Genomic DNA, 72,089 nt, shown 5'->3' on the forward strand with positions numbered 1-72,089 from the left:
AGTGTTTGATCTGATTGATTCAATAACTAATACTAATATAAATATGGAACATTACAGTATTGCCAGGTAAACTACCCGCTGGCTAATTCACATATCTTACAGCTATTGGACTCCTCTCCTCTTAATGCTATCATTACATTCAGGAAGAACATTCCACAATTTGCAGAGAATAGGAAGGACGTGACACATTGTTTCGTAAAACAGCTGTCATTAAATCTATTGTCCCATTAGCTAGTCACAGACTATCCATTAAAAAGAAATGACTTTGAAAATCATAATACAATCAGTGATACAGAAAGACACTACAACTTAAGAAAGTAATCCAGATACAGGGAAAAGAGGCACATATTTTTTGTGCCTAAGAGTGAAGGATTGCAAAGTTCGAACATGCTGCCAAGAATGTAAGAACTATATATGTGAGGACCACAGAAAACCTGATGTGTAATAATCATTATTAAAGAAGAAAAGTTGATAATAAAACAGTAGTATATCCCACACATGACCATGTTTGCCGTAAATGTCAATTCTCCATGTATTTATTATAACATCCTGACATTAAAAAATGTCAAAGGATGACTGAAGTGGTGGTTTCATTATTTAAATAAATTCTGGCCAAAATACAAGTATAGAAATACAAAATTTGCTGGCGGGGTCCTATTGACCTCATGGTACCACTAAGCATCTAGAATGTGTGCATTTGAGCAGAATCTGCTCAAAAATTCCTCATCTTAAAAGTTTGTGAAAATGGACTTATAGAATAGTCATGAGTGAATCAATTCCAGGAACATCAAATTTGCCTCAAATTTTGCCCCCTCTCCCCAAATTAGATTCTTTTAAATCTGAATTGTTTTGCAATTTGTTTAGGACAAAAGATACAAAACTGTGGTTTGGTCATTACTGGGCCATTTTTGGTATGACCATCTATTATGTCATCTGGTCTTTGATGCCTCCTTACTAGTGATTGGTGAGCGTGATTGAAACAACTTGTTACTCAATTGAGCATTGGGGTGCTCCGACTAGATTAGAGTACCAAGTATAATGTAAGTCAATAAGAAACAAGAGTATTTCAAATGCAGATGTTTGAGACTCAATTGAGTAATGAGCTATGGCAAGCACGCTAACTCATTACTACTCCTGACATCTTGAAGTTAGTCACCTAAATTCACATCAAGATGTTAGTGTGGAAGGTACCACAAAATATGGCATTGGGCATTGAAAGAAAGCTGAAGATGTCCCGTTGATGATTGGATCAAAGAAGACAATTAGACTGCAGTAGAGTTACGCTCTAGCAGATGTGAAAACCAGGTGAATATTATTCATTTTTTTTAAGTTGGTAAATCAGATTTCTTGAACAAATTTAAGAAAATCTATGAATTTGAATTTTTTTGCATTTCTGTTCAGCACTGTCTACGCAGAATCAAAACATATCTGTATAAAATAATAGTGAACATGATTTATAAAACAAATCTCTTTATACATTTTATTTGTTAATGATATAACATGGGCCATGAATGTGTAAAATATTTGTCATGAAACAATGAATAGTTTTATGTACATTTTATCCAAACTTTTCAAAGGCTCCCAAAAGCACCACTCCAGCCTTGCTCTTAAATTCAGCTCTAGAATGGGGTCATAAATGGAAGTCCTCTGTTCCCTGTCATATAATCCCCTTCTGGTGGCTTGCTCCTTTCCCATTGTTGCTCTGGTCATTCTAAGGCAATTTGTGACCTACTGGCAGCTAGTGTTTGCATTAAGCACTCCAGAGGTCACTAATCATTGAAACTCTATGAGAGCATTGTTATGACTCTCATATAGTTGAATTGGGTGCTTTTGACGTAACGTCTGACTTCCGGGCAGTCAGAAGTTATGGGAAAACGATGGCGCTGTGGGACTGGAGTGGTGCAGAAAAAAAATTGTATAAATGAGGGTGAGTATAAGACGGGGCAGCGGACTTAAATTTAAAGCACAACTACAGCGCTGGATTGATTCTTTAAAGGAAGAAAATAAACAGATTTGTACAATGATACATTTAGTTGAGCCATTTATAAAGTCATTTTTAACCTTTAGATCTGTTGTAAATCTTATAAATTCAATACCTGCATTTATAAAGTAATCATTTTGTAATATCAAGCAGAATGAATTTCCCTGCAAAATTATTTTTTTTTCTTCTTAACACATTTGCTTAAATGATTATCTGGCTCTATAGGGGCCATCTGGTTTAGCATCAATGACATGAATCACCTCCTGTCATTATTAGATGTGCTAAACATGTTGGAATATTGCTATTCAAGTGTGCTGCCAATATTTTTGCAAGGTATCCTTCTGCTTTGCCGTTCATTTCACAACTTGTGAAAAGAAACACTAATAATTTTGCAATGTAATATTTAGCAAATACATATCAAATTAAAATTATGAGACAAAAATGTTGAGATGTACAAAGATTAAAAATCAGTTACACAATTATGTGATAGTTTATAAAAATGAAAAATCCAATTTGGTAATTACTAGGGATGAGCGAATGTATTCGCCACTCTTCGGTATCCGGTGAATAATGGGGTATCCGAGGTATTCGCTATCCGACTGCTAATATGGTATTCGCTTCGATACTTTCATTTTCATTTCTGCATTACTGGCGCCTTTTTCCAGCCAATGAACACATCTGACGTTGCTTGCCCTCACAGTAACGCCACAGCCTTCTTTGTTGCGGTGTTACTGTGATTGGCTTTGCCGCACAGCGTCATAGGAGCTATATAAATATATAGGAGATACAGGCTCTACCACATATACTAGAGGTGCTTTGGGGATAAAGAATCATATAGTAAAGTAAATCCCAGCACTCAAAATGAAGACAAAGGGGGAATATTGCAAAAGTGAATTTATTGACTAATACACTGCAAAAGGAACCTAACCAGAGCAACAGCACCAACGTTTCGGCATAAAGCCTTTCTCAAGGTTGTTGCCTGAAAGGTGTGAAGACAATAACAATAATGAGTGCATTATATACATGTGATACACAGATTATATACAGAATAATACAAATATACATGAAAATAAACTGCAGTATGTACATCACTGGTCAGAGTAAGGAAATACGGGTCTCGAAGGACAACCGGAGGTTTGTAAATAAAGGTAAGGTTCCACACGTTTTGCAGAGTATGCTCTTAATCACATGGAGAGAGAAATAATTAGTACAAGTATAATAACAAATTTGCGTACCATAGGAGATAATAATGGTCAGGTGACAAAGGTAAAAACAGACAGCCGCAGCTGGTATTAAAACCAGACAGCCGGAGCTGGTATCAGTACCAAGGTGAGTGGAGAAGAAAGAAGCGGGGAGGAGAGAGAGAGAGAGAAAGAAAAAGAGAGGGAGAGAGAGAGAAAGAAAAAGAGAGGGAGAGAAAGAGAGGGAGGGTAAGAGAGGGAGAGAAAGAGAGGGAGAGAAAGAGAGGGAGAGAAAGAGAGGGAGAAAAAGAGAGGGAGAGAAAGAGAGGGAGAGAAAGAGAGGGAGAGAAAGAGAGGGAGGGAAAGAGAGGGAGTGAAAGAGAGGGAGGGAAAGAGAGAGAGAGGGAGAGAAAGAGAGGGAGAGAAAGAGAGAGAGGGAGAGAAAAAAAGAGAGAGGGAGAGAGCGAGAGGGAGAGAGAGGGAGAGAAAGAGAGGGAGATAAAGAGAGGGAGAGAAAGAGAGGGAGAGAAAGAGAGAGAGGGAGAGAAAGAGAGGGAGAGAGAGAGGGAGAGAAAGAAGGGGAGAAAAAGAGAGGGAGAGAAAGAGAGGGAGAGAAAGAGAGGGAGAGAGGGAGAGAAAGTGAGGGAGGGAGAGAAAGAGGGGGAGAGAAAGAGGGGAGAGAGGGAGGGAAAGAGAGGGAGGGAAAGAGAGGGAGAGAAAGAGAGGGAGAGAAAGAGAGGGAGAGAAGGAGAGGGAGACAGAAAGAGAGGGAAAGAAAAAAAGGGAAAGAGAAAGAGGGAGAGAGAAAGAGAGAGAGGGAAGAAGAAAAGGGACAGAAAAGGAGGGAGAAACAGAGGGAGAGAAAAGGAGGGAAAGAGAGAAATGGTGCAGAGAAAGACAAAAGGGGGAACAGAGGAAAAAGGGGAAGAGATGGAGGGAGAAAAGAAACACAGCTGGTAAGTGTGGTTAGCGACAACAGGGAGGCAGATGCTACATACCGTAGGTGAAGGGGTGACAGGATCACTATGTGAGGTGAGAGGACGCCTGGAAAACAAAGCAGCATGGTGAGATGGGATAATCTCAAGAATCGGTGGTGGTTGAAGTGTTCAGGACAGCAGCCCTCTCTCTCTTTCTCTCCCTCTCTTTCTCTCCCTCTCTTTCTCTCCCTCTCTCTCTCTTTCCCTCCCTCTCTTTCCCTCCCTCTCTTTCCCTCCCTCTCTTTCTCTCCCTCTCTTTCTCTCCCTCTCTTTCTCTCCCTCTCTTTCTCTCCCTCTCTTTCCCTGCCTCTCTTTCTCTCCCCCTCTTTTTCTTTATCTCTCTCTCCCTCTCTTTTTCTTTCTCTCTCTCTCTCCTCCCCACTTCTTTCTTCTCCACTCACCTTGGTACTGATACCAGCTCCGGCTGTCTGGTTTTAATACCAGCTGCGGCTGTCTGTTTTTACCTTTGTCACCTGACCATTATTATCTCCTATGGTACACAAATTTGTTATTATACTTGTACTAATTATTTCTCTCTCCATGTGATTAAGAGCATACTCTGCAAAACGTGTGGAACCTTACCTTTATTTACAAACCTCCGGTTGTCCTTCGAGACCCGTGATTCCTTACTCTGACCAGTGATGTACGTTCCGCAGTTTATTTTCATGTATATTTGTATTATTCTGTATATAATCTGTGTATCACATGTATATAATGCACTCATTATTGTTATTGTCTTCACACCTTTCAGGCAACAACCTTGAGAAAGGCTCTATGCCGAAACGTTGCTGCTGTTTCTCTGGTTAGCTTCCTTTTGCAGTGTATTAGTCAATAAATTCACTTTTACAATATTCCCCCTTTGTCTTCATTTTGAGTGCTGGGATTTACTTTACTATTAGTGATGAGCGAGTACCAAAAAGCTCGGGTGCTCGAGGCCCGGGCCGAGCATCCCAAGATACTCGTGTATTCGGCCCGAGCACCGAGCCCAATGTTATCCTATGGGAGACCTGAGTATTTTTATGAAATGACCCCCGGCAGCATGTAGAAACCCTAAAAATGTCACAAAAGTCTCAGAAGAGTGCTCAAATGACATGGCAAAAGCATGGGGAAGACCCCTTGAAGCATTTATCACTCAAAAGTCACAGCTGTGAACAATTTTGTCTGAGTTTTATGCCATTTTTACGGACTCACCAGAAAACCTTCCAAAATGACACCAAAATGAATTTTCATGGTGGAAATGTTAAGGGCTAGTGATGAGCGAGTACTAAAAAGCTCGGGTGCTCGAGGCTCGGGCCGAGCATCCCAAGATACTCGTGTACTCGGCCCGAGCACCGAGCCCAATGTTATCCTATGGGAGACCCGAGAATTTTTCTGAAATGACTCCCGGCAGCATGTCGAAACCGTAAAAATGTCACAAAAGTCTCAGAAGAGTGCTCAAATGACATGGCAACAGCATGGGGAAGACCCCTTGAAGCATTTATCACTCAAAAGCCACAGCTGTGAACAATTTTGTCCGAGTTTTACGCCATTTTTATGGACTCACCAGAAAACCTTCCAAAATGACACCATAATGAATTTTCATGGCGGAAATGTTAAGGGCACATACCCAATAGTGAGATAGAGCTGGTGTATGTTACTTTTTGAGATTAATACATGAAAGATTTTACATAAAACCTTGTATGGCACTCCGATGTCCAAAACGCACGTTTTGTGCTTTTTACTAGCGATGTCGGTCATTTTTTTTTCATTCTATCTCCCGTCGGTCGGTCTCGTTCTGTCTGTCTCTCTCTGTCTTGTCTGTCCCCCTCTCACAGTCTGTCGGTCATTCTCCCCCCTCTTTCTTACTTACTGTTCCCCGATCACTGCCGCGGCGCTGCACAGCTGTTCACTAAACTCCGGCGGCTTTTCCTCTTTTGAAAAAGCCGGCCGCTCATTAAACAATCTCGTATTCCCTGCTTTCCTGCTTTTCGGTGCCTATGATTGGTTGCAGTGAGACACTCCCCCACGCTGAGTGACAGGTGTCTCACTGCACCCAAACACAGCAGCCGGTGGGTGTGTGTATACTGTGCAGTGAAATAAATAATTAAATAATTAAAAAAAAGGTGTGCGGTCCCCCCAATTTTAATACCAGCCAGATAAAGCCATACGACTGAAGGCTGGTATTCTCAGGATGGGGAGCTCCACGTTATGGGGAGCTCCCCAGCCTAACAATATCAGTCAGCAGCCGCCCAGAATTGCCGCATACATTATATGCGACAGTTCTGGGACTGTACCCGGCTCTTCCTGATTTACCCTAGTGCGTTGGCAAATCGGGGTAATAAGAAGTTAATGGCAGCCCATAGCTGCCACTAAATTCTACATTAATCATGTCAGGCGCCTCCCCGAGATTCCTTCCATGATTAATCTGTAAATTACAGTTAAAAAACACACACACCCGAAAAATGCTTTATTAGAAATAAAAACACTAACAAAGTCCCTCATCACCAATTTATTAACCCCGACAAACCCTCCATGTCCGGCATACTCCACAGTCCTCCAGCGTCGCATCCAGCTGTGCTGCATGAAGGTGACAGGAGCTGCAGAATACACCGCCGCTCCTGTCAGCTTCACACAGCAACTGAAGACAGCCGCGCGATCAGCTGAGCTGTCACTGATGTTACCTGGATCCAGCAGTGAATGCAGCGGTGGCCGCGGGAAACCTCAGTGACAGCCCAGCTGATCACGCTACTCACCGCCGCTCCGGTCAGCTCCATGCAGCAACTGAGGTGAGTATAGTGATCAGCTGAGCTGTCACTGAGGTTAATTGCGGCCACCGCTGGATCCAGCGGTGGCCGTGAGTTACCTGACTGACAGCAGCTGATCGCGCTACTCACCTCAGTTGCTGTGTGAAGCTAACCGGAGCGGCGGTGTCTTCTGCAGCTCCTGTCACCTCCATGCAGCAGAGCTGGACGCGACGCTGGAGGTCCGTGGATTACGCCGGACATGGAGGGCTTTGTCGGGGTTAATAAATTAGTGATGAGGGTCTTTGTTATTGTTTTTTATTTCTAATAAAGGATTTTTCGGGTGTGTGTGTTTTTTAACTGTAATTTACAGATTAATCATGGAAGGAATCTCGGGGAGATGCCTGACATGATTAATCTAGGATTTAGTGGCAGCTATGGGCTGCCATTAACTCCTTATTACCCCGATTTGCCAACGCACTAGGGTAAATCGAGAAGAGCCGGGTACAGTCCCAGAACTGTCGCATATAATGTATGCGGCAATTCTGGGCGGCTGCTGACTGATATTGTTAGGCTGGGGGGCTCCCCATAACGTGAAGCTCCCCATCCTGAGAATACCAGCCTTCAGCCGTATGGCTTTATCTGGCTGGTATTAAAATTGGGGGGACCGCACGCCGTTTTTTTAAATTATTTATTTATTTATTTTACTGCACAGTATATACACGCCCACCGGCTGCTGTGATTGGGTACAGTGAGACACCTGTCACTCAGCGTGAGTGAGACACTCTGTTTTTACCTTTGTCACCTGACCAATATTATCTCCTATGGTACGCAAATTTGTTATTATACTTGTACTAATTATTTCTCTCTCCATGTGATTAAGAGCATACTCTGCAAAACGTGTGGAACCTTACCTTTATTTACAAACCTCCGGTTGTCCTTCGAGACCCGTATTTCCTTACTCTGACCAGTGATGTACATTCCGCAGTTTATTTTCATGTATATTTGTATTATTCTGTATATAATCTGTGTATCACATGTATATAATGCACTCATTATATTTATTGGTGCTGTTGCTCTGGTTAGGTTCCTTTTGCAGTGTATTAGTCAATAAATTCACTTTTGCAATATTCCCCCTTTGTCTTTATTTTGAGTGCTGGGATTTACTTTACTATAGGAGCTATATAAGGCTGCCACCATTTTGTGCTCGCATTCATTCCTGAACTGGCGATGTAGATACACTGTAATGTGTGCGGGCGAGCATTTCCCCAGCCAACTAATACTAGTCCTACTAAGGGCTGAAGATATTTAACATTAGCTTCTAGCGGCTGTGTAAATCGTAGAACCAGGTATATGACAGTGCAGTTCCTTGTTTGATATAGCGTTCCTGCTGCAAAATCCAAAATAGTCCTTTTAAGGGCTGAAGTTAGTGTGCATTAGCTGTTAGCAGCTGTGTAAATCGTAGAAATAGCTCTAAGGTCAGTGTTAATCCATTGCTTAGTTAGGTGAGAGCCGTTCCGTTTTAAACCGTCCCCCCAAAAAAAATCCTCTTATTAGTGCTGCATACGGTCTGTTACTGCAGTGTGTGATATAGGGACAGCTTATTCACAAGCAGGATGAGATTTAAATCTGTCCTGATATCTGCTACTAATAATGAACAATCTCAGCACTGCTACATCCCCTGTGTCTGTTCTACTAGGAGTAGGTATTACAACTTGCAAAAAAGGTCCCAAAATTGTTCAATCAACGGGTGTAGTCTAGTGCCTGTCAGCAACCATCTCAATTCAAACCAGCTCAGTTGCGTCCTTGTGTTGGCTGTATAGCGTACATAAACTCCATAGTACTCTGCTAAAGAAAATAGTGTAAGTTTAAAAAAAATAAAAACTAAAAAAGTAAAATTACTGTCACAGCCTGTAGTTCTGCCTGAAGCCAAATACCATAATACATAGCATCCTGGTTGCTTCATATCTTATTGGTCAGGCAGTCTCTATTTGTGTTCTTTATTGATGTTGTGCTCCACGGTGTATTACACATGGCCCTCTGCGGAATCAGAATTTTTTTTACCTCCTTGACATGTTATGCTCTGTTGCAAATCCTACCAATTTTTAAAAAAAAGCTGTTGAGAGCTATTGGAAGTACCTTGTGATGCTGAGATAAATGGTGTTTGAACCATTCCCCCGAGGGGAAACTGAATTTATTAAACTCCTTGGCATGTTATGCCCTATTGCTTATCCTACCATTTTTTTTTTTAAAAAAAACTGTTTGGAGCTGTTGCAGCTGTCAGCAACATCAGCTTCAATGTCCCAGCATGGCTTTCATATGTCCATAAAACATACATTACTGAATCATTTGAATACAATTTGAATAGAGGGCCACTTTAGCTAGTGGTATTGGTGGAGGAGGAGGAAAAGGGAAAGGCCAACACACAAATGGACACATTGGTAATAGCACTGTAAATGTTATGGAGTACGTATTCCAACTTTCACACTAATGATATAGGGGATGCAGAAAACTACAAATGACTGCCATCCTTCCCCAATGTATGTTACAGGACCCACCTGAGAGCTCTAAGAAGTCTGAGATTTGAGGACAGCCAGTGGCTTTTCCTACATTTGAGTAGAGGACCACTGGAGCCGATGGTGCTAATGGAGGAGGAGGAGGGCAAGGTCAACATTCCAACGGGCACATAGTAGGGCAAGGTCAACATTCCAACGGGCACATTGTAGCTGACCTTTTAAAGTGCTACCAAATATGTCCCAAAAAAGGAGGTGTGAGACAGACACCAATATAATGTATAAGTTACAGCCCTTTCTAATCAAAAAAGAAAGAAAAATGTAAAAAATGAAACGTGTGAACATATACTAAAGTGGCTTTTTGGAGGTCGGGGCTTGATTTGATGTTTTATTGCAGCGATTAGGCACTAGAAACTGTTTCTTAGCAATTTCCCTCCTTTTACTTTGGTTTGAGAGCTGTTCTGGCGACTATGTAAACGCTGCGTGCTGCTCTGACCACGTTATTCAAAGACGCCAGAAATGCAGTCAGGCACCTTGTACAGGCTGTGCCCATGCTGTTTCAGCCTTCTCCTATCCATTTCAGCCTTTTCCTCAGTCACCACAGGTCACCGTTAGGTCCGACGTGAAATTATTCTGGTTTCCCATAGACTTACATTGGGGGTCGAATATTCGCAAATACTCAAATAGCGGCGAGGTATTCACAGGATATTCGATGAAGCGAATAATAGGGTATTCGATCATCCCTAGTAATTATTAAGCAGCACACATAAGTATCTTGAAAATATTGTAAATTTGGTTCATAAAAAACCTAAAATCAGAGTTGTCAATTTTTTATTAATATCAGTAAACTACACCTCTCTAAAATGATACAAAGTAAAAATCTGTTACTTTAGTTTTAAGCAATATTAAACGGAACCTGTCAGGTCCAATGTGCACCCAGAAACACAAGCAGTTCTGAGTGCATATTGTTATTCCCTGCCTTAGGCGGGCTTTACACGTTGCGACATCACTAGCAATTGCTAGCGATGTCGAGCGCGACAGTACCCGCCCCCGTCGTATATGTGATATCTGGTGCTTGCTGCCGTAGCGAACATTATCGCTACGGCAGCTTCACATGCACATACCTGGTCGCCAACGTCGCTGTGACAACCGAACAATTCCTACTTCAAGGCGGAGATGCGTTCGGCGTTACAGCGACATCACCGCGATGTCACTAAGCAGCCGACCAATAGAAGTGGAGGGATGGAGATGAGCGGGACAAAATATCCCGCCCACCTTCTTCCTTCCGCATTGTCGGTGGACGCAGGTAAGGAGATGTTTGTCGTTCCTGCGGTTTCACACACAGCGATGTGTTTTGCTGCAGGAACGACAAACAACATCGTATATGCAGCAGTAGCGACATTATGGAAATGAATGACGTGACACATATCAGCGATTTTTAACGCTTCTGCGCTCGTTCATCGTCGCACCTAGGATTTACACATTGCGATGTCGCTACCGGCACCTGATGTGCATCACTAACGGCGTGACCCCGACGATATATCGTTAGCGTTGCCGCAACATGTAAAGCCCACCTAACTGTCCCTGTATACACTGGCAGAGATAAAGGGATCTGTAGAAAAAGTATTTCTGAAGATATTTTATCCTATGCTAATGAACGAGGGGACTAGTACCAAGGGCATGCCTTCCCTTGCTAGTCGTCCCCATTAGCAAGTAAGCACGCTTCTGTGGGCATGCTAATATGCTAATGAATACACAGCGTCACAGGATGATCTCACTCACCTCTCTGCTGCCATTACCGCCCGACACTGGATTTCGGTTCAGTGTGCATGACGCCTGAGTTTCAGTCATGGGCACTATGAAGTCGGATGTACGTGGTCATGCGCACTGAGCTGAAATCCAACATCAGGCAATGATGGCAGCGGAGAGGTGAGTGAAATCATCTGGAAGTTATGACTAGAGTTGAGCGCGGTTCGTGGTTCGTGGTTCTCCAGTTCGCGGCTCGAGTGATTTTGGGGCATGTTCTAGATCGAACTAGAACTCGAGCTTTTTGCAAAAGCTCGGTAGTTCTAGAAACGTTCGAGAACGGTTCTAGCAGCCAAAAAACAGCTAAATCATAGCTTGGTTTCTGCTGTAATAGTGTAAGTCACTCTGTGAATCAAACTATTATCACATTTCAGTGTATAGTGTGCGTGAACAGCGCCTTCAGATCACTGCTGTTTCTATAATGGCGATCGCCATTTTTTTTTTTTTTTTTTCTTGTCTTCCTTCCCTAAGTGCGCGCGTCTTGTGGGGCGGGCCAGCATGTCAGCCAATCCCAGACACACACACAGCTAAGTGGACTTTGAGCCAGAGAAGCAACGGCATGTGTGATAGGATCTGCATGTCACATGTCCCTGCATTATAAAACCGGACATTTTCTTCACGGACGCCATTATCTGCCTTCTGCGTCTTTGGTGTCAGACATCACTGTCGCAGCTCCGTCTTCCTGAGTCCTATAGCCGATACAGCTGTATGCGCTGCATACACAGCGTTAGACAGCTTAGGGAGAGCACTTTATAGCAGTCCTTTTAAGGGCTCCAACCGGCAGGGTCAGAGAGCCATAGGTGACAGGTCCTGCAAACAGCAACAGCGTCTGTGTAGCCCAGGTCAGGGATTTCCTACCTGCATTTCACCATTAGGAGGGAATAGAAAGGCAGGCTTCCATTCCTCTACCCAGAGCACCACAATCCTGCCACTGTACCCTCTTGTCCTCTGCACACTCCAACTGATAACTAAGCCATTATACTAGCAAACACTCAGTGTACCTAGTGGCATCCTATACGTGGCTATTGGACTTTGCTATAGTCCCACTAGTGCAAAGACATTTGCAGAGCGCGTCTGCCTGCGTTGCACACTACAACTCATTCTAAACAAGCCATTATACTAGCAAACACTCAGTGTACCTAGTGGCATCCTATACGTGGCTATTGGACTTTGCTATAGTCCCACTAGTGCAAAGACATTTGCAGAGCGCGTCTGCCTGCATTGCACACTACAACTCATTCTAACCAAGCCATTATACTAGCAAACACTCAGTGTACCTAGTGGCATCCTATACGTGGCTATTGGACTTTGCTATAGTCCCACTAGTGCAAAGACATTTGCAGAGCGCGTCTGCCTGCATTGCACACTCCAACTCATTAAAACCAAGCCATTATACTAGCAAACACTCAGTGTACCTAGTGGCATCCTATACGTGGCTATTGGACTTTGCTATAGTCCCACTAGTGCAAAGACATTTGCATAGCGCGTCTGCCGGCATTGCACACTCAAACTCATTTTAACTAAGCCATTATACTAGCAAACACTCAGTGTACCTAGTGGCATCCTATACGTGGCTATTGGACTTTGCTATAGTCCCACTAGTGCAAAGACATTAGCAGAGCACATCTGCCTGCATTGCACACTACAACTCATTCTAACCAAGCCATTAGACTAGCAAACACTCAGTGTACCTAGTGGCATCCTATACGTGGCTATTGGACTTTGCTATAGTCCCACTAGTGCAAAGACATTTGCATAGCGCGTCTGCCTGCATTGCACACTCAAACTCATTTTAACTAAGCCATTATACTAGCAAACACTCAGTGTACCTAGTGGCATCCTATACGTGGCTATTGGACTTTGCTATAGTCCCACTAGTGCAAAGACATTAGCAGAGCACATCTGCCTGCATTGCACACTACAACTCATTCTAACCAAGCCATTATACTAGCAAACACTCAGTGTACCTAGTGGCATCCTATACGTGGCTATTGGACTTTGCTATAGTCCCACTAGTGCAAAGACATTTGCAGAGCGCGTCTGCCTGCATTGCACACTCCAACTCATTAAAACCAAGCCATTATACTAGCAAACACTCAGTGTACCTAGTGGCATCCTATACGTGGCTATTGGACTTTGCTATAGTCCCACTAGTGCAAAGACATTTGCATAGCGCGTCTGCCTGCATTGCACACTCAAACTCATTTTAACTAAGCCATTATACTAGCAAACACTCAGTGTACCTAGTTGTATCCTAAACGTGGCTATTGTACTTTTGTCTATTCACAGTATTGGAACGATATTTGCAGCACGTCTGCCTGCATTGCACACTCTAACTTTTTTAAACTCAGCCATTTATAGTAGCAAACACTCAGTGTACCTAGTTGTATCCTAAACGTGGCTATTGTACTTTTGTCAATTCACAGTATTGGAACGTTATTTGCAGCACGTCTGCCTGCATTGCACACTCAAACTTTTTTAAACTCAGCCATTTATAGTAGCAAACACTCAGTGTACCTAGTTGTATCCTAAACGTGGCTATTGTACTTTTGTCTATTCACAGTATTGGAACGTTATTTGCAGCACGTCTGCCTGCATTGCACACTCAAACTTTTTTAAACTCAGCCATTTATAGTAGCAAACACTCAGTGTACCTAGTTGTATCCTAAACGTGGCTATTGTACTTTTGTCTATTCACAGTATTGGAACGTTATTTGCAGCACGTCTGCCTGCATTGCACACTCTAACTTTTTTAAACTCAGCCATTATACTAGCAAACACTCACTGTACCTAGTTGTATCCTAAACGTGGCTATTGTACTTTTGTCAATTCACAGTATTGGAACGTTATTTGCAGCACGTCTGCCTGCATTGCACACTCAAACTTTTTTAAACTCAGCCATTATACTAGCAAAGACTCACTGTACCTAGTTGTATCCTAAACGTGGCTATTGTACTTTTGTCAATTCACAGTATTGGAACGTTATTTGCAGCACGTCTGCCTGCATTGCACACTCAAACTTTTTTAAACTCAGCCATTTATAGTAGCAAACACTCAGTGTACCTAGTTGTATCCTAAACGTGGCTATTGTACTTTTGTCAATTCACAGTATTGGAACGTTATTTGCAGCACGTCTGCCTGCATTGCACACTCAAACTTTTTTAAACTCAGCCATTTATAGTAGCAAACACTCAGTGTACCTAGTTGTATCCTAAACGTGGCTATTGTACTTTTGTCTATTCACAGTATTGGAACGTTATTTGCAGCACGTCTGCCTGCATTGCACACTCTAACTTTTTTAAACTCAGCCATTATACTAGCAAACACTCACTGTACCTAGTTGTATCCTAAACGTGGCTATTGTACTTTTGTCAATTCACAGTATTGGAACGTTATTTGCAGCACGTCTGCCTGCATTGCACACTCAAACTTTTTTAAACTCAGCCATTATACTAGCAAACACTCACTGTACCTAGTTGTATCCTAAACGTGGCTATTGTACTTTTGTCAATTCACAGTATTGGAACGTTATTTGCAGCACGTCTGCCTGCATTGCACACTCTAACTTTTTTAAACTCAGCCATTTATAGTAGCAAACACTCAGTGTACCTAGTTGTATCCTAAACGTGGCTATTGTACTTTTGTCTATTCACAGTATTGGAACGATATTTGCAGCACGTCTGCCTGCATTGCACACTCAAACTTTTTTAAACTCAGCCATTTATAGTAGCAAACACTCAGTGTACCTAGTTGTATCCTAAACGTGGCTATTGTACTTTTGTCTATTCACAGTATTGGAACGTTATTTGCAGCACGTCTGCCTGCATTGCACACTCTAACTTTTTTAAACTCAGCCATTATACTAGCAAACACTCACTGTACCTAGTTGTATCCTAAACGTGGCTATTGTACTTTTGTCAATTCACAGTATTGGAACGTTATTTGCAGCACGTCTGCCTGCATTGCACACTCAAACTTTTTTAAACTCAGCCATTATACTAGCAAAGACTCACTGTACCTAGTTGTATCCTAAACGTGGCTATTGTACTTTTGTCAATTCACAGTATTGGAACGTTATTTGCAGCACGTCTGCCTGCATTGCACACTCAAACTTTTTTAAACTCAGCCATTTATAGTAGCAAACACTCAGTGTACCTAGTTGTATCCTAAACGTGGCTATTGTACTTTTGTCAATTCACAGTATTGGAACGTTATTTGCAGCACGTCTGCCTGCATTGCACACTCTAACTTTTTTAAACTCAGCCATTATACTAGCAAACACTCACTGTACCTAGTTGTATCCTAAACGTGGCTATTGTACTTTTGTCAATTCACAGTATTGGAACGTTATTTGCAGCACGTCTGCCTGCATTGCACACTCAAACTTTTTTAAACTCAGCCATTATACTAGCAAACACTCACTGTACCTAGTTGTATCCTAAACGTGGCTATTGTACTTTTGTCAATTCACAGTATTGGAACGTTATTTGCAGCACGTCTGCCTGCATTGCACACTCAAACTTTTTTAAACTCAGCCATTTATAGTAGCAAACACTCAGTGTACCTAGTTGTATCCTAAACGTGGCTATTGTACTTTTGTCAATTCACAGTATTGGAACGTTATTTGCAGCACGTCTGCCTGCATTGCACACTCAAACTTTTTTAAACTCAGCCATTTATAGTAGCAAACACTCAGTGTACCTAGTTGTATCCTAAACGTGGCTATTGTACTTTTGTCTATTCACAGTATTGGAACGTTATTTGCAGCACGTCTGCCTGCATTGCACACTCTAACTTTTTTAAACTCAGCCATTATACTAGCAAACACTCACTGTACCTAGTTGTATCCTAAACGTGGCTATTGTACTTTTGTCAATTCACAGTATTGGAACGTTATTTGCAGCACGTCTGCCTGCATTTCCCACTCAAACTTTTTTAAACTCAGCCATTATACTAGCAAAGACTCACTGTACCTAGTTGTATCCTAAACGTGGCTATTGTACTTTTGTCAATTCACAGTATTGGAACGTTATTTGCAGCACGTCTGCCTGCATTGCACACTCAAACTTTTTTAAACTCAGCCATTTATAGTAGCAAACACTCAGTGTACCTAGTTGTATCCTAAACGTGGCTATTGTACTTTTGTCAATTCACAGTATTGGAACGTTATTTGCAGCACGTCTGCCTGCATTGCACACTCTAACTTTTTTAAACTCAGCCATTATACTAGCAAACACTCACTGTACCTAGTTGTATCCTAAACGTGGCTATTGTACTTTTGTCAATTCACAGTATTGGAACGTTATTTGCAGCACGTCTGCCTGCATTGCACACTCAAACTTTTTTAAACTCAGCCATTATACTAGCAAACACTCACTGTACCTAGTTGTATCCTAAACGTGGCTATTGTACTTTTGTCAATTCACAGTATTGGAACGTTATTTGCAGCACGTCTGCCTGCATTGCACACTCAAACTTTTTTAAACTCAGCCATTTATAGTAGCAAACACTCAGTGTACCTAGTTGTATCCTAAACGTGGCTATTGTACTTTTGTCAATTCACAGTATTGGAACGTTATTTGCAGCACGTCTGCCTGCATTGCACACTCAAACTTTTTTAAACTCAGCCATTTATAGTAGCAAACACTCAGTGTACCTAGTTGTATCCTAAACGTGGCTATTGTACTTTTGTCTATTCACAGTATTGGAACGTTATTTGCAGCACGTCTGCCTGCATTGCACACTCTAACTTTTTTAAACTCAGCCATTATACTAGCAAACACTCACTGTACCTAGTTGTATCCTAAACGTGGCTATTGTACTTTTGTCAATTCACAGTATTGGAACGTTATTTGCAGCACGTCTGCCTGCATTGCACACTCAAACTTTTTTAAACTCAGCCATTATACTAGCAAACACTCACTGTACCTAGTTGTATCCTAAACGTGGCTATTGTACTTTTGTCAATTCACAGTATTGGAACGTTATTTGCAGCACGTCTGCCTGCATTGCACACTCAAACTTTTTTAAACTCAGCCATTTATAGTAGCAAACACTCAGTGTACCTAGTTGTATCCTAAACGTGGCTATTGTACTTTTGTCAATTCACAGTATTGGAACGTTATTTGCAGCACGTCTGCCTGCATTGCACACTCAAACTTTTTTAAACTCAGCCATTTATAGTAGCAAACACTCAGTGTACCTAGTTGTATCCTAAACGTGGCTATTGTACTTTTGTCTATTCACAGTATTGGAACGTTATTTGCAGCACGTCTGCCTGCATTGCACACTCTAACTTTTTTAAACTCAGCCATTATACTAGCAAACACTCACTGTACCTAGTTGTATCCTAAACGTGGCTATTGTACTTTTGTCAATTCACAGTATTGGAACGTTATTTGCAGCACGTCTGCCTGCATTGCACACTCAAACTTTTTTAAACTCAGCCATTATACTAGCAAACACTCACTGTACCTAGTTGTATCCTAAACGTGGCTATTGTACTTTTGTCAATTCACAGTATTGGAACGTTATTTGCAGCACGTCTGCCTGCATTGCACACTCAAACTTTTTTAAACTCAGCCATTTATAGTAGCAAACACTCAGTGTACCTAGTTGTATCCTAAACGTGGCTATTGTACTTTTGTCAATTCACAGTATTGGAACGTTATTTGCAGCACGTCTGCCTGCATTGCACACTCAAACTTTTTTAAACTCAGCCATTTATAGTAGCAAACACTCAGTGTACCTAGTTGTATCCTAAACGTGGCTATTGTACTTTTGTCTATTCACAGTATTGGAACGTTATTTGCAGCACGTCTGCCTGCATTGCACACTCTAACTTTTTTAAACTCAGCCATTATACTAGCAAACACTCACTGTACCTAGTTGTATCCTAAACGTGGCTATTGTACTTTTGTCAATTCACAGTATTGGAACGTTATTTGCAGCACGTCTGCCTGCATTGCACACTCAAACTTTTTTAAACTCAGCCATTATACTAGCAAACACTCACTGTACCTAGTTGTATCCTAAACGTGGCTATTGTACTTTTGTCAATTCACAGTATTGGAACGTTATTTGCAGCACGTCTGCCTGCATTGCACACTCAAACTTTTTTAAACTCAGCCATTTATAGTAGCAAACACTCAGTGTACCTAGTTGTATCCTAAACGTGGCTATTGTACTTTTGTCAATTCACAGTATTGGAACGTTATTTGCAGCACGTCTGCCTGCATTGCACACTCAAACTTTTTTAAACTCAGCCATTTATAGTAGCAAACACTCAGTGTACCTAGTTGTATCCTAAACGTGGCTATTGTACTTTTGTCTATTCACAGTATTGGAACGTTATTTGCAGCACGTCTGCCTGCATTGCACACTCTAACTTTTTTAAACTCAGCCATTATACTAGCAAACACTCAGTGTACCTAGTTGTATCCTAAACGTGGCTATTGTACTTTTGTCTATTCACAGTATTGGAACGTTATTTGCAGCACGTCTGCCTGCATTGCACACTCTAACTTTTTTAAACTCAGCCATTATACTAGCAAACACTCACTGTACCTAGTTGTATCCTAAACGTGGCTATTGTACTTTTGTCAATTCACAGTATTGGAACGTTATTTGCAGCACGTCTGCCTGCATTGCACACTCAAACTTTTTTAAACTCAGCCATTATACTAGCAAACACTCACTGTACCTAGTTGTATCCTAAACGTGGCTATTGTACTTTTGTCAATTCACAGTATTGGAACGTTATTTGCAGCACGTCTGCCTGCATTGCACACTCAAACTTTTTTAAACTCAGCCATTTATAGTAGCAAACACTCAGTGTACCTAGTTGTATCCTAAACGTGGCTATTGTACTTTTGTCAATTCACAGTATTGGAACGTTATTTGCAGCACGTCTGCCTGCATTGCACACTCAAACTTTTTTAAACTCAGCCATTATACTAGCAAACACTCACTGTACCTAGTTGTATCCTAAACGTGGCTATTGTACTTTTGTCAATTCACAGTATTGGAACGTTATTTGCAGCACGTCTGCCTGCATTGCACACTCAAACTTTTTTAAACTCAGCCATTATACTAGCAAAGACTCACTGTACCTAGTTGTATCCTAAACGTGGCTATTGTACTTTTGTCAATTCACAGTATTGGAACGTTATTTGCAGCACGTCTGCCTGCATTGCACACTCAAACTTTTTTAAACTCAGCCATTTATAGTAGCAAACACTCAGTGTACCTAGTTGTATCCTAAACGTGGCTATTGTACTTTTGTCAATTCACAGTATTGGAACGTTATTTGCAGCACGTCTGCCTGCATTGCACACTCTAACTTTTTTAAACTCAGCCATTATACTAGCAAACACTCACTGTACCTAGTTGTATCCTAAACGTGGCTATTGTACTTTTGTCAATTCACAGTATTGGAACGTTATTTGCAGCACGTCTGCCTGCATTGCACACTCAAACTTTTTTAAACTCAGCCATTATACTAGCAAACACTCACTGTACCTAGTTGTATCCTAAACGTGGCTATTGTACTTTTGTCAATTCACAGTATTGGAACGTTATTTGCAGCACGTCTGCCTGCATTGCACACTCAAACTTTTTTAAACTCAGCCATTTATAGTAGCAAACACTCAGTGTACCTAGTTGTATCCTAAACGTGGCTATTGTACTTTTGTCAATTCACAGTATTGGAACGTTATTTGCAGCACGTCTGCCTGCATTGCACACTCAAACTTTTTTAAACTCAGCCATTTATAGTAGCAAACACTCAGTGTACCTAGTTGTATCCTAAACGTGGCTATTGTACTTTTGTCTATTCACAGTATTGGAACGTTATTTGCAGCACGTCTGCCTGCATTGCACACTCTAACTTTTTTAAACTCAGCCATTATACTAGCAAACACTCACTGTACCTAGTTGTATCCTAAACGTGGCTATTGTACTTTTGTCAATTCACAGTATTGGAACGTTATTTGCAGCACGTCTGCCTGCATTGCACACTCAAACTTTTTTAAACTCAGCCATTATACTAGCAAACACTCACTGTACCTAGTTGTATCCTAAACGTGGCTATTGTACTTTTGTCAATTCACAGTATTGGAACGTTATTTGCAGCACGTCTGCCTGCATTGCACACTCAAACTTTTTTAAACTCAGCCATTTATAGTAGCAAACACTCAGTGTACCTAGTTGTATCCTAAACGTGGCTATTGTACTTTTGTCAATTCACAGTATTGGAACGTTATTTGCAGCACGTCTGCCTGCATTGCACACTCAAACTTTTTTAAACTCAGCCATTTATAGTAGCAAACACTCAGTGTACCTAGTTGTATCCTAAACGTGGCTATTGTACTTTTGTCTATTCACAGTATTGGAACGTTATTTGCAGCACGTCTGCCTGCATTGCACACTCTAACTTTTTTAAACTCAGCCATTATACTAGCAAACACTCACTGTACCTAGTTGTATCCTAAACGTGGCTATTGTACTTTTGTCAATTCACAGTATTGGAACGTTATTTGCAGCACGTCTGCCTGCATTGCACACTCAAACTTTTTTAAACTCAGCCATTATACTAGCAAACACTCACTGTACCTAGTTGTATCCTAAACGTGGCTATTGTACTTTTGTCAATTCACAGTATTGGAACGTTATTTGCAGCACGTCTGCCTGCATTGCAAACTCAAACTTTTTTAAACTCAGCCATTTATAGTAGCAAACACTCAGTGTACCTAGTTGTATCCTAAACGTGGCTATTGTACTTTTGTCAATTCACAGTATTGGAACGTTATTTGCAGCACGTCTGCCTGCATTGCACACTCAAACTTTTTTAAACTCAGCCATTTATAGTAGCAAACACTCAGTGTACCTAGTTGTATCCTAAACGTGGCTATTGTACTTTTGTCTATTCACAGTATTGGAACGTTATTTGCAGCACGTCTGCCTGCATTGCACACTCTAACTTTTTTAAACTCAGCCATTATACTAGCAAACACTCACTGTACCTAGTTGTATCCTAAACGTGGCTATTGTACTTTTGTCAATTCACAGTATTGGAACGTTATTTGCAGCACGTCTGCCTGCATTGCACACTCAAACTTTTTTAAACTCAGCCATTATACTAGCAAACACTCACTGTACCTAGTTGTATCCTAAACGTGGCTATTGTACTTTTGTCAATTCACAGTATTGGAACGTTATTTGCAGCACGTCTGCCTGCATTGCACACTCAAACTTTTTTAAACTCAGCCATTTATAGTAGCAAACACTCAGTGTACCTAGTTGTATCCTAAACGTGGCTATTGTACTTTTGTCAATTCACAGTATTGGAACGTTATTTGCAGCACGTCTGCCTGCATTGCACACTCAAACTTTTTTAAACTCAGCCATTTATAGTAGCAAACACTCAGTGTACCTAGTTGTATCCTAAACGTGGCTATTGTACTTTTGTCTATTCACAGTATTGGAACGTTATTTGCAGCACGTCTGCCTGCATTGCACACTCTAACTTTTTTAAACTCAGCCATTATACTAGCAAACACTCAGTGTACCTAGTTGTATCCTAAACGTGGCTATTGTACTTTTGTCTATTCACAGTATTGGAACGTTATTTGCAGCACGTCTGCCTGCATTGCACACTCTAACTTTTTTAAACTCAGCCATTATACTAGCAAACACTCACTGTACCTAGTTGTATCCTAAACGTGGCTATTGTACTTTTGTCAATTCACAGTATTGGAACGTTATTTGCAGCACGTCTGCCTGCATTGCACACTCAAACTTTTTTAAACTCAGCCATTATACTAGCAAACACTCACTGTACCTAGTTGTATCCTAAACGTGGCTATTGTACTTTTGTCAATTCACAGTATTGGAACGTTATTTGCAGCACGTCTGCCTGCATTGCACACTCAAACTTTTTTAAACTCAGCCATTTATAGTAGCAAACACTCAGTGTACCTAGTTGTATCCTAAACGTGGCTATTGTACTTTTGTCAATTCACAGTATTGGAACGTTATTTGCAGCACGTCTGCCTGCATTGCACACTCAAACTTTTTTAAACTCAGCCATTATACTAGCAAACACTCACTGTACCTAGTTGTATCCTAAACGTGGCTATTGTACTTTTGTCAATTCACAGTATTGGAACGTTATTTGCAGCACGTCTGCCTGCATTGCACACTCAAACTTTTTTAAACTCAGCCATTTATAGTAGCAAACACTCAGTGTACCTAGTTGTATCCTAAACGTGGCTATTGTACTTTTGTCTATTCACACTACTGCAAATCTATGTGCAGCACCTCTGCATGACAACCTCGTGCTCTGTTTTTAATAAGCTATAATGATAGCACAAAATACTGCCATTTTGTGGCATCATAGAACTGGCTGTTGTATTCCATTAGTGCCCCACTGGTGACAAGCTATTTCTAGCACCTCTACATCACACCCTCATGCACATTTAGCTACGCTAATGTTATAGCAAACTCATGGAATTCATTGCTGCATTTCATAATTCGGAGGGATAGAAAGTCAGGCTTCCTTTAGCTTTTCCTTCTGTTCATAGACAGCATCTCCAAGACAAATTTCCCCTCCACGTCTAAGTGTGGAGAGGCAGCTAGTGCGCATGCGTGTGCCGATGTACCCCAGCTGCAGCATAATTACAGTGTTTCGCCTAGTGAGTATGCTCAGCCTGACTGTGCCATTCCTGACGCTAAGTCTTCATTTCGGGATACAGCGCATGCTCCCACACTAAGTGTGAAAAGCCTCTTTGCACAGGTGCTTGCATTCTGTGCCGGGTCTAAGTCCTGTTTTGTGCCTAGACACCATGCTAAAGCTGATAGTCTTTTTTCAGAGACTGTATTTCATGCTACTGAGCATGCTCAGGCACTTCCTGCATCAGAGACTAGGTCCGGTAATGAACTCTTTGGCCCTGGCCCTGATGTGGGGGTCCCATATAGACCACAGGGCATCAGGTGTCCTCCCAAATGGCTTGCAGAGGCCCACACCTATGACTTGTCACCGCATTATTGATGGTCAGACGATGACTGGTGAGGTGTTTGGGTCATGGCAGCCATGAGGTCATCATTGAAGTTGCGTTTCCAAATAGGACGCTAGTTATGCCACTCATGACGTGTCACTCTGCTTTTGTCTCCAGGAGGTGCATTGTGGTTCACCCTGGTTTGGGGCGGACCCAGGTTATAAAAGGGGCTGGAGCCAACAAGGAGGTGCGCAGTCTTCTATTATGCTCCGAAAGAGCACACCTCCATGTGTTGAACCCATTGCGGCTTTAGGCCAGAGGTAGGCAGGGATAGGGTGGTGGATGCAGGCCACCACCACAGTTGGTAACGCAGAACGGTTAAGACCAGCTCCTGTCCTAACAGTCCTGCTTGTGCAGCCCAGTGGCATTAACAGGCCTGCTGCTGCTGATGCGCCTGCTGTCCACAGGTGTGGCCCCTACGCACACGGTCAGCGTACTCAATGGCCCCTGTGTTGTTAACAGGGAGTTCCTGGGCTGGGTGGGCATGTGGACCCTGTGACGCTAACAGGGCTCACAGTCTCCAGATCCGAATGGCGTCTAACTCGGTTCAGGCTACTATTAGTTTCATAGCCACACAGCTCTGTATCCTCCACCAAACCTTCAAGTTGCCAACCTCTCCTTTTCCAACTGGGAGCACGGTGGACACTGACTGCTGAAGGTGATATATACCTTTCTCTTTCTTTTCTTATTAATTTTTGTTATATAGCGGTCACAGATTATATACCACTTTATCCAAATCTGCCAGTCCCACTGTAACAGATGTTGTTTCTTCAGCAAATGTTACAGTTGTTTAACCACCAAATCCACGGACCAAAATTTTTTTCCCCTTTCCAACACACCTGTTCCCCTTTCCAACAGCATCTGTCCTTTTTCAACTCATTTTGGGATATGACCAAAAGTGCAACTGTGCAGGGACACCGTACTCAACGCCATCTCAGCACAGCAGCCATCCCTCGGTCCCTCCGATGTGGACAAGTAAAAGACCATTTCCTCCTATCCATGACAAAGTGTTGAGATTCACTCTGTGCAGCACTGGTGTTTAGTGGAAAAGTAGATCTAAGATTGCGTACCACATTCTGCAGATACTCCTGTATACGTGCGTCTATTTCTATGGCAGGAATTAGTTCGCCAAATTTTGTCTTGTACCGGGGATCTAACAGTGTGGCAACCCAGTATTCAGGATTACTTCAAATTCATACAATCCGAGGGTCATGTAGGTAGTGCAGCAAGAAGGCGCTCATGTGTCTTGTGCATCCAGGAGGACCAAGTCCTTGGTGTGTTGGTGGCAGAGAGGTGAGAATCGTGCATCCTTCCTCTGCCCTCTACCCACAACCTCGCACAACCGAAATGTGAGCAAGCTCTCACTCATCTGCTGAGTCTTCCATGCCCATCGCCAGTTCGTCCTCCATTTCTTCATGGGCTCCTGCACTTTCATCAACACTTTTTGCTGATACTATGCGCCCTTGTTAATCCCTCTCCCTCACCATGACTGCCGCATAGGTGCCGCTGACCATCTGGACCTCGTAGATCTTGTTATCCCTTCCGCATATGACTCCTCCTGTACTTCCTCCCCTTCCTCTTGTCCCAACACCTGACTCCGAATAATAATTACAGTGTGCTCCATCATGTAGATGACCAGAATTGTCACGCTGAGAATGACATTGCCAGTGCTAAACATCTTCGTCGACATTTTAAAACTGTGTAGCAGGGTGCATAGGTCCTTGATCTGACACCACTCCAGCAGCGTGATCGGCACCACCTCTGGATCAACTTATCCCAGGCTATATGTCTTACCGTATTTCAGCAGGGCTCTGCGCTGCTGCCACACACGCTGCAACATGTGCAGATTCCAATTCCTGCGTGTCGGAACATCGCATTTACGGCGTTTAACTGCCAGACCCTAAGACTTCCGGAGTGATGAAAGTTGTTGAGCTGCTGTGTGCGCACGATGGAAGTGAGCACATAGCGAGCGTGCCCGCTGCACAAGGACATGTAGGCCGTGATGGTGTTTTAAAAATTGCTGGAGAATTCGGATCAACACGTGAGCCATAAAAGGCACGTGTGTCACATTGCCCTGAGGATGGCCCGCAGCCAGGTTTGCATCATTGCCGCACACGGCTGTTAAGTCACCAACGGAGTCCGCTCCGTCAATTTGTACTCCGGTCGCCAGGTGACAACGTGTTCCTTTCATGAATAGTGCTGATGATGGGAGAGTAGTCGATGCCAGCGGCGCAGGTGGACGCAGGTTATGCTCACCCACTGGGCTGCATTACCTTGACAGATGCAGAATCTCTGGCTGAATGTAGCTGGTGGGTATCTCACAGATGAAATACCATCATTCAGCTACAACCAATGGGAAGACACCACACCCTTTTTTATGCCCATCCTGTCTGCAGACCACTGCCAGACATAGCTATGAACCTCTGGTTAATTTTACCCCCAGTTCAGTTTTATGATTTTGTGTGCTTGTTACCTGACTACTTTTCCTGCTTGCTGTTTATGTACCTTGTTGGCCGATACGCATTTCACCTCTGCTTGTTTTCTGATTAAGTCCTGGCCGTCCCATTCTGTTCCTGTTCCTCAATTAATGTTTTGACCCTGCCTGACTACTATTCTCTGTAATAGCGGTGTGACTCACATTTCCCATACATTTCAAAGTAAAACTTTGACCGCCTGATGGCATTGAGCTCTGCTGCCAGCATAGTAAGGAGGTGTGTGGTAGTCCTTGTGCGCAGTTGCAAGGAAGGGTGGCCTGACCACACAGGGTTTGCGCAAAGGTAGAGGACCCACACGAGGTTGAAGAGGCAGAAGCAGTGTATTAACTTCTACATACAGAACAAGGATTGAAACAACTCGTGGGGACGGCAAGACTTGTACAGCAGACCCTTCTCCATCTCTCACCATAGTTTGCCAGTGCCCAGTCAGTGACATGTACTGACCCTGTCTATGCTTACTGGTCCAAGTATCTGTGTTGAAATGCACCCTGTCGCACACAGATTTTCTCAAGGAAGTGGTGATGTTGTGTGCGACATGCCGGTGTAGCGCGGGCATGCTTTTCTTGGAGAAGCAGTGGTGATTGGGCATCTGGTACTGGGGCACAGCGACAGACATAAGGTCTGTAAAATCCTGTGTGTCCACTACGCGTAAAGGCAGCATTTCGGTAGCCAACAGCTTACAGAGGGATAGAGTCAACCACTTAGCTTTGTCATGGGTCGCAGTAAGTGGCCTTTTATTTGACCACATCTGAGGGACAGAGATCTGGCTGCTGTCTGTAGACGGTGTTGAGTAGGGTGTCCCTGGAAAAATGCAGGTTTGTGAGAAAAGTGCAGGCGGAGACATGATGTTGGCTTCATCTTGCCTTCAGATCTGTTCATCTTGTATCATTTTTAAAAAACACAGCAAGCAAGGGTTACTCCAAGCGGAGTCTCCCTTTTTTTCCAAAAATTGTGCCCCACACAGACACCTTATCAGTGGCAGCACTTGTGCCCTAGTTGCAAACAGGATGTTTTGATTTGCATCAAGCACATTCCAAATCCACAAGCATTTACTCTCCCCAGGATGACACAGGGGTAGTAAATTCCTTCTGGATCCATGACTTGTTCATTTTGATGAACGTCAGTCTGTCCACATTGTCACTGGACAGACGCGTGCGCTTATCTGTCAGCACACACCCAGCAGCACTGAAGACACGTTCAGAGACAACGCTGGCAGCTGGACACGACAAAATCTTCGAGGCGTAACTGGAGAGCTCTTGACATTTTTCTAGATTTGAAGCACAAAAGGAGCAAGGCTCCATTTGCAAAGTCATTGCATCGATGTTCATTTGGAGATACTCCTGTATCATCCTCTCCATCCGTTGACTATGTGTCAGACTTGTTGTCTCTGGTGGCCTTGCAAAGGAGGGTCTAAAAAAATTATGAAAAGATTCCATAAAATTGCTGTTACCAGCACCAGATACGGTCCTACTGGTACGGGTAGACTGTTGAAGATGACGAGGCCGTCCCATGTTTGTCAAGTTACAACTGGGAGAATCACTCCCTTCACCTGCACGGTTGTTTGGTGGAAAAGCCGAGCTAAGATCGAGTAACAGCTTCTGCTGATACTCCTGCATACGTGCGTCCCTTTCTATGGGTGGAATTATGTCACAAAATTTGGACTTGTCCCGGGGATCTAATAGTGTGGCAAGCCAGTAGTCATCATCACTTCTAATTTTGACAATACGAGGGTCATGTTGGAGGTAGTGCAACAAGAAGGCACTCATGTGTCTTGCGCAGCCATGCGCACCAAGTCCACGCTGTGTTTGTGGCATAGAGGTGCTAACCGTTCTTTCTTCCTCTGTCATCTCCCCCCAACCTCTTTCAACTGAAATTTGACCAAGGTCCCCCTCATCTGCTGAGTCTTCCATGTCCATGGACAGTTCGTCCTCCATATCTTCATGTCCTCCTGCACCTTCCTCAACATGTCGCCTGCTACCATGCGCCCTTGTTGATCCCTGTCCCCCATGGTCCCATGCCTGCCGCGTTGGTGATGATGAACGTCTGGACCTTGGTGATGTTGTTGTGTCTTGCGCATATGAATCCTCCTGTAGTTCCTCCCCTTCCTGTTGTCCCACCCCCTGACTACGAATAGTGTTTAGCGTGTGCTCCAGCATGTAAATGACTGTAATCGTCATGCTGATAATGGCATTGTCAGCGCTAAACATATTCGTCGCCATGTCGAAACTGTGCAGAAGGGTGCATAGGTCCTTGATCTGAGATCACTCCATCAGGGTGATCTGCCCCACTTCTGCATCTCGTTGGCCCAGGCTATACATCATGACGTATTGCACCAGGGCTCGCCGGTGCTGCCACAGTCGCTGTAACATGTGGAGAGTTGAATTCCAGCGTGTCGCCACATCGCATTTCAGGCGATGAACCGGCAGGCCGAAAGACTTCTGGAGCGATGCAAGTCGCTCCGGTGCGGCGGTTGAACGGCGGAAGTGAGCACTGCAGACAGTTTCCGTGCCCTGGTCAGAAGGCCATCTAGGCCGGGATAGTGTGTTAAAAATTGCTGGACAACAAGGTTAAACACGTGAGCCATACAAGGCACGTGTGTCACCTTGCCCAGGCGAAGGGCCGCACCCAGGTTTGCAGCATTGTCGCACACGGCCTTACCAGGCTGCAGGTTGAGTGGAGACAACCATTTATCAAAATCAGTCTCCAGAGCTGCCCACAACTCAGTCGCTGTGTGACTCCTATTTCAAAGACATGTCAAGCTAAAGACCGCCTGATGCCGTTGCGCTCTGCTACCAGCATAGTAATGAGGGGTGCGTGATTCCTTCTGCGCAGTGAGAACGCTGGTGGCCTGACCAGGCAGGCTTGGGGCGGAGGTGGAGGACCCAGATGAGGTGGAGGATGCAGAAGCAGTGGCGGAACTTGGACAGACAGAGGATTGACACACAAGTCGTGGGGACGGCAAGACTTGTGCAGCAGACCCTTCACCATCTATCACCATAGTTACCCAGTGGCCAGTCAGCGACATGTAACGTCCCTGTCCATGCTTACTGGTCCAAGTATCGGTGGTGAAATGCACCCGTTCACACACAGAGTTTCTCAAGGAAGCGGTGATGTTGTGTGCGACATGCTGGTGTAGCGCGGGCACACCTTTCTTAGAGAAGTAGTGGCGACTAGGCATCTGGTACTGGGGCACAGCGACAGACATAAGGTCTCTAAAATCCTGTGTGTCCACTAGGCGGAAAGGCAGCATTTCTGTAGTCAACAGCTTACAGAGGGATAGAGTCAACCTCTTCGCTTTGTCATGGGTCGCAGGAAGTGGCCTTTTATTTGACCACATCTGAGGGACAGAGATCTGGCTGCTGTGTGTAGACGGTGTTGAGTCGGGTGTCCCTGGAAAAATGCAGCTTTGTGAGGAAAGTGCAGGCGGAGACATGATGTTGCCTTCATCCAAAGTTGGTGCTATCGATGTCTGAGAGAGCTGTACACACTCACTTGTTTCCCCTTCCAAACCAACTGACGACCTACCAAGCAAACTGCCTGTTGCGGTTACAGTGGTGGAAGTTGTGGGTGGAAAAACAGGTGTGACAGCTGTCCCCACAGTCCTAGAAGATGACGAGCGCGCGGATGCACTGGAAGGGGCAGGCGGTGGATGGTTCGCTCCGCTAGGCCGCATTGCAGCACGGTGAGCTTCCCATCGGGCCATATGATATTTATTCATGTGACGATTCATGGAAGAAGTTGTCAAACTGCTGAGGTTTTGACCTCTACTAAGAGAACCATGACAAATTTTACAGATCACATAATTTGGGCGATCTTTTTCTATGTCAAAAAAGGACCTGGCTAGGCAAGGCTTAGAGGCCATGCGACCTGTTGATCCACCCCGAATAATGCTCAGAGGCAGAGTGGTGGCTGAGGATGCAGTTGTAGACGTGCTACCAGTGCTCCGACTGTGTCCAGGAAGGCGCCAGGTTACTTCGACGTCGGTTGCATCCTCCTCCACCGCCTCTGTTGACCTCCTCGAGTGTCTGACTGTGGGTTGACAGTAGGTGTGATCTAGAACTTAATCATCAATTGTTGTGTTTGCACTCCCCTACCCCTCAGACCGAGTTTCTTCTTGCCCTGACCGAATATTTAAGTTGTCATCCCAATCGGGTATCTGCGTCTCATCTTCATCAGTATGTTCCTCATTGCCTATAACCACAGTTGTTGGAAAGGCAGCATTTTGGTAGCCAACAGTTTGCATATGATGAAAGTCAACCTCCAAGCCATTTCATGCCCTTCTAAAAGCATGTAAAACACAGCGAGGGGACTCCAACCACAGTCTCCCTCGTTGCCACTAACTGGGCCACACACACCCCACTTGACTGGCATCGGTTGAGCCCCCTTTTGAAAAAGAAAAAGATGCTTTGCATGAAGCACTCTCAAAAATACGCGTGCCTTTCCCGTCCCCTGGCTGACCCAGGGGAAGAAAAGTCCTCTGAGAGCCATGACTTGTTCATCTTGGTTCTTTTAGAGACACAGCGAGGGGACTCCAACCACAGTCTCCCTCGTTGCCACTAACTGGGCCACACACACCCCACTTGACTGGCATCGGTTGAGCCCCCTTTTGAAAAAGAAAAAGATGCTTTGCATGAAGCACTCTCAAAAATACGCGTGCCTTTCCCGTCCCCTGGCTGACCCAGGGGAAGAAAAGTCCTCTGAGAGCCATGACTTGTTCATCTTGGTTCTTTTAGAGACACAGCGAGGGGACTCCAACCACAGTCTCCCTCGTTGCCACTAACTGGGCCACACACACCCCACTTGACTGGCATCGGTTGAGCCCCCTTTTGAAAAAGAAAAAGATGCTTTGCATGAAGCACTCTCAAAAATACGCGTGCCTTTCCCGTCCCCTGGCTGACCCAGGGGAAGAAAAGTCCTCTGAGAGCCATGACTTGTTCATCTTGGTTCTTTTAGAGACACAGCGAGGGGACTCCAACCACAGTCTCCCTCGTTGCCACTAACTGGGCCACACACACCCCACTTGACTGGCATCGGTTGAGCCCCCCTTTTGACAAAGAAAAAGATGCTTTGCATGAAGCACTCTCAAAAATACGCGTGCCTTTCCCGTCCCCTGGCTGACCCAGGGGAAGAAAAGTCCTCTGAGAGCCATGACTTGTTCATCTTGGTTCTTTTAGAGACACAGCGAGGGGACTCCAACCACAGTCTCCCTCGTTGCCACTAACTGGGCCACACACACCCCACTTGACTGGCATCGGTTGAGCCCCCCTTTTGACAAAGAAAAAGATGCTTTGCATGAAGCACTCTCAAAAATACGCGTGCCTTTCCCGTCCCCTGGCTGACCCAGGGGAAGAAAAGTCCTCTGAGAGCCATGACTTGTTCATCTTGGTTCTTTTAGAGACACAGCGAGGGGACTCCAACCACAGTCTCCCTCGTTGCCACTAACTGGGCCACACACACCCCACTTGACTGGCATCGGTTGAGCCCCCTTTTGAAAAAGAAAAAGATGCTTTGCATGAAGCACTCTCAAAAATACGCGTGCCTTTCCCGTCCCCTGGCTGACCCAGGGGAAGAAAAGTCCTCTGAGAGCCATGACTTGTTCATCTTGGTTCTTTTAGAGACACAGCGAGGGGACTCCAACCACAGTCTCCCTCGTTGCCACTAACTGGGCCACACACACCCCACTTGACTGGCATCGGTTGAGCACCCTTTTGAAAAAGAAAAAGATGCTTTGCATGAAGCACTCTCAAAAATACGCGTGCCTTTCCCGTCCCCTGGCTGACCCAGGGGAAGAAAAGTCCTCTGAGAGCCATGACTTGTTCATCTTGGTTCTTTTAGAGACACAGCGAGGGGACTCCAACCACAGTCTCCCTCGTTGCCACTAACTGGGCCACACACACCCCACTTGACTGGCATCGGTTGAGCCCCCTTTTGAAAAAGAAAAAGATGCTTTGCATGAAGCACTCTCAAAAATACGCGTGCCTTTCCCGTCCCCTGGCTGACCCAGGGGAAGAAAAGTCCTCTGAGAGCCATGACTTGTTCATCTTGGTTCTTTTAGAGACACAGCGAGGGGACTCCAACCACAGTCTCCCTCGTTGCCACTAACTGGGCCACACACACCCCACTTGACTGGCATCGGTTGAGCCCCCCTTTTGACAAAGAAAAAGATGCTTTGCATGAAGCACTCTCAAAAATACGCGTGCCTTTCCCGTCCCCTGGCTGACCCAGGGGAAGAAAAGTCCTCTGAGAGCCATGACTTGTTCATCTTGGTTCTTTTAGAGACACAGCGAGGGGACTCCAACCACAGTCTCCCTCGTTGCCACTAACTGGGCCACACACACCCCACTTGACTGGCATCGGTTGAGCCCCCTTTTGAAAAAGAAAAAGATGCTTTGCATGAAGCACTCTCAAAAATACGCGTGCCTTTCGCCTCCCCTGGCTGACCCAGGGGAAGAAAAGTCCTCTGAGAGCCAGGTCCACATTGTCAGTGGACAGACACGTGTGCTTATCTGCCAGCAGACCCCCAGCAGCACTGAAGACAGGTTCCGAGAGAACGCTGGCTGCAGGACACGACAAGATCCTCAAGGCGTACGTGGCGAGCTCAGGCAATTTATCCAGATTGGAAGCCTAAAATGAGCAGGGCTCAAGTTGCACAATAATGGAATCGATGTTTCTTTGCATATACTCATATATCTGTGTGTCTCCCTCTTTTTCCTTGTCCAGCTGTTTTGTTTTCACATGAGTATATGTCCTTGTCACTTTCCCATGTGTTTGTGTTATGTTGTGAGTTGTTTGTCACCTTTTGGACACCTTTCAGGGTGTTTTCTAGGTGTTTTACTGTGTTTGTGATTGCCTGCCATTGTTTCCTATGGGCTCGAGTTCGGTTCGTCGAACGTTCGACGAGCCGAACTCGAGCCAGACCCCCCGTTCGGCGAACCGCCTCGAGCCGAACCGGGACCGGTTCGCTCATCTCTAGTTATGACATGATCACGTGCATCTGATGGCTGCCATAGTAGCACAGGGTTATGTGATGACTCCTGTAGCTCATATGATTCACTTCCTGTTTCACACGGACGAGAGCTGTGTGAGAAAGGAGATATCTGGTGTTCACAACTGTGTAGCTGTGGTCAGTAGATGTGGAAGAGTGATCAGACTGCTGATTCTTATTGTCCTCTAGGGTGACTAGTAAAATAAAAAAAGTAAAAAAAAGTTATGAAAAATTGAAAAAAATAAAAAGCTCCAAAGTTCAAATCACCTCCCTTTTGCCCCATTGAAAATTAAAGGGTTAAAAAAAAATAATAATATATACACACATTTGATATTGCCGTGTTCAGAAATGCCTGATTCTGATTTTTTTTAACCCCTTAGATAAAAGTAAACCTATACATGTTTGGTGTCTACGAACTCGCACCGACCTGAGACATCACATCAACAGATTAGTTTTACCATATAGTGAACATAGTGAATTAATTATTTCATAAACATGGATGCAATCGCACTTTTTTTCATTTTTTCCTCATTTGGATTTTTTTTGCTGTTTTCCAGTACACTATATGGTAAAACTAATAGTTTAATTTAAAGGGCTGAAATGGATGGGAAAGTGATAAAAGTGAATGGGGAGAGCCTGGAAAGTATGCCTGCATGCATTTCTGACTGACATATGGTTTCTGAGAATGAGGATGTCACAGACAGAATTATGCCACTTATTCCCTTTCTCTGTCTCTCTCCGCTTCATATTCACTGATCACCGACGCGGCTGTCACACTGCTCTAGCTGCCTCTCTTCTTCTTCCCTACCCACTCATTAGCCTCATCACATATTCATTAGGCTCATACATATTCACTTCTTTCCCCGCACACCAGTGGTCGTGATTGGTTGCAGTCAGACCCTCCCCAATGCTGAATGACAGCTGTCTAACTGCAACCAATCACAGCTGCCGGTGGGCGGATCTATATCATACAGTAAAATAAATAAATAGTAAGTGACACATAAATAGAATCAGGGTCTCTCTATCTACATTATGCTGCTCTCAGATGGGGTAGCTAAAACCTGGTGACAAATTCCCTTTAAGAACAGTGAGGAATTGGTGAGAATTGAAGAACTATCAGGATAAGTTTATTGATAATTTAATTATTTGACCAAATGTAATTAATTAATTTTATTAATGATTTAGTTTACGTGTCAATAAAATATGTGTTTTTTAACCTGGACATTTTAAAGGATAGAAAACAATCATAGACAAATAAAACACTATATCAAATAAGCTTATTGGATGAACAATCAGACACCTACAGGGTTTATAAAAGTTTTGAATAATTTTAAAAAAGAAAAAACATAAATGTGTTTTTAGAGAATTTTATTTCATTGACAGGATTAGCACATAGAAAAAAAGAAAGAAAATAATTCTTGGATTATGTCATGGTTGTGATCATCTCAGAACATTTTTCCTATTATGCTGCATTATGTGAAACGTTAAAATTGTAATACTTTTAAAATCTTTCAATTTATACCACATACAAACACAACATCATTAATTTATTTTTTCTATAAGAATGAAAGCAGGTTTTTTTTCCACTTCCTGACTTATTTGTCAAAATTTAAAAATATGGCCTTGTTATCCAGAGGAATATAATATCTTACTTATCCTGCTCAGCAATGTACTGTATAACTATATATAAATATATATATATCTGTTACCAAAATGTCCTTGGGTACTTCCTAATGCTACCTAGAAATGCAGATGACTCTGATCCCTATAGATAATCCCCCATTGTACTGTTTAGAAATTCTGCACAATAGAAAATTATAGACTGGTACTACTACAAGCATAACAATTTGTAGAATAATGATTATTTTTACTGCAGGTTAGAAAAGAAAAGCATCTGCTATTTTTTTCCTAATCCCTTTAAAAAGATACTAAAAGTTAATAAATAAATCATAAGTTCCCCAATATAGTTTCAATACAAATTTGTCATACAGAAAAACATCACTATATTTACTTTTATGTAAATGTATTATTTTTTTTACATGAAAAATAAAATATTTTACATATCGACAGAACCAGCAAAAGTGCCCTCAGAATGGTTGATGTCGGCGAGTGTTGTCTGTCCTTCACAGTGAAGAAGAAAAAAAATATGGGAAAGAAGGCCATGAGTCAACCTATTGGGGAATTTCCCATCCAACATCTCATTAGTGTTTGAAAACAAAAAAAATGGATTCTTCTGCAGCTAAATCAGAGGTGGATTTAAGTGGGTATACATCATATAATTAATGTCTGTGCTTAACCCCTTAGCAACCAAACCAATTTTGACCTTAACGACCAGGCCTAATTTTGGAAATCTGCCCAGTTTAACTGGAATGCTTCAATGAATCCCAGTGATTCCAAGGATATCTTTTTTTCATCATGCATTGAACTTTATGATAGTTGGAAATTTAGGTCGATATTTTTTGTGTTTATTTCTAAAAATATAGGAATTTTGCGAAAAAAATTGAAAATGTTCAATTTTCAAATTTTCCATTCTTATGCTCTTTAACCAGGGAGATATGTTAAACAAAATAATTAATAAAAAACATTTTCCTTAAGTCTACTTTACATCTGCGTAACTTTTTATACACCATTTTATTTTGTTAGGTTGTTAGAACGGGTAAAAGTTTAACAGCAACGTCATTTTTTTCAGAAAAGTGCCTTTGAAATAAAATGATTTTCTATACTCACCTGTCTCCAGTGCTTCAGTCTTTGGTGCTTCTTTCACTTGCTTCCAACTCCGGCTCATTAAATTCATTGCATATGCACTGGACCGCGGGCCAGAAGCATCAGCAGCACAGAGGACTGCATTGCCAGGGACAAGTGAGTATCCAGCAGTGTGTGCAGTGATGTCAGGATGTCATTGAAGTATCCAATGAACTTTGATGACCGCCTGACGACACCGCCTTGACAAGTGCGCTACAGCAGGTGTCGCGGTAGTAATGACACAGGTTCATCGGAGTATCCAATGAACTCTGATGACCTCCTGATGACAACACCGTGACATCCGCGTTGCCACTGGTGTCGCAACAGTGACTTCACGGGTTCATCAGAGTTCATTGTGAACTCCGATTAACCTGTGATGTTACTGCCGCAACACCCGCAGTATTGTGGGTGTCACGAGGATGTAATCAAAAGGTCATCAGAGTTCATTGTGAACCTTGATGAACCCATGAACACGTGACATCACTGCCACGGCCGCATATACACTGCTAAGGGCAACCCTGTGGTGACCTGGGATGAACCTTAGGATGTCCAGGTCACCACAGGGAAGGCCACACACTGCTGAGGTTGCCCCTGCAGTGACCTGGGTTGACTTTATGAGGTCCAAGTCACCGCAGCAAAGCACACAAGGCAGTTTGTGTGTGCCTGCAGGGGCTGCTTTCACAATCAATGGGGAACGTTCTGCAGTATGGGATCGACATGGGCCCCCTCAATTGGATTACGTCAGACCAGAATTAGGCTTTGACAGGGAATAAATTGGAAAATATGGTGTCTCTTGTATATATATATACAATATATTTATTGTATAAATTGAATTATTTTCTCTTTTTATGTCTTTTCAGGTTTGCATTTGGGGAACGTCGTGGGACTTCACATTGGAGTACGGTGGACCTTTTGTATTTTTTAATTTTTAAAAAACAAATAAATTGGTGAATGAGGGCTGGAGTCGAGGGATTTTTATTCTCCTTTCAACTGCTGGGTTAGTAATGTGGGTGTCTGCTAGGCATCAACCCCACAAATATTACCCCATTTGCTACCCCACCAGGGCAATGGGAAGAGCCGAGTCCAGCACCAGAATTGACACATCTAATGAATGTGCCATTTCTGGGGTGGCTGTTGGCTGCTATTGCTAGGCTGGAAAGGGCCAAATAACTATAGCCATTCCCACCCTAATAATATCAGCACCCAGTTGTCTGCTGTAGCATGGATGGTTTTAGTAAAATGGAGGAGACCCAACATAATTTTTCTTTTTTTTAATCTAAAAATTTAAAAAATAAGCATGGGATCCCTTCTATTATTGATAATAAGCCAAGGTACAGCAAACAGCTGAGGGTTGCACCCCGCAGCTGCTGCTGTTCCTGTGCTGGATATGAAAATTGGGGGATTAAAAAATTAAAAAATAAAAATGCTGTAAATCAGCTGGCCAAGCTACCAATCTCTATATTTCTATTTTATCTGTTCTTTCTTTCTGTCTATTTTATATGTTCTTTCTTATTTTCTTTCTTTATATCTCTGTATCTATCTTATCTGTTCCATCTATTTTATCTGTTCTATCTATCTATCTATCTATCTATCTATCTATGTATCCATTTTATCTGTTCTATTTATCTTTCTATATCTTGATCCCTGATGAAGGTGACGCCGAATCGTGCTCGTTGGGGCTGAGCATCACATGTACGGGCAGGTCCTCCATGTACGGGTCTCCTCTGATCAGGCATTTATTTTCCTCTCTTTTTTTGTTTGTAACACAACTTCTATCAGATTTACAAATAGTTGTCGCTTGGGGTGTGTGCATCATTTTGCGCTAAAGCCACAAGTGCTTTATTCCATTTGGCACACCATTGCACATACCCCATGTCGTGTTCTCTTTTCCTGATTATATTTACCTTACACTAGGCTGACTGTTGCATTTATACCACGTCATTTGGTCTCCCAGTCCTGCAAATTTTCACTTTTATTAACATGTGATACATACACACACACACACACACACACTCATATGTTATTTTGAAGAACTGTGTGATGGGGTCCTTCTCCCATATCAGGCAATCAACAGAGCGAGAGATGAATGAGCAATCCAAAGCATATTTATTCCATGCAATCCAGAATGTCCATTAAATAATCCACCATACAGAGGGTAAAATATTCCAATAACGGCATAAATGTCCCGGGGATGAGTCACAATTCTCCAGCAGTCATTTTCCAGGCAAATCAGGGTGTCTCAGTCTCTCTGGGGTGTCAGCCTCTACTCTGAGGATCAATCTTCGTCCTTCTCTCTTCTCCTGATCAACCAGACTGACCAATCTCCCAGGTAAGCAGAGCGTTTACAGTAGGTGGATCCCAGGCCCCCTCCCCAAGACTTAGGGACAGGAACACTACAAGGGGTAATTACCTACAGACAATACAATGTACACACAAGCAATACAAATAATGAACAGTGACCCAAGCGTAAAGTAAGAACCTACACAGCATGATACACAGTACACCATATCCCACCATCACAACCTGTGTGTCTTCTTTTTCTTCTGGTCATATATTTTCTTTGGTTACCAAGAAATTTGTCACAATTTCCGCTATACATTGTCCCTGGACTGTTTACTGCATGTCACGGAGTATCTGCCTCCATGCTTTGTATTACATGTGATGCCCTCTTCCTTTGGTTTAAACTGCCATTGTGGCTGTCTTTTTAAACCAATAAATATTTTGTTCTTTCACCTTATCGGCTCTTCGTAGAATTTTTTCTACAATTTTGTCTCTGATGTAATATTCCGTAGGTCTCTCTATATCCTTACAGCCCATACACCTCTTTATTATGCGATTGCGACATATGTTCTTATTTATGTTGGTGCTATGTTGGTGTGTTGTCTTTTTTGACCTATCTCAGTATTTATCTTTCAATATCTATCTATAATTTTTCAGGCTTTGCCCATCTTTTACACGTTTAAAAACCATTCATTTCTGCTTATTACTTATATTCTAACAATAGTAAGAGTAGGAGTAGCAACCAAATGAAAAAGTGTGGAAACTCCCTCGCTGGGTGAAATTCACTCCAAAATCCATCAAAATTGTATAATGGAGCATATGGTGGTGGGAAGATTGGGAACCTTGGAACAATTTGAAGTTAACTGGGGGAAGTGGATGGCATACTCTGGGTATTCCTGTAATTGATAGGTACGGTAAACAACTCTAGGCATGGAGTGGCGTGGTGGTGAGTGTATGTACCATATAAACAGTAGGATGATATGTTATGTATGATTGTTATTTTATTTTTTATTTTTTTTCTCTCTCTTTCTTCCCTCTCTGAAATTTGGATAATCTGTAGAACAGACTATGGCGGTTAGTCAGTCTAGTTGTAATGTCATAGGGGTCTGCTGACTACATGTCTATGCTGAATAATACTAGAATCATTTGTAATAAATGTATTCGAAGTTACTGGATTTAATGGACCCTTTGCTGTTTAATGTTTAAGATTGTAAGCACCTATGTGATATTGTAATCAAACCACATTGTAAACTTTTGTGATAATTTTGGTGATTGTCCAATGTCAATGTTTAATAAAAATTATATGTTTAAAAAAACAAAACAAAAAACATTCATTTCAGTATCATGCATTGTTTTACCGGTACCAGTCACACGGATGTCACTTGGATGTCACACGTTTGCAAACACGGATGACACACGGATGACCATAAGTTTGTGTGGCTTGCAATTGTTTAACACGGACGTCTGAAAGGGGTCTTAAAGAAATTGGTAAAAGCACTACCATAACACAAATTGTACACATATACAAATAGTTTTTTATTACTTATTATTCTCAATTGCAGTCTCATAGTTTTTAATGCAACTGTTCTCCCAAAATCTAAAGTTTCTAGATTTGGTTTTGAGTTTTGCATGGCAATACCAAGATCACTGACTGCAATAAATTACACCAAAACTACACTAAAATCATGCACGTTATATTTCCATAAAATGGATTATCCTTTTTTTTTTATTTAGCTATAGCTAAATTGCAGATTGTCTTTAAATCTTCCATGTTAAGGTATTATTTTTGAGATACATTTTCTGTCCTTAATTTTATCTGTTTTATTTTACATTAGAAAATTTAGGATAAAGTAGAGCCACAAACACTTTAAATATTAATGTGGGCATATTATCTTAGGAAGCAATGAGAGACTAATAAATGACAAATAAAACAACATTTTTATTTTGCAGTAATATATTATTGCTGTCAGACTATTGTGCCAATCACTCAAGTTATAACTTAATAAATATATAGCATTCTAGTCCTTTTTTAATACATCCGAGCCTTCATTTATAACAAAATCCATTCGGTTTTACCTTCAACATTCACAGCCTGAAACCAATCAGAAGTATTACCGCTTATTAATTTTAATGTCATCTCTTTGATGAAAAATGCAAGTGTCTTCTTCATTTTAATACACTACATGGAACGGGAAATATTAAATCTTTTTTTGAAAAAGTAAATCTAATGCCAGGATAAAGCACTTTTTTCTTTTACAAAATCCATATTTACTATAGATCTGTATTATGGAGGCTATGATTACAGTTTAAATAAATAAAATTATTTCTTTTCACTACTAAAAAGGAAACTGAAAGTTATTTTAGATAAAATGTGCTTAACAGATATATGTGAATAATATTATGACAAATGCCTTCACACAGTGGTGACATGAAGTCATACCTTGGGTTGGTGGTGGGTAGAGAGCTCCTTATCAAAAGTAAATTAAAGGAGCTCATGCCCATTAGAGAGTTGACCACAATGTTTGACAGTGCCTTTATACTTTCTTCCTGTTAAAAACAGTGACCTTTCTGCCAATCTGAGCACTCGTTATATATAAGAAGGACTAAATAGATATCTGTTTGCCATACAAATGTGAGGGTGACAACATCTAATGCATAAAGCCAATTAAAGGGGGTTTTCCCATCTGCAAAATCCCATCTCAATATGTAGTAGAAATAATAATATTATCAATCAACTCCAATTAGAAATGTAGGACAGTTCTCCGGATATAGCCATGTCTCTTCATGTGCAGGGCATTGCAGCCTAGGTATCCATAGTATCCACTCATATAGCTATAGTTAGTTAGCTAGTTACTTGCTTGTGGTTGTAACCCTGGATACCTAAGCTTTAATACCCTTCACATAAAGTAAGATACATTGCTTTATCAAAAGAACTATAGTACATTTCTAATTGGAGTTATTTGCTAATATTACTATTATGCCTACTATATATTGGGATAGAATCTTGGAAAAGGGAATACCCCTTTAAGGGCTCATAGGCATCCTATTTTCTCAAGAACGAGAAAGAAGAACCAATTTTTTGGATATGACCATGATGTGGTCCAAGTGTGACCAGTTTCTCTCATATAGAGAGGAAAAATAAACTTTCTCCACCTTCTCCTTTCTGACAGTCGGTGAAGATCAGACCACACTTGGATGTAATCCACTTGCTGTCCCTATTTTTCACTGACCCTTAGACATGCATTGCCGATTTTGATCCATGATTTTCCGTGGACTGCATGGATATGGGAATGGCTCCACCGACTATCACATATACAAGTGCTATCTGTGAGAACCATGTTTGAATGAACCCTAACTCTGTTTTTCTGGTCATAGAAGATGAGAAGATTCTTAGTGAGGATAAGGAAAAAGTAGGTCTCTGAAACCACAACTTTTCAATTTTTTGCATAATTGCTAGTTGATAATACTACTAAGCAAAGAGTGCAACTTTTCAGTCTAGGAGAACATTATTAGCAATCACTAAAGATATTTGTATGCAGCTGCAATCGTAAAATGTTCTGAATCAAGACTAGTTAACCACCCTGGAATCCAAATAGAGGAGGTTTCAAGTTCATTAATGGGTAAAATATAAAAATTTTTTAAAAAAATTACTTTTCATTCTCAAAAACAAAGGTTTTTTGTTAATTCTAGAGTGTACAGCTAACTTCTCAGGTTATGGGTCACCCTGCAGTCCGAGCCTGGCCAGATACGTAGGGAAGTAGGTTCTATGCTTTTTAGCCATTCTGAATCTAGTTCAAGACTATTTTTCGGAAATCTATGATTTCAGGTGACATTGAACAATCTGCAATTGGATTTGCAGTTCTCAATTTAAATAAAGGAATTTCCAGTACCATTTCAGTATAAAACATAGGGGCCAGCCAAGGAACACCATTTTATGTCTATACTGTGTGGTTAAAGGAGCGGCTTAGGGAACACAGAAAAGGAATAGGTAAATGCCTAATAAAATTTGTGTACTAATTCAGTCCTGATGCGCCATATTGACAATTGGAGCAGCAGATTTAATCTGTAAATAGAAATCCAAGATAAAAGTGATATACAGTGAGGGAACTGTTGTTACGGTCTTATTGTGTGACTATGAATTAATACATCTGTTATATACAGAGCAATAGAACCTTATAAGCAGCTTTTTTTTCCACAATGTTAGCAATTCAGAGTGGTATTAAACCACTATTTGCAGATTTTGCTATTAAATCTGAATTCAAGGGCTGCTTTTGTTTCTTAGGCTATATTCAAACTGGGCGTTTTTGCAGTGTTTTTTAGCTGCAGATTTGCCTTGGTTTTATGCAAATTCATGCTAATAAAACACTGCTTTTTACAGTTCCAGCAAAGTCTATGAGATTTCTGAAATCTCATGCACACGCACACAAGCAAGTCAGGATTTTTCCTGATGGTTTTGTGAAACACTTCTGGTTTTGCTGCGTTATAAAAAGAAGGAACATGTCAATTCTTTTCAGCGCTTTTGCTACGGTTTTCACCCTAGTGACAGGTGGACTCGCAGATACCCTGCATCAGCGGGTCTAGTTACAAAAAAAAACAGTTAGGCCCGGAATTGATCTGGGCGGCACTTAAATGATAGGAGGGTTAGGGGTATTGGAGCAAGCGCGCTATATTTACTGAAACACCAGCACGGCTCCCGCAGCTCCTCCACTTCCCCGCTCATTACATATTCACTGCTTTCATCTCTGATTGGTATCAATATTGGAGAGACCAACTGCTGTTTTTTTTTTAATTATTTATTTAAATAATTAAAAAAAGCAGCATGAAATCCCTCTTATTTTTATTTATTTTATTATTTTTTACTGTACTAAAGACTCGCAGACTCTAGTGGGGGGAGCAGTGAATATGCATGAGGCTAATGAGCAGCACCAGAAGTAGGAGGGGTCGCAGGAGAAGGTACAATTGAGCCTAGAATATATGGGCTCCTTCCAGGTTAGTGGGCGTGACCAGCTGGGTTAGTGGACGTGAAGGGCTTGGATAGTGAGCTTGGCGATGTTTTCTCCCTCCCACTACAATCATGATTCACCCCCCGCCCCCTTTGATAGGGGCCTGTTGAATGACGCCATACCTGGAAGGAGCCTAAACACTCCAGTACCTACCGGAGACTGGTAAGTAAAGCAGGCTTACATTACTTTTTTTTTTCCTTTCTACCTTTTTTTTTACTACCCGAGTGCTGGATCAAGGTGAATACCGGCCCGGCCCAGCACTTGAATACTCTTGAACCCTTGCAGATCTTGAAATTACAAAAAAAATGCTGTAAAAATGCCCCCACAAATGCCACAAAAAAATGCCACATTCCATTGTAGATTTTGCTTTATGTTTTGGATCATTGTTTTGTTGAAAGACAAATCTCCTTCCCAGTCTCAGGTCTTTTGCAGACTCCAACAGGTTTTCTTCAAGAATGGTCCTGTATTATGCTCCAGCCATCTTCCCATCAATTTTACCCATCTTCCCTGTCCCTACTGAAGAAAAACAGGCCCAAACCATGATACTGCCACCACCATGTTTGACAATAGGGATGGTGTGTTCAGGGTGATGAGCTGTGTTGCTTCTACGCCAAACATCGTTTGTCATTGTACCCAAAAATTTTGATTTTGGTTTCATCTGACCAGAGCACCTTATTCCACATGTATGGTGTGTCTCCCAGGTGGCTTGTGGCAAACTCTAAATGACATTTTTTATGGATATCTTTGAGAAATGGCTTTCTCCTTGCCACTCTTCCATAAAGGCCAGATTTGTGTAGTGTACGACTGATTGTTGTCCTATAGACAGACTCTCCCACCTCAGCTGTAGATCTCTGCAGTTCATCCAGAGTGCTCATGGGCCTCTTGGCTGCATCTCTGATCAGTCTTCTCCTTGTTTGAGATGAAAGTTTGGATGGACGGCCGGGATGGGTAAAGTTTTGGAAATCTTTTTGTAACCAAATCCGGCTTTAAGCTTCTCCACACTAGTATCATGAACCTGCCTGTTGCGTTCCTTGGTCTTCTTGATGCTATCTGCTTTTTAAACAGAACACTGAGACTATCACAGAGTAGGTGCATTTATATGGAGACTTGATTACACACAGGTGGCTTATATTTATCATCATAAGTAATTTAGAACAACATTGGATCATTCAGAGATCCTCAATGAACTTGTGAAGTGAGTTTGCTGCACTGAAAGTAAAGGGGACGAATAATGTTGCACGCTTCAATTTTCATTATTTTTTTAAAAAGTTTAAAATAAGCAATACATTTCGTTCAACTTTACAATTGTGTCCCACTTGTTGTTGATTCTTCACTATAACATTAAAATTTTTATCTTTATGTTTGAAGTTTGAAATGTGGGAAAAGGTTGAATAATTCAAGGGGGCCGAATACTTTTGCAAGGCACTGTATGTAATAAGAAAAATGCCAATAAACTCAACCCTCATGGGTCACATACATTTTCAATTGATTTATTGCCTGGAGTAGCTATTCCCTGTGGAAAGATTTACTCATTGGCATAGCAAAGATTAAAAACCCTCAAAGAATAAATTGATACATTGAAGAAATTTTAGATAAAGTGTTTGTTCACACATCTTCATATTCAGTAGCTGGACCTGTATTCTATGTAAAAAAAAATGGTTCCTTGAGACCCTGCATAGACTGTAGAGATTTAAAAAAATTACTATATAAAACTGTTACTTTCTGCCTTTGAACCCTGAGTTGTTGGACAGCATTAGGCATGTAAAGATGTTCATCAAACTGGATCTTCAAGGGGCATACAGCTTGGTTTGGTTTAGATCAGGTGATGAATAGAAAACATTTAGATCATGTTTTGGACATGGGTATTTAGTCAACATACCTTCTTTTATTAAAAGTTAAAAAGCAATGTGTGCCACAACAAATTTATACAGATACATACTATATGTCACAGCCTTTTGCCAGGGGGTATTCAGATGGAAAATACAAAGTCTATATAGAGCTTTTGTAGTTTACATGCTAACCTGGAAACATATAATGCAGAATGTTTAATATAATGATAAAAATGTATGTATAAATATAGATAATGTCTCCTGCAAATGAGTGATTAGCCTTTATCTTAGAACCTTGTACTGAATCCCTTGTAATATAAGTTTGTGCTATTGTAAAGCCTTGTTCCCATGTAGGATAGATACTATGTGTATTGTGCTGCATTTTATTGCTCAGAGAATGTTCCAAAAATAAAGGCCGCTTTACACGCAACGACATTGCTAACAAGATATCGTTGGGGTCACGAATTTCGTGACTCACATCCGGCCTCGTTAGCGACGTCGTTGCGTGTGACACCTACGAGCGACCGCTAACGATCTGAAATACTCACCTAATCGTTGACCGTTGACACGTCGTTCATTTTCAAAATATCGTTGCTCATGCTGGACGCGGGTTGTTCGTCGTTCCTGAGGCAGCACACATCGCTATGTGTGACACCCCAAGAAGGACGAACAACAGCATTCCTGCGTCCTCCAGCAACGAGGTGGGAGTGACGTCAATGCGGCTGCTCTCCACCCCTCTGCTTCTATTGGTGACCTGCAGATTGACATTGCTGTGACAACGCACGAACTGCCCACTTAAAAAAGAGGTTGTTCGCCGACCAAAGCGACGCCGCTAGGAAGGAAAGTCCGTTTGATGCATCCTAGTGATATTGTTCGCCACGGGCAGCAATTTGCCCGTGACGCACAAACGACAGGGGCGGGTGCGATCGCTAGAGACATAGCTAGCGATGTCGCAGCGTGTAAAGCAGTCTTTACTGATCAAGCAAAGTGGATGTGATTTCATGAAAAGCCATGCTTATCGGTCATCCAAAAAAACGTTTGAATCATGTGTGCCTCGGTATGTTTTTATTTTTAACCTTGTATTCGGAAATGTAATATATGCATGTTAAAAACACATGGAAAATTGCAAAAATGCAGGGGAATTTTTTCACTGCAGAAGCAAATCATTTATGTACTAAAGGAAAATTGTATATATGTGTGACATTTGTTTTCACACGTACCGGAGACTTGGACACATGTAGACCCATTAAATCAATGGGGTTATGCACACGACCATACGTGTGTCTGTGTGCTCCACACGTAGACATGTCCATTTTTCTCCAGTAGCACGAAGTCACATGGCCAGCTCACTGATGTGCTCCATGTAACATCAGTGTGACACGTACCGGAGAAAACACGTGTCTGTGAAATAAAATGCTTTTCTATACTCACCTGTCTCTCTGATGTCTCCAGCGCTGCTGCCAATTGCTTCTGACTTCCGTTCATTATGCTCATTGCATATTCATTGCACCTTGGACTGAAAGCAGCAGCAGCTTCGGACACAGCAACACCATGGATAGGTAAGTATAGAAATTCAATCTGTCAGTGTGCTATGCATATTTCACATGGATAGCACACTGATAGGACACACTGAACACACACAAAGACACACGCACACACAAAGACACCTGCACCATGGACCATGCAAAACATTATCCCTGAGATTAGGGATCGCATAGGGTAGCCTAGCTTGAAGGACAGCTTAGGAGCCCCAATTCCCTGTTATCCCAAAGTCATTATGACACCCTTCCTGTAAAATTGTCTTTCACTCTGGGATCCTTCCAGGTATAATGCCCCTATCTGGGGCTCCATCTAGTAGTAATGTGTTGTGTTTTTTCCAACACACTTAAAAAAATAAATTATTCTTTCCTGCTACTGCTCCCCCTCTATACAACTTCCTCTCCTATAGTTAATGCAAAGGCATGCAGCTGACTATGTCATGCCCACCATTGAGGTTAAAACTTGCAAAAAACAATTACACCATGGCTCAGATAGAGTAACTGCCGGTACAAAGCAGGATCAGGCCCTTTCAGAGAATTCCTGCCCCTTCTTGTAATACTGTCCCCTATGCTGTCACTTCTTTGAAATAGTTTCTGCCGTCCTTTGACCCTTCATATTATTTTGTCCTCCATCATAGCCCTTCTCTTTAATAATTTCTCCCATCCTGAGCTCTTCCATGTTTTAATGTGTTCCATCTTGAAACCTCCAGTAATAATTTCCACAACCTGAGTGACTTCCAAAAACAATGTTTTCTTCTTTTGCAGCACACAAACAACACAAACAAATAAATAATTCTACTTACCTTCTTTGCTCCTATGGTGTACGTTGTACTTCTATATCTGTCGCAGTGCTGCCAGCTGACTTTGGCATGCCTGGTATTGGAAGCACATGACATCACTGTGCAGGAAGTCAGCGGGTCTCTGTTGTGTAATACATTTCATCTGAATGTGCATCCAAGGACGCACATCCAGCTAAAGTAGGCACTGGCATTGACAAGCTACTCACTGCTACATAGGCTTGGCTGTTATGCCCCTTCAGGGGGATGCAAGTTCCCTGTTTATTCTGGATCAGTCCACCCATGGGGATGAAATATGAATTAAATCATGTCAAGTTCTTATATCCTGACTTATGCCTTTTCTTTAAGCCTTTGACAACAATTAACCTTGCATACAACAACTTTATTCAAAATGTACTGATTGCAAAGTATGTTAATATAAACAGTAATATATATTTTATATATGATTAAACTCTTAAAAGTGTTTGAAGAGGTCATCTGATAAACATGTATCTCCTACACACTGTAGTTAGCTGCTAACATGTGCCATTCATTGATATAATATTATTAAATTCTAATTAGAGTTGATTGAGTCTGCCAAAATCCGGGACCGGCGGATCCCTGCCAGATTGAAAATAAAATCCGCTCTGGATTCCGATTCCCATATGAGTCTAAGGGGACCAGAATCCGAAGATTAAAACATTTGTTGAAGGGATACGGGGGTAGGAGCGCGCGCGGTATACTCACCCGAGGCTCTGTCATGGCAGCAAACTCCTTCTGGGTCACGCTTTTCCCTTCCAGAGCCGACAAGACAATTCAATATTCATTGTTTTGCCCACCCACCGGCGCGTGTAATTGGTTGCAGCTAAATGCTCCCCTACCCTGAGTGGCACCGTGTCAGCTGATTGCAACCAATCATAGTTCGCGACTGGATGCCCTCGGGCTGACATCATCAACAGAACCTTTAAGACGGGTTATATTCCATTTGCAAGCTCATTATGGCCTCAGCCCCTTGATGAAGCCAGACATGGTGAAACATGTTGGGGAGGCTATTAGCTTTTTATAGGCAGAGTAGGGCAATACCAATCTGATAATACTGTAGGACATCAGTCCAATTGTATATAGTATCTGGTCCGTGGCTGGTTACATGACTTACTATTAGGTTGCTATGTCTGCCGAGTTTTTAGATTGATCTGTTTAATGCATATTAGAGAATAAAAGTTAAGTTTTATTAATCTTTAGTTAGGGTACCTCTAGGTGACCTTTGGGCAAATTGTAATTGTATTAATAACCCTATGCTGATTAAGGGTATAGATTGAAGTTTCAGTGTTTGCATGTACACAGAAACACATGCACGCTCCTGTCAGAAGTGTGCGCGGCTGTGTCGGTGATGCGGCTTTTTTATTATTTAAAAAAATAATTTAAAAATAAAAACTAAGTGCGGTCCCCCCTAGTTTTCATCCCCCGCAATGATAATGCCGCCAGAAAGCTGGTAGTCTCTGCCCGCAGCCGCCCGGTATTGCCGCATCTATTAGATGTGACAATTCCGGTGCAATACCAGCTCTTCTCGATTGGTCTAGAGTAGTGTCAATCGGGTTAATAAGGGGTCAATAGCAGTACACAGCTGCTACTAAACCCTAGGTTAGTAATGGCACAGGCATCTATGAGATACCTTTATCACAGTAACCTGTAAATTAAAGTAAATAAGCACAGACACAGAGAAAAATCCTTTATTTGGAATAAAGTACAAAATACACCCTCCTTCACCCCTTTATTAACCCCCAACACCCTGCAGCTCCGGCGTAATCCACACGAGGTTGCAGGCCGCTTCAGCTCTGCTACACATATAACACATATAAAGGTTAGGACTAGAGATAACGAACCGGTCGCGGTTCGGCTCGAGCTCGGTTCACCGAACCGAGGTCTGGTTCGAGTTCGGTTCGGCGAACCACTCGAACCCATAGGAAACAATGGGAGGCAATCACAAACACATAAAAACGCATTTTAAATGTACACATACAATTAATAAACATTGCCATAACACTTACCTGTCCCCGGGATGCGTCCTGCACTCTGTCTCCTTCAGCTTTTCCATCGGTAATCGCTGCGTCCTCCGGAAACACCAGCAGTGATGCAGGACCTATCGTGACGTCAAAATAGCCATGTGACCAGTCACGTGTCTATTATCTCATTGGCTACAGACTGGTCACATGACTATCATACTATGAAGAAAAAGACATGGATCGCACATCCCAAAAATACAATGATCTAAAGCTGCTAGGCAAAAAATTAAATAGAACATGAGGTTCTTTTGTTACCATTCTGATCAGATTGTATTAAGCCCACTGCCACATCACAGCAAACCTCTTGAGTGGGTCCCTAACCTGACCTTTTTGTGCGGCACTGTGCACTGACCACCGCCGCAGCGACAAAGCGCCAGCAGGGCGGGCGACCTGGTGCCTCACAGCACCCATGCTGCAAGGCAAAGCCCCCAAGGCTCCAGGCTGCGCTGCCCCACTGACACCACAACAGCAGCCACCACACAGCACCAGCACACAGTGAGAGGAGCTGTGCACTCACCTCCCACTGGCTCCCATATGTGAACTGGGAGCAAAAAGAAGGCTGACCCCTCTTGCAGTCTCCTGCTGATTAAAATCACCTGTGCCAAATGGGGAAAGTGCAGATCCAAGTAAAGAGGGGGATAGAATGATATATATCATACTATGAAGAAAAAGACATGGATCGCACATCCCAAAAATACAATGATCTAAAGCCGCTAGGCAAAAAATTAAATAGAACATGAGGTTCTTTTGTTACCATTCTGATCAGATTGTATTAAGCCCACTGCCACGTCACGGCAAACCTCTTGAGTGGGTCCCTAACCTGACCTTTTTGTGCGGCACTGTGCACTGACCACCGCCGCAGCGACAAAGCACCAGCAGGGCGGGCGACCTGGTGCCTCACAGCACCCATGCTGCAAGGCAAAGCCCCCAAGGCTCCAGGCCGCGCCGCCCCACTGACACCACACCACCACAACAGCAGCCACCACACAGCACCAGCACACAGTGAGAAGAGCTGTGCACTCACCTCCCACTGGCTCCCATATGTGAACTGGGAGCAAAAAGAAGGCTGACCCCTCTTGCAGTCTCCTGCTGATTAAAATCACCTGTGCCAAATGGGGAGAGTGCAGATCCAAGTAAAGAGGGGGATAGAATGATATATATCATACTATGAAGAAAAAGACATGGATCGCACATCCCAAAAATACAATGATCTAAAGCCGCTAGGCAAAAAATTAAATAGAACATGAGGTTCTTTTGTTACCATTCTGATCAGATTGTATTAAGCCCACTGCCACGTCACGGCAAACCTCTTGAGTGGGTCCCTAACCTGACCTTTTTGTGCGGCACTGTGCACTGACCACCGCCGCAGCGACAAAGCGCCAGCAGGGCGGGCGACCTGGTGCCTCACAGCACCCATGCTGCAAGGCAAAGCCCTTTTTCTTCATAGTATGATATATATCATTCTATCCCCCTCTTTACTTGGATCTGCACTCTCCCCATTTGGCACAGGTGATTTTAATCAGCAGGAGACTGCAAGAGGGGTCAGCCTTCTTTTTGCTCCCAGTTCACCTATGGGAGCCAGTGGGAGGTGAGTGCACAGCTCCTCTCACTGTGTGCTGGTGCTGTGTGGTGGCTGCTGTTGTGGTGGTGTGATGGTGTGGTGTCGGTGGGGCGGCGCGGCCTGGAGCTTTGGGGACTTTGCCTTGCAGCATGGGTGCTGTGAGGCACCAGGTCGCCCGCCCTGCTGGCGCTTTGTCGCTGCGGCGGTGGTCAGTGCACAGTGCCACACAAAAAGGTCAGGTTAGGGACCCACTCAAAAGGTTTGCCGTGACGTGGCAGTGGGCTTAATACAATCTGATCAGAATGGTAACAAAAGAACCTCATGTTCTATTTAATTTTTTGCCTAGCGGCTTTAGATCATTGTATTTTTGGGATGTGCGATTCATGTCTTTTTCTTCATAGTATGGTATATATCATTCTATCCCCCTCTTTACTTGGATCTGCACTCTCCCCATTTGGCACAGGTGATTTTAATCAGCAGGAGACTGCAAGAGGGGTCAGCCTTCTTTTTGCTCCCAGTTCACATATGGGAGCCAGTGGGAGGTGAGTACAGAGCTCCTCTCACTGTGTGCTGGTGCTATGTGGTGGCTGCTGTTGTGGTGGTGTGGTGTCGGTGGGGCGGCGCGGCCTGGAGCCTTGGGGGCTTTGCCTTGCAGCATGGGTGCTGTGAGGAACCAGGTCGCCCGCCCTGCTGGCGCTTTGTCGCTGCGGCGGTGGTCAGTGCACAGTGCCGCACAAAAAGGTCAGGTTAGGGACCCACTCAAGAGGTTTGCCGTGACGTGGCAGTGGGCTTAATACAATCTGATCAGAATGGTAACAAAAGAACCTCATGTTCTATTTAATTTTTTGCCTAGCGGCTTTAGATCATTGTATTTTTGGGATGTGCGATCCATGTCTTTTTCTTCATAGTATGGTATATATCATTCTATCCCCCTCTTTACTTGGATCTGCACTCTCCCCATTTGGCACAGGTGATTTTTATCAGCAGGAGACAGCAAGAGGGGTCAGCCTTCTTTTTGCTCCAAGTTCACATATGGGAGCCAGTGGGAGGTGAGTGCACAGCTCCTCTCACTGTGTGCTGGTGCTGTGTGGTGGCTGCTGTTGTGGTGGTGTGGTGTCGGTGGGGCGGCACGGCCTGGAGCCTTGGGGGCTTTGCCTTGCAGCATGGGTGCTGTGAGGCACCAGGTCGCCCGCCCTGCTGGCGCTTTGTCGCTGCGGCGGTGGTCAGTGCACAGTGCCACACAAAAAGGTCAGGTTAGGGACCCACTCAAAAGGTTTGCCGTGACGTGGCAGTGGGCTTAATACAATCTGATCAGAATGGTAACAAAAGAACCTCATGTTCTATTTAATTTTTTGCCTAGCGGCTTTAGATCATTGTATTTTTGGGATGTGCGATCCATGTCTTTTTCTTCATAGTATGGTATATATCATTCTATCCCCCTCTTTACTTGGATCTGCACTCTCCCCATTTGGCACAGGTGATTTTAATCAGCAGGAGACTGCAATAGGGGTCAGCCTTTTTTTTGCTCCCAGTTCACATATGGGAGCCAGTGGGAGGTGAGTGCACAGCTCCTCTCACTGTGTGCTGGTGCTGTGTGGTGGCTGCTGTTGTGGTGGTGTGGTGTCGGTGGGGCGGCGCGGCCTGGAGCCTTGGGGGCTTTGCCTTGCAGCATGGGTGCTGTGAGGCACCAGGTCACCCGCCCTGCTGGCGCTTTGTCGCTGCGGCGGTGGTCAGTGCACAGTGCCACACAAAAAGGTCAGGTTAGGGACCCACTCAAGAGGTTTGCCGTGACGTGGCAGTGGGCTTAATACAATCTGATCAGAATGGTAACAAAAGAACCTTATGTTCTATTTAATTTTTTGCCTAGCGGCTTTAGATCATTGTATTTTTGGGATGTGCGATCCATGTCTTTTTCTTCATAGTATGGTATATATCATTCTATCCCCCTCTTTACTTGGATCTGCACTCTCCCCATTTGGCACAGGTGATTTTAATCAGCAGGAGACTGCAAGAGGGGTCAGCCTTCTTTTTGCTCCCAGTTCACATATGGGAGCCAGTGGGAGGTGAGTGCACAGCTCCTCTCACTGTGTGCTGGTGCTGTGTGGTGGCTGCTGTTGTGGTGGTGTGGTGTCGGTGGGGCGGCGCGGCCTGGAGCCTTGGGGGCTTTGCCTTGCAGCATGGGTGCTGTGAGGCACCAGGTCACCCGCCCTGCTGGCGCTTTGTCGCTGCGGCGGTGGTCAGTGCACAGTGCCACACAAAAAGGTCAGGTTAGGGACCCACTCAAGAGGTTTGCCGTGACGTGGCAGTGGGCTTAATACAATCTGATCAGAATGGTAACAAAAGAACCTCATGTTCTATTTAATTTTTTGCCTAGCGGCTTTAGATCATTGTATTTTTGGGATGTGCGATCCATGTCTTTTTCTTCATAGTATGGTATATATCATTCTATCCCCCTTTTTACTTGGATCTGCACTCTCCCCATTTGGCACAGATGATTTTAATCAGCAGGAGACTGCAAGAGGGGTCAGCCTTCTTTTTGCTCCCAGTTCACATATGGGAGCCAGTGGGAGGTGAGTGCACAGCTCCTCTCACTGTGTGCTGGTGCTGTGTGGTGGCTGCTGTTGTGGTGGTGTGGTGTCGGTGGGGCGGCGCGGCCTGGAGCCTTGGGGGCTTTGCCTTGCAGCTTGGGTGCTGTGAGGCACCAGGTCGTCCGCCCTGCTGGCGCTTTGTCGCTGCGGCGGTGGTCAGTGCACAGTGCCACACAAAAAGGTCAGGTTAGGGACCCACTCAAGAGGTTTGCCGTGACGTGGCAGTGGGCTTAATACAATCTGATCAGAATGGTAACAAAAGAACCTCATGTTCTATTTAATTTTTTGCCTAGCGGCTTTAGATCATTGTATTTTTGGGATGTGCGATCCATGTCTTTTTCTTCATAGTATGGTATATATCATTCTATCCCCCTTTTTACTTGGATCTGCACTCTCCCCATTTGGCACAGATGATTTTAATCAGCAGGAGACTGCAAGAGGGGTCAGCCTTCTTTTTGCTCCCAGTTCACATATGGGAGCCAGTGGGAGGTGAGTGCACAGCTCCTCTCACTGTGTGCTGGTGCTGTGTGGTGGCTGCTGTTGTGGTGGTGTGGTGTCGGTGGGGCGGCGCGGCCTGGAGCCTTGGGGGCTTTGCCTTGCAGCTTGGGTGCTGTGAGGCACCAGGTCGCCCGCCCTGCTGGCGCTTTGTCGCTGCGGCGGTGGTCAGTGCACAGTGCCACACAAAAAGGTCAGGTTAGGGACCCACTCAAGAGGTTTGCCGTGACGTGGCAGTGGGCTTAATACAATCTGATCAGAATGGTAACAAAAGAACCTCATGTTCTATTTAATTTTTTGCCTAGCGGCTTTAGATCATTGTATTTTTAGGATGTGCGATCCATGTCTTTTTCTTCATAGTATGGTCACATGACTATGACGCCTCATGCTAGGACCTGTCATTGCATTTCTCTGTTACACGGTGCACGTTTGTGTATCGCCGTGTACCAGCGAAATGCTCTAGCACACGGTCGACTCACCACTCTGCTTCACCGTTCCCTTAAGGTACCATCACACTAAGTGACGCTCCAGCGATCCCACCAGCAACCTGACCTGGCAAGGATCGCTGGAGCGTCGCTACATGGGTTGCTGGTGAGCTGTCAAACAGGCAGATCTCACCAGCAACCAGTGACCAGCCCCCAGCCAGCAGCACTCGTGGAAGCGATGTTGCGCCTGCTAACTAAGGTAAATATCAGGTAACCAACCCGATATTTACCATGGTTACCAGCGCTCACCGCTTAGCGCTGGCTCCCTGCACTCCTAGCCAGAGTACACATCAGGTTAATTTAACCCGATGTGTAGTCTGGCTATGTGTGCAGGGAGCCGGCACTGACAGCGTGAGAGCGGCAGACGCTGGTAACGAAGGTAAACATCGGGTAAACAAGGAAAGGGCTTCTTGGTTACCCGATGTTTACCGTACTTACCAGCGTCCGCAGAAGCCGGCTCCTGACCGGCTGACACAGCTGGTCAATAACGGAGATCACCGTTGCCATAGCAACGTGCTTGGTAGCGGTGATGGGGATGTCCCGCTACCAGCACGCAGCGGCAGCGGAATCACCTAATCGGAGCAGCGTTTCTATGGCAACCCGTGCAACCGCTTACAGCCGGGAGCCTGTGGTCACTCTCACAGAGTGATTTCTGCATGGAGCACAGCGTCTTCCCCCATGCAGCTGTGCTGTCTGATAGAGCAGACATAGCTGCATGTGTTGAAGGGGAAAGAAGAAAGAAGAGCAGGATCGTGTAGGGCTGACAGGGGGTAATAAACATGGAGTCTCTATGTGTGTCTGTGTATTTATTTCTATTAAAGTATTTATTTTCCTGTGTGGTTTTTTTTTAACCCTTAATTGGAGATTCTTAATGGCCGGGTCAAACGTGCCTGACATTAAGAATCTCTGACTTAATACTAGCTAGTAAAACAGAGCCAGTATTAACTCATGATTACCCAACAAACCACCCGGCTTCTGGGCTGTTGGAAGACTTGGATACAGCGCCAGATGATGGCGCTTCTATGAGAGCACCATTTTCTGGGGCGGCTGCGGACTGCAATTCGCAGCAGAGGGGCCCAGAAAACTTGGGCTTTTTAGTTCCCAGCCGGGTACAAATAGGCAGCTATGGGTTGGGGGCAGCCCGTACCTGCCTGCTTTACCTGGCTAGCATACAAAAATATGGCGAAGCGCACGTCATTTTTTTTGTAGTTTTTTGGCAAAAAAAAAAAATACTTCCCTGGATTTTCCATTGCCAGTGAAGGTAACACCAAGCAGTGGGGTTTAGCAGCCAGTAGCTGCTTGGATTACCCTTAGCTTACAATACAAAAAATGCAGTAGGAGCCCATATATATTTTTTTTAATTATTTATTTAAATAACTAGAAACAAAAAGGGTTCCCTGTATTTTGATTGCCTGACATCACAGTGCTGTAAAAATAAATCTTTCAAAAAAAATTACAAGGAAGCCCATTAATTTTTTCTATTTAGAAAACAGTTTAAAAAAAAAATGACATTGGGTCCCCCCATTTTTGACAGCCAGCTAGGGTAAAGCAGACGGCTGTAGCCAGAAAACCACAGCTGGCAGCTTTACCGTGGTTGGGGATCCAATGTGGAGGTCACCCTAGGATCTTTTTTTATAATTATTTTATAATATTAATTATTACAAAAAATAAGGAAGGTCCCCCCCCAAATTGGATCATCAGCCAAGGTAAAGTGGACAGCTGTGGTCTGGTATTCTCAGGGTGGGAAGGTCCACAGTTATTGGGCCTTCACAGCCTAAAAATAGCAGGCCGCAGGCACCCCAGACGTAGCGCATCCACTAGATGCGCCAATCCTGGCGCTTCACCCTAGCTCATCCCGTGCCCTGGTGCAGTGGCAAACAGGGTAATAAATGGGGTTGATACTAGCTGTAAAGTCACCTGACATCAAACCTAGCAGTTTGTGATGTCATGGCGTCTATCAGATAACCGACATCATAAACTGTTAGTACTAACAAAAAAAATTGACAAAAAATTTTTTGGGAAAAAACACTCCCCTCTTTCACCAATTTATTGTAAGAAAAAAAATAAGGGGGTCCCACGACGACTCTGGACCATCTTAAATATGGGGAGAGACACTCAGGGAACGTATTCCCCAGTTTCTAGGAATGCAGACCCTCCATGTGAGGAGTGTGGGTGCAATGAATCTGCACCCACTCTCTCCGGGTCTACAGCAGCAGAGTCCATGTCGTAACGGTTGCTAACAAAGCTGCAATGCCCTGCTCATGAGGTATGGGCATGCCTAATCGGGAGAACTATTCTACATTTCCAAATATTGGTATTTGCTGATATTATTGTTATTCCACCTACTATATATTGGGGATAGGATCTTGGAGATGGAATAACCCTTTAAGTCCAGTTATCCAGCTGAATGAATACTAAACAACAGAGCTCGCTATTTAGATGTGTTTTCTTGTGGCGTATAACGGACTCTCATGTTTGGTAGTCGTTTAGCAGGGCAACTGTAAAATCAAATACCTCCATTTGGAAATGTAGTATAAAGCTCTTTTGATCAACTATGTTCCTTACCTCATGAGCAGGGCATTGCAATAATAATAATAATTTATATAGCGCTATTAATTCAATAGCGCTTTGCATACATTGGGAACACTGTCCCCATTGGGGCTCACAATCTAAATTCCCTATCTGTATGTCTTTGGAGTGTTGGAGTGGATTTTAAATTAAATAAATAATTAAAAAAAAAAACACGTAGGGGTGCCTCAAAAATTGGATCACCAGCCACGGTAAAGCAGACAGCTGGGGTCTGATATTCTCAGACTAAGGAGGTCCATGGTATTGGACTCTCCCCAGCCTAAAAATAGCAGGCCGCAGCCGCCCCAGAAGTGGCGCATCCATTAGATGCACCAATCCTGGTGCTTTGCCCCAGCTCATCCCGCGCCCTGGTGCAGTGGCAAACGGGGTAATTTATGGGGTTAATACCAGATGTGTAATGTCACCTGGCATCAATCCCTGGGGTTGGTGAGGTCAGGCGTCGACAAACACATTTTTTATTTGAAAAAACACTCCCCAAAACATTCCCTCTTTAACCAATTTATTAGAAAGAAAAACAAATCCAGGTCTGGTGTAATCCAAGGGGTTGCCATGACGATCCACACTGTCCCAGTCAATGAAGAGCAGGATGTTCCCCATTGGCTGGGAGAGCAGTGCAGGGACCTGAGCTAACATCAATGGGTCAGCCCAGGTCACTGCAGGGGATGACAAGTGCTGCTGTCAGCGAGGTACATTACCTGCGCTGATCTCCAGCACACTGACAGCCCCTGTCACTGAGTTCAATGACCGGCGCCTTCACAGCCAAGCATCGCGAGAGGCCCGTGACGTCACCGCTAGTCAGTCTCAGGTCGGAAGCGAGAGAAGGTGATGTGACAAGCGGCGGCCATGGAGGACAGTGACAGCGCTGAGGTCGGGATGGCGGGACTTCATCACCGCAGGAAAGCCGAGCGGGACCGTGTGTGTGTGTGTGTGTGTATGTATGTGTACTTGCTGCGGGCAGGAGGGGGCGGAGCGAGCTGAGCGGGGAAGTGTGGGCTTCCTGCACGTAACTAGGATAAACATCGGGTTACTAACCAAAGCGCTTTGGTTGGATACCCGATGTTTATCTTGGTTACCAGCTTCTGGCAGGCTGCCAGCGATGGCTCCTGCACACTGTAGCTGTAAAAAGCCCTGCTTTTTGCTGCTAGAACCGTTCTCGAACGTATCTAGAACTATCGAGCTTTTGCAAAAAGCTCGAGTTCTAGTTCGATCTCGAAAAGCCCCCAAAATCACTCGAGCCTAGAACTGGAGAACCTCGAACCTAGAACCGCGCTCAACTCTAGTCCTAAATCATGATCTCCAGGGTCTCAGCTACCCCTGAAACCCCGAAGATTTTCTGACGCTGGGGGGCGCTATTCACTTATTTCTACCTGCTGTTTATAAATGGCAGAACAGAATAAGGCTACATTCACACGACCGATCCTATTTTGCTGTCCGCAAAAAACGGTTCATTTTTACGGGTGCATCCGTGTGGCATCCGTTTCTGTTCAGTATACGGTCCCAATGTCATCCATGTGCCTTCCGTTTGTTTGCGTACTGCAAAAAAACTGAAGAAGGGAAAATACATAAATTTACTTACGATCTGTGATGCCATGGACCCCCAGGGGTCACAGGTAACGACACACAACACCACACACACCCCCACCCCAGTGAGGCACCAGCAGCCAACAAGTCCTGACCGCCTCCCTCAGGTCTAGCAAGGCACACCAGGTGGGCGGAGCTAGGCGGATAGGCACGCCCTCCGAGGAGTCTGCTGGCCTGAGGCAGGGAAAGGACAAGTGAGTCGAGTGGGGAGAGAAGTAGTGAGAGGAGTAAAAGTGGCGAGCTGAGAGTCAGGGGCCTAGAACGGAACCTAGGACCCCTTGGAACGGTCAGGCAGACAGACAGTGGTGGCCGTCTGCAGGAGTCCGGTCAGGGGATCGAAAAGAGGGTGGTCACCCTTCGGACCCGAACCGGGGAGCTAACAAGTCAACCGGAGCACCAGGCAGGGTACTCAGACCCCGTTAAAGCCCAGAGGCAAACGGACTCAGACAAATCTACTGATTGCGGTCGGGACCTCAGGGGTTCATTCCCACCCAAAGTCCCGATAGACAACAACAGCCCACTGATTCCGGATAAGAGCCACCACCAAGGGCCAGAGATCCAAAGGGCCAGTGCCTGCGGGCAAAAGGGCTCCTCCGGTACCCAAAAGCCGGGGAGCGGACTACTGTTGCTGAAACATAGGAGTCACTATAGCAAATTTAAAGGTGCAGGAGAAAGGCGACATCACCAACCTCACTGGGGACACATGCAGCCGGCTGCGGGCACCGATCTACACTGAAGTTGGTTTACCATTGACTCTGTGTGGTTTAATCGTGAGTACACCAGTGCCATCAGGCACCGCGCTGCAAGCAAGCCCCTGCGTCCTGCAACTCCTCGCTTCTGCCACCTGGCCCCGGGACCAACAAATCCCCTACCCACGGAGGGGTCAACACCTAGCTGCGGCTCATCACCGATCCCGACCGAGCCCCCGCACCCTCACCGTAGCGGTGGTGCCCATCACCTTACCACGACCCGTGGATGGTGTCACGAACTGTTACTGTTCTCCGTGGCTCCGGTCGTGAAACCGGTTTACCCCAAACCAAACAACCAAACACCCTCCTTTCCAGAGCGACGTGGCCCCTGGTCCGGAGGCGCTTGAGCCACCGACAACCCGAGCCCGGATCCGAGCGGCTTGCTGGAGAGCAGCCGAGCCCCCAGGGCGGTACAGATCCATAGCTTTAACCTTCATGAGGCGGTCAGATGTTCACTCCAGTGCCATTTTCTACTGCTTTTCACAGTGTAGAGTGCTCTGGTAATTTTCTTTTGCTGGTGCACTTCATATCAGTCTTTTCTGTCATTATAATGGCAGAAAGACACATAGTGTCCCACTCTACTGCATTTTGTAATTGTGCACCCTTTGGTGCCTTTCATTTTGCACTAAGGGGTGCTTAGCCTTGTATTTAGCCAAAAAAAAAGAAAAAAAAATGATGTGGTGTTCCCCCTATTTTTGTAGTCAGCTAGGGTAAAGCAGACGGCTGCAGCCTGCAGACCACATCTGGCAGCGGCACTTTGGCTGGTAATCCAAAACTGAGGGCACCCCACGCTGTTATTTTAAATTAAATAAATAATTAAAAAAACAAACAAACACATGGGGGTCCCCCCAAAATTGGATCACCAGCCAAGGTAAAGCGGACTGCTGTGGTCTGATATTCTCAGACTAGGGAGGTCCATGGTTATTGGACTCTCCCCAGCCTAAAAATAGCAGGCCGCAGCCGCCCCAGAAGTGGCGCATCCAATAGATGCGCCAATCCTGGTGCTTCGCCCCAGCTCATCTCGTGCCCTCGTGCGGTGGCAAACGGGGTAATATATGAGGTTAATACCAGATGTGTTATGTCACCTGGCATCAAGCCCTGGGGTTTGTGATGTCACTCGTCTATCAGATACCCGACATCACCAACCCAGTCAGTAATAAAAAAAATAGACAACAAACACATTTTTATTTGAAAAAAACACTCCCCAACACATTCCATCTTTCACCAGTTTATTAAAAGAAAATCAAAATCAAGGTCTGCTGTAATCCAAGGGGTTCACATGACGATCCACACTGTCCCAGTCAATGAAGAGCAGGATGTTCCCCATTGGCTGGGAGAGCAAAGCAGTAACCTGAGGTGACATCATGAGGTCAGTCCAGGTCACTGCAGGGCATGACAAGTGCTGTTGTCAGCGAGGTACATTACCTGCGCTGATCTCCTGCACTGCTGACAGCACCTGTCACTGACTTCAATGACCTTCACAGCCAAGTATCGCGAGTGGCCCGTGATGTCACCACTAGTCACAGTCTCAGGTCAGAAGCGAGAGAAGGTTATGTGACAAGCGGCGGCCATGGAGGACAGTGACAGCGCTGAAGTTGGGAGGGTGGGACTTCATCACCACAGGTAAGCCGAGCGGGGCCATGTGTGCCGGATGCAAGGTGGGCGGAGCCTAGCGGGACCATATGTGTGCAGAGTGCCAGGTGGGCGGAGCCTAGCGGGGTAATGTGTGCAGAGTGCCAGGTGGGTGGAGCATAGCGGGGCCATGTGTGCAGAGTGCCAGGTCGGCGGAGCATAGCGGGGTAATGTGTGCAGAGTGCCAGGTGGGCGGAGCCTAGCGGGGTCATGTGTTCAGAGTGCCAGGTGGGCGGAGCCTAGCGGGGCCATGTGTGCAGAGTGCCAGGTGAGCGGAGCCTAGCGAAGTAATGTGTGCAGAGTGCCAGGTGGGCGGAGCCTAGCGGGGCCATGTGTGCAGAGTGCCAGGTGGGTGGAGCCTAGCGGGGCCATGTGTCCAGAGGGCCAGGTAGGCGGAGCCTAGCGGGGTAATGTGTGCAGAGTGTCAGGTGGGCGGAGCCTAGTGGGATAATGTGTGCAGAGTGTCAGGTGGGCGGAGCCTAGCAGGGCCATGTGTGCAGAGTGCCAGGTGGGTGGAGCCTAGTGGGGCCATGTGTGAAGAGTTCCAGGTGGGCGGAGCCTAGCGGGGCCATGTGTGCGGGCGGCGGAGTGCAAAGTGGGTGGAGCCTAGCGGGTCCATGTGGCGCTGAGGACGTCAGTGTCGTGGACTGCATGACTGGGGACAGGTGAGTGTGAGTGTTTGTGTAAGAGTGTGTGTGTGTGTACATGCCGCGTGCAGTTGGGGGGCGGAGCGAGCTGAGCGGGGAAGTGTCGGCTTCCTGCACACGTAACTAGGATAAATATCGGGTTACTAACCAAAGCTTTGCTTGGATAACCGATGTTTATCTTGGTTACCAGCTTACCACAGGCTGCCAGCGATTGCTCTCTGCACACTGTAGCTGTAAAAAGCCACGCTTTTGCTGATAGAACCGTTCTCGAACGTAACTCGAACTGTCGAGCTTTTAGCAAGAAGCTCGAGTTCGAGTTCTAACTAGAACATCCCCCAAAATCACTCGAACCTCGAACTGGAGAACCGCGAACCTCGAACCATGCTCAACTCTAGTTAGGACTAGAGATGAGCGAACAGGTCACGGTTCGGCTCGAGGTCGGTTCGACGAACTGAGGTCCCGTTCGAGTTCGGTTCGTCAAACGTTCGACGAACCGAAATCGAACTGGATAGGAAACAATGGCAGGCAATCACAAACACATAAAAACACCTAGAAAACACCCTCAAAGGTGTCCAAAAGGTGATAAACAACTCACAACACAACACAAACACATGGGAAAGTGACAAGGTCATATACTCATGTGAAAACAAAAGAGCTGGACAAGGAAAAAGAGGAGGAGACACAGATATATGAGTATATGCAAGGAAACATCGATGCCATTACTGTGCAACTTGAGCCCTGCTCATTTTAGGCTTCCAATCTGGATAAATTGCCTGAGCTTGCCACGTACGCCTTGGGGATCTTGTCGTGTCCTGCAACCAGCGTTCTCTCGGAAACTGTCTTCAGTGCTGCTGGGGGTCTGCTGGCAGATAAGCACACGTGTCTGTCCACTGACAATGTGGACATGGCTCTCAGAGGACTTTTCTTCCCCTGGGTCAGCCAGGGGACGGGAAAGGCACGCATATTTTTGAGAGTGCTTCATGCAAAGCATCTGTTTCATTTTGAAAAGGGGGATCAAGTGATGCCAGTCAAGTGGGGTGTGTATGGCCCAATTAGTGGAAACGAGGGAGACTGTGGTTGGAGTCCCCTCGCTGTGTTTCTAAAAGAACCAAGATGAACAAGTCATGGCTCTCAGAGGACTTTTCTTCCCCTCGGTCATCCAGGGGATGGGAAAGACTCGCGTATTTTTGAGAGTGCTTCATGCAAAGCATCTTTTTCTTTTTCAAAAGGGGGGTCAGGTGATGCCAGTCAAGTGGGGAGTGTGTGGCCCAATTAGTGGCAACGAGGAAGACTGTGGTTGGAGTCCCCTCGCTGTGTTTCTAAAAGAACCAAGATGAACAAGTCATAGCTCTCAGAGGACTTTTCTTCCCCTGGGTCATCCAGGGGACGGGAAAGACACGCGTATTTTTGAGAGTGCTTCATGCAAAGCATCTTTTTCTTTTTCAAAAAGGGGGTCAAGTGATGCCAGTCAAGTGGGGTGTGTGTGGCCCAATTAGTGGCAATGAGGGAGACTGTGGTTGGAGTCCCCTCGCTGTGTTTCTAAAAGAACCAAGATGAACAAGTTATGGCTCTCAGAGGACGTTTCTTCCCCTGGGTCATCCAGGGGACGGGAGAGACACGCGTATTTTTGAGAGTGCTTCATGCAAAGCATCTTTTTCTTTTTCAAAAGGGGGGTCAAGTGATGCCAGTCAAATGGGGTGTGTGTGGCCCAATTAGTGGCAACGAGGGAGACTGTGGTTGGAGTCCCCTCGCTGTGTTTCTAAAAGAACCAAGATGATCAAGTCATGGCTCTCAGAGGACTTTTCTTCCCCTGGGTCATCCAGGGGACGGGAAAGACACGCGTATTTTTGAGAGTGCTTCATGCAAAGCATCTTTTTCTTTTTCAAAAGGGGGGTCAACTGATTCCAGTCAAGTGGGGTGTGTGTGGCCCAATTAGTGGCATCGAGGGAGACTGTGGTTGGAGTCCCCTTGCTGTGTTTGTAAAAGAACCAAGATGAACAAGTCATGGCTCTCAGAGGACTTTTCTTCCCCTGGGTCATCCAGGGGATGGGAAAGACACGCGTATTTTTGAGAGTGCTTCATGCAAAGCATCTTTTTCTTTTTCAAAAAGGGGGTCAAGTGATGCCAGTCAAGTGGGGTGTGTGTGGCCCAATTAGTGGCAACGAGGGAGACTGTGGTTGGAGTCCCTCGCTGTGTTTCTAAAAGAACCAAGATGAACAAGTCATGGCTCTCAGAGGACTTTTCTTCCCCTGGGTCATCCAGGGGACGGGAAAGACACGCGTATTTTTGAGAGTGCTTCATGCAAAGCATCTTTTTCTTTTTCAAAAGGGGGGTCAACTGATGCCAGTCAAGTGGGGTGTGAGTGGCCCAATTAGTGGCAACGAGGGAGACTGTGGTTGGAGTCCCCTCTCTGTGTTTTACATGATTTTCGAAGGGCATGACATGCCTAAGAGGTTGAGTTTCATCATCTGCAACTTGTTGGCAACAGAAAGGCTGCCTTTACACCCTTTTGAGACCGAGGATTTTCGAGACCTTATGCCCATTGCAGTGCCCCAAGAGCCGATGGCCAGTCGTCACTCCTTCTCCAAGAAAGGCGTGCCCGCGCTACCACAGCAGGTCGCACACAACCTCACCGATTCCTTGAGAAACTCTGTGTGTGACAGGGTGCATTTCACCACAGATACTTGGACCAGTAAGCATGGAAAGGCGAGTTACATGTTGCTGACTGGGCACTGGGTAACTATGGTGAGAGATGGAGAAGGGTTTGCTGTATAAGTCTTGCCGTCCCCACGACTTGTGTGTCAATCCTTCCTCTGTATGTACAAGTTCCTCCACTGCTTCTGCCTCCTTAACCTCGTGTGGGTCCTCCACCTCGGCCCAAACCCTGTGTGGTCAGGCCACCCTTCCTTGTAACTGCGCCCAAGGAATCCCACACACCTCCTTACTATGCTGGCAGCAGAGCTCAAGGCCATCAGGCGGTCAAAGGTTTACTTTGAAATGTAGGGGAAATGTGAGACACCGCTGAGGAATTATGGACGGTTAGCTCTGGAGAGTGAGACCGAGTTTCATCAATGGTTGTCTACACTCAACCAGCAGTCAGGGAAGGTCGAGTGCGCCAATGATGCAAACCAGTCTGTGACCCTTCTTCAGGGCAATGTGACACACGTGCCTTGTATGGCTCACGTGTTGAACCTGGTTGTCCAGCAATTTTTAAAACACTATCCCGGCCTACATGGCCTTCTGCAAAGGGCACGATGTAATGCCTGCCTGGATTGACACACTCAGATGGGCTGTAAAGGATAGGCTAGAGGCAAGCCACTCACCAAGCTGGACACCCAGAACCCTGAAACCCTTTAACCCCTTGTGAGACTGTGACCGGGGTTGTCTATGACGGCCGGTATGTCTCGCCCCGGTTGTGCTCACTCCATGATAGAAAGTAGATCCACTCTAGGGTTAATGCTGTTTCCCTACAGGCTGAAGGAAGGGTTAAATGGAAACAGGAACGAGGGCAGGTGTGCCGGATGTGAGGGAGTGAACAGAACTCCCTGAGTTTTCTGCTGGAGAGGCACATGTATTTTGTTGTGGACTTTTGTTTGGACATTAAAACCGTGTGCTGTGAACCTTAATGCCTGGATCCCGTGTCTTCTGCTGCGCAGCCGACCGTGCTACCTCACATATGGTGGAGAATCGGCGGGCATGACAGCCGGTGAGGTGTAGCATCCATCCCTGGGGACCCAGTAGCACATGTCCTGGATTCGAGCGGCTAAACTACAGCCCAAACCTGGTGACGCCATGGAGGACATACTAAAGCAGCTGGCACAGGCTAATGCACAGCAGCAACAGGCTAATGCACAGCTACAAGAGGCGAATGCACAGCAGCAACAGACCAATGCACACCTGCTCCGGGCGTTGGAACGTCAGCAGCAATCCTTACAAGGGCAGGAAAAAAGGCATCAAGAACAGATGGTTCTCCTGGCCAAGTCGATCCGTGCCAGACCGGCAGCAACAACCCCGGGACCGGGTGACGACGGCAGCGTCCGGAAAGCGGTGAGACAAGCGTTGCAAAAGATGACCCCCGGGGGATGATGTGGAAGCGTTCCTGGCGGTGTTTGAGCGGGTGGCCGAGCGGGAAAAGCTGCCGACCGCCCAGTGGGCTGAGGTATTGTCGCCCTATTTGATGGGGGAACCCCAAAAAGCATACCTGGACCTCTGTACCGAGGACGCCATTGACTATGTGACCCTGAAAGCCGAAATACTGGCTCGGTTGGGGGTGAATACCTATGTACGGGCTCAGCGGGTAAATCAGTGGTTCTATGAGGAAGCCAAACCCGTACGCTCCCAGGCCTATGACTTATTGCATCTTGTAAAAAAGTGGTTGCAGCCTGACACTCTGAGCCCGGCGCAAATGGTGGAAAGGGTAGTAGTGGATCGTTTTGTGCGCACTTTACCCGTCACCGTTCAACGGTGGGTAGGACAGGGTGACCCGAGTACCCTGGACCAATTAGTGTCCCTGGTAGAGCGGCATGTGGCTACGCAGGACTTGATACGGGACACTGAGACTTTGCGTACCGCCCGTCGGTCCGGCCCCTCCAAGCCTAGGGCCAAGGACCCACCGCTGACAACGGTGCAGGAGTCCCCTACTGTCCCGTCTGAGGCCGCGGCCGCCATTCCTGAGGTACGGAAGGTTCTGTACCCTAAACGACAACCCGTCAAGGGGGTTTCCGTCCCCATTAGATGTTGGCGGTGCCAGCGGGTGGGACATATGGAAGCCCAGTGTCCACTCACCACGGAGCCCATGGATTGTGGGGTTACCCGGCGGGGTTCAATGTATGCTCAGGTGGTGTGTACCGCTGACCTGGTCTCCCCAGAGACGGAGCCCCACCTGTGCCAAATACAGGTGAATGGATGTCCGGTTACAGGATTGTTGGATTCCGGAAGCTTAGTGACCCTTGTGCGATCCACCTTGAGGGCTAAAGTAAAGGCCACAGGACGTACCGTGGGGGTGGTTTGCATACATGGGGACCGCCGAGACTATCCCACGGGGATTGTCACCATAACAGCACCTTGCGGTCAGGTGCAACATGAGGTGGGACTTCTTAACACTCTTCCTTATGACGTGATCCTAGGAAGGGATCTGCCCTATTTTTGGACTTTATGGAGGGGACCCCCTAAGTCCCCTCAGATATTGGTCAGTCCGGGACCTGAGCCCTACAATCCTGAATCAGGGACGCCTGCCGTAGGGGTCACCATGATAGGGACAGAGTGTGAACCCGATAGGTCTCCCCTAGAGGTATTGGCAGGAGAGGCTGAGATGGTCGAGCCCATCCCGGAGTTGGAGGCGTCCCCGGATACGTTTGGGACAGCCCAACTCCAGGATCCTACGTTAATACATGCCCGGAGTCGGGTGACAGTAGTTGACGGGGTGGCACAGCTGCCCGGTGCCCAGGTAAGGTACCTTCATTTCGCTCTTAAGCAAGATTTACTCTACCGGGTAGATGAAATACGGGGCGTGGGGGTAGAACAGTTGGTGGTGCCCCAGCTGCATTGCCGGCGGGTCCTCGACTTGGCTCATAAACACCTGATGAGTGGCCACCTAGGGGTCAAGAAAACGCAGGAGCGAATATTGCAAAGGTTCTATTGGCCCGGGGTTTTTGGGGAGGTAAAACGGTTCTGCGAAACCTGTCCGGAGTGTCAGCTTACCGCACCCCTGACCCATTTTCGCAGTCCGTTGGTACCGTTACCCATTATAGAAGTCCCTTTTGAACGGATAGGGATGGATCTGGTGGGGTCCCTCGTAAAGTCCGCTCGAGGGCACCAACACATCCTAGTGATCGTTGACTATGCCACCCGGTATCCCGAGGCGATACCTCTCAGACATACTGCAGCCAAGCTTATAGCTCGGCAGTTGTTTGCTGTGTTCTGCCGGGTGGGGTTGCCCAAGGAGATCCTTACGGATCAGGGGACCCCGTTCATGTCTAAAGTGACCAAAGAGCTATGCCGGCTACTCCAGATCAAGCAGTTGAGTACGTCTGTGTATCATCCTCAAACGGACGGTTTAGTCGAGCGTTTCAATAAAACCCTGAAAACCATGCTCAAAAGGGTGATTTCAAAAGACGGGAAAGACTGGGATATGATGCTTCCCTATTTGATGTTTGCCATACGAGAGGTGCCACAGGCATCCACGGGGTTTTCGCCTTTTGAATTGTTATATGGGCGACATCCCCAGGGATTGTTGGACCTGGCAAAGGAAACATGGGAGCAAGAGCCCACCCCCCATAAAAGTGTGATTGAACACATTTTGGGTATGCAGAACCGCATAAGCGCGGTCATGCCAATTGTGAAGGAGCATTTACAGGAGGCTCAGGCCGCGCAAAGCGGCCGCTACAATAGACAAGCCACCGTGCGGACCTTTAAACCCGGGGATCGGGTGTTGGTATTAATCCCCACGGCGGAGAGTAAATTCCTGGCTCAGTGGCAAGGCCCCTACGAGATAAAGGAAAGAGTAGGGGTGGTTAACTATAAAGTATTGCAGCCCGGTAGGCGGAAACATGAACAAATATACCATGTCAACTTATTAAAACCTTGGCAGGAACGGGAAAGCCTGATGGCTGTTTTTTCCCCACCTCCCTCCTCTTCGGGTCGTTCACATCCGGCTCCAGCGACCTCCGGAGAGGACGAACCGGAAGTAAGGATTGGAGAAACCCTCACCAAGACTCAGAGGCGAGAGGCCAGACGGTTGGTTCAGCAGAACCCCGATGTCTTCTCCGAGCTGCCCGGTAGGACCAGTCTGATACGACATGATATTGTCACCGAGCCCCACCTGAAGGTACGCCTGAAGTCATACCGGGTACCGGAGGCTCGACGACAAGCCATATCGGAGGAAGTAAAGACAATGTTACGCCTGGGGGTCATCGAAAAATCCCGAAGTGAATGGGCTAGTCCGATTGTCCTAATACCAAAACCCGATGGCTCCTTAAGGTTCTGCAATGACTTTAGGAGATTGAACGAAATATCCAAGTTAGATCTCTACCCCATGCCCCGGGTGGATGAGCTGAATAATAGGCTGGGACAGGCGCGAAATTTTACCACGCTCGACCTGACCAAGGGGTACTGGCAGGTGCCACTGACGGAGACCGCCAAGGAGAAAACCGCTTTTGTTACGCCGGAGGGTCTCTTCCACTATGTTGTCTTGCCTTTTGGGTTACATGGTGCTCCGGCTACGTTCCAGAGGTTGATGGACTTGGTGCTGGAACCCCACCAGGCGTATGCATCGGCGTACCTTGATGACATCATTATTTACAGCTCCGATTGGCAGACCCACTTGGAACAGGTACAAGCAGTGGTGGACGCGCTTCGAACAGCCGGATTGACAGCCAATCCCAAGAAATGTGCGTTGGGACTCACGGAAGCCCGCTATTTGGGCTACGTAATAGGCCAAGGAGTGATTAAGCCCCAAGTTAACAAGGTTGAGGCGATCCAGAAGTGGCCTAGACCCCTGACCACGAAGCAGGTTAGGGCCTTCCTGGGTATCGTGGGGTACTACAGGAGGTTTGTAAAGGATTTTGCGGGACTATCAGCCCCCTTGACGGACCTTCTCAAAGGCAAGAAGTCCGTCATGGTGCGCTGGACTCCGTAGGCCGAGGACTCCTTCCGGGCCCTGAAGGGGGTCCTGTGCGGACAGCCCGTTCTTGTCAACCCTGATTTCCGGAAGGAGTTCATAGTACAGACTGACGCCTCGGAGGTCGGCCTGGGGGCAGTGCTGTCTCAGGTGGTTCAGGGGGAGGAACACCCCATCACCTTCTTAAGTAGGAAGCTCACCCCTCCCGAGCGGAATTATAGCGTAGTGGAGAAGGAGTGCCTGGCGATCAAGTGGGCCTTGGAGTCCCTACGCTATTACCTGCTGGGACGGCAGTTTCACTTGGTGACGGATCACTCTCCACTGGTCTGGATGAGGTCCGCCAAGGAACGGAATGCCCGGGTTATCCGGTGGTTCCTTTCTCTGCAGAACTTCCGGTTTACGGTTGAACACCGGGCCGGTAGGTTGCAGGGCAACGCCGATGCCTTGTCCCACGGCCCGTGTTTGATGGCTGGAGTTCAACCCCACACGCTTGAACTGAGGAAGGGGGTATGTGAGACTGTGACCGGGGTTGTCTATGACGGCCGGTATGTCTCGCCCCGGTTGTGCTCACTCCATGATAGAAAGTAGATCCACTCTAGGGTTAATGCTGTTTCCCTACAGGCTGAAGGAAGGGTTAAATGGAAACAGGAACGAGGGCAGGTGTGCCGGATGTGAGGGAGTGAACAGAACTCCCTGAGTTTTCTGCTGGAGAGGCACATGTATTTTGTTGTGGACTTTTGTTTGGACATTAAAACCGTGTGCTGTGAACCTTAATGCCTGGATCCCGTGTCTTCTGCTGCGCAGCCGACCGTGCTAACTCACACCCCTATACAGTGATTTGGAATTACACAGGGCCCAAGTTGATCAATACCTGTGGAAGGCTGCAGTTCCAGAGAATAGTAGTCATGCAGGGTAAAAAACATTAATTGAGGAAGAGGAACAGAATGGGATGGCCAGAACTTAAGAAAACAAGCAGAGGTGAAATGCAGATCGGCCAACGAGGTACATAAACAGCAAGCAGGAAAAGTAGTCAGGTAACAAGCACACAAACTCATAAAACTGAACTGGGGGTAACAGTAACAAGAGGTTCATAGCTTTGTCTGGCAGTGGTCTGCAGACAGGAGGGGCCTAAAAAAAGGTGTGGTGTCTTCCCATTGGTTGTAGCTGAATGATGGTACTTCATCTGTGAGATACCCACCACCTACATTCAGCCTGTGGTTCTGTATCTGTCAAGGTAACGCAACCCAGTGGGTGACCATAACCCGCGCCCACCTGCGCCGCAGGCATCGACTCCTTTCCCATCATCAGCACTATGCACGAAAGGAACACGTTGTCACCTGGCGACCGGAGTACAAATTGATTGAGTGGACTACGTTGGTGACTTAACAGCCGTGTGCGGCAATGATGCAAACCTGTCTGCGGCCCTTCGTCATGGCAATGTGACACACGTGCCTTGTATGGCTCACGTGTTGAATCTGATTCTCCAGCAATTTTTAAAATACCATCCTGGCCTACATGGCCTTGTGCAGCGGGCACGCTGCTGTGTGCTCACTTTCATCCTTCGCACCCAGCAGCTCAACAACTTTCATCGCTCCTGAAGTCTTAGGGTCTGGCAGTTAAACGCCTGAAATGCGATGTTCCGACACGCAGGAATTTGAATCTGCACATGTTTCAGCGTCTGTGGCAGCACCGCAGAGCCCTGCTGAAATACGGTATGACGTATACCCTGGGCTAACTTGATCCAGATGTGGTGCAGATCACGCTGCTGGAGTGGTGTCAGATCAAGGACCTATGCACCCTTCTACACAGTTTACAAATATCGACGAAGATCTTTAGCACTGGCGATGCCATTCTCAGCGTGACAATTCTGGTCATCTACAAGATGGAGCACACTGTATGCATTATTCGGAGTCAGGTGTTGGTCCAAGAGGAAGGGGAGGAAGTACAGGAGGAGTCATATGCAGAAGGGATAATAAGATCTACAAGGTCCAGACGGTGAGCGGCACCTAGGCGGAAGTCAAGGGACAGTGGGGGAGAGGGATTAACAAGGGCGCATAGTATCAGCAAAAATTGTTGAGGAAGGTGCAGGAGCCCATGAAGAAATGGAGGACGAACTGGCGATGGGCATGGAAGACTCAGCAGATGAGTGAGAGCTTGCTCACATTTCGGTTGTGCGAGGTTGGGGGGAGAGGGCAGAGGAAGGAGGCACGATTCTCACCTCTCTGCCACCAACACACCAAGGACCTGGTCCTCCTGGATGCACAAGACACATGAGCGCCTTCTTGCTGCACTACCTACAACATGACCCTCGGATTGTACGAATTAATGCTAACTACTGGGTTGCCACACTGTTAGATCCCCGGTACAAGACAAAATTTGGCGAAATAATTCCTGCCATAGAAAGGGACGCACGTATACAGGAGTATCTGCAGAAGGTCGTACGGATTCTTAGATCTGCTTTTCCAGTAAACACCAGTGCTGCACAGAGTGAATCTCAACGCTTTGTCATGGATAGGAGGAAATGGGCTTTTACTTGTCCACATCTGAGGGACTGAGGGCTGGCTGCTGTGCTGAGATGGCATTGAGTAAGGTGTCCCTGCAGAGTTGCACTTTTGGTCATATACCAAATGAGTTGAAAAAGGACAAATGCTTGTGGAAAGGGGAACAGGTGTGTTGGAAAGGGGAAAAAAGTTTTTGTCCGTGGGTTTGGTGGTTAAGCAAAAGTAACATTTGATGAAGAAACACCATCTGTTACGGTGGGACTGGCAGATTTGGATAAGGTGGTATATACTATGTTACCGCTATATAACGAAAATTAAAAAGAAAAGAAAGAGAAAGGTATATATCCCCATTAGCAGTCAATGTCCACCGTGCTCCAAGATGGAAAAGGAGAGGTTGGCAACTGGAAGGTTAGGTGGAGGATACAGATCTGTGTGGCTATGAAACTAATAGTTGCCTGAACCGAGTTAGACGCCACTCGGATCTTGAGACTGGGAGCCCTGTTAGCGTCGCAGGGTCCACACGCCCACCCAGCTCAGGAACTCTCTGTTAACATCACAGGGGCCATTCAGTATGCTGACCGTGTGCATTGGGGCCACACCTGTGGACAGCAGGCGCATCAGCAGCAGCAGGCCTGTTAATGCCACTGGGCTGCACAAGCAGGACTTGTAGGACAGGAGCTGGTCTTAACCGTTCTGCG

This window comes from Anomaloglossus baeobatrachus, chromosome 1 (genome assembly GCF_048569485.1).
Source record: "Anomaloglossus baeobatrachus isolate aAnoBae1 chromosome 1, aAnoBae1.hap1, whole genome shotgun sequence".
Taxonomy (NCBI): domain Eukaryota; kingdom Metazoa; phylum Chordata; class Amphibia; order Anura; family Aromobatidae; genus Anomaloglossus; species Anomaloglossus baeobatrachus.